At 42.6% G+C, this 72,089-nt stretch overlaps 1 protein-coding gene across 1 annotated transcript; it reads right to left on the bottom strand.

The window, feature by feature from the left end:
* Positions 1 to 18,678: 18,678 nt before the first annotated feature.
* LOC138349640 (uncharacterized) lies at positions 18,679 to 63,306 on the bottom strand. The gene is made up of 3 exons (XM_069304697.1): positions 63,267 to 63,306; positions 63,022 to 63,143; positions 18,679 to 23,956 (listed from the first exon to the last, which is right to left on the bottom strand). Exons 1-3 carry the CDS (start codon positions 63,304 to 63,306, stop codon positions 23,720 to 23,722), a joined length of 399 nt encoding a protein of 132 aa, XP_069160798.1. The 3' UTR covers positions 18,679 to 23,719.
* Positions 63,307 to 72,089: the final 8,783 nt, after the last annotated feature.

Here is a 72,089-nt window from a genome sequence, read left to right as displayed (position 1 = left end):
CCCTTAATAAAGGAAGGTAAATGAGGCTGAATTCTATTTGATCCATTACTAAGTGGATAATATTCCCTGTGGCGGGCCGATGCAACACCATGGCCATGAATACTGGGAAAGTAGTACTAACCAGTACTACTATACTGGTTAGTAATATTAGTAAATAAGTGTTGGAAATTTCTAACACTGCCTCCACCACATCACTGAGTAATGCATTTCATTTATTAACTGCTCTGACAATGAATGAATCTTAATAATGTCTCTGTGGCTCATTTGGGTACTAAGTTTCCACCTGTGTCCCGTTGTTCGTGTACTACACATGGTAAATAGTTCGGATTTGTCCACCCAGTCAATATCCATGAGAATTCTGTGTGTGTATGTGTATGTGTGTGTGTGTGTGTGTGTGTGTGTGTGTGTGTGTGTGTACTCACCTAGTTGTGCTTGCGGAGATTGAGCTCTGGCTCTATGGTCCCACTTCTCAACTGTCAATAAACTGGTGTACAGATTCCTGAGCCTACTGGGCTCTATCATATCTACATTTGAAACTGTATATGGAGTCAGCCTCCACCGCATTACTTCCTAGTGCATTCCATTTGTTAACTACTCTGACACTAAAAAAATTCTTTCCAACGTCTCTGACTCATCTGGGTACTAAATTTCTACTTGTGTCCCCTTGTTCGTGTCCCACCCGTGCTAAAGAATTTGTCTTTTGTCCACCCTGTCAATTCCCCTGAGAATTTTGTAAGTCGTTATCATGTCTCCCCTTACTCCTCTGTTTTCCAGGGATGTGAGGTTTAGCTCCTGTAGCCTTTCCTCGTAGCTCATTCCTCTCAGTTCTGGGAGGAGCCTGGTAGCATATGCTGAATCTTTTCTAACTTTGTCTGTGTTTAACTAGGTATGGACTCCAGGCTGGAGCTGCATGCTCCAGGATTGGTCTTACGTATGTGGTATATAGGGTCCTGAACGATTCCTTACACAAGTTTCTAAAGGCAGTTCTTATGTTGGCCAGTCTAGCATATGCCGCTGATGATATTCTTTTGATGCCCACAATCACAGTCCAGCCTGGTGCTGGCAGATACCATCAGCCTCGCGCTGCTGGGCCACTTCACGTGCAAATATTAGGGTACCGAGCTCTAGGCAGGAGCTTCTTGTAACTCGCTGGTTACTCTCCTCCTCAGCACCTTAGTCACTCGTCTCTACCATTAGCCAGCCCCGGGTTCGTCGAATCCCGTCACTGCCATTTCACAGGCAGACAGTAGAACACTTCACAGGTCTTCTCCGGCGGCAACTCATTCTGCTTCCGTAAAGCAGAATGGTGTAGAGAGACATTGGCTACCCTGGGTAGACTGACTATCCTCGTATCACAGCAGCCCTACGTCGACTCTGTGGATACAGACACGTCATCAGTACACTGCGACACGAGGAAACAACACTTAGGTACTCCGACATAAACGTACAACTTCTCCTTCGATAGATGGCGCTGATTTTCTAAGCGCCACCTTACTAGAGGTCAGCACCAGCTACCTCACGAGCTGACTAGGACAGGAATCTAGCGCCTCTTGTTGGTATATTCCTGTCACCACTAGATGGAGTCGTCCATTTTGTGGGGGTTTCGGGAGCGGACTCCAAGATGGCGTTGACGTCGCTGCTCCATGCTCCGACTGTAGAGTCGGGTTCGTAGCAGTGTGTGTATGTGTGTACTCACCTATTTGTACTAACCAATTTGTGCTTGCAGGATCGAACATAGGGTCTTGGATACCGCCTTTCCAGCCACCGGTTGTTTACAGCAATGACTCCTGTCCCATTTCCCTATCATACCTAATTTTAAAAGTATGAATAGAGTTTGCGTCCACAACCTGTTCCCCAAGTGCATTCCCTTTTCCACTAATCTCACGCTAAAAGAAAACTTCCTAACATCTCTGTGACTCATCTGAGTTTCCAGTTTCCACCCATGTCCCCTCGTTCTGTTATTATTACGTGTGAACATTTCATCTATTTCCACATTGTCAATTCCTCTGAGTATTTTATATGTTCCTATCATATCTCCTCTCTCCCTTCTTTTCTCTAGTGTCGTAAGGTTGAGGGAATCAGACGTTCTTCATATCCCATCCCTCGTAACTCTGGGACAAGCCTCGTCGCAAACCTCTGAACCTTCTCCAGTTTCCTTATGTGTTTCTTCAGGTAGGGGCTCCATGATGGCAGGGCATACTCTAAGACTGGTCTCACGTAGGCAGTGTAAAGCGCCCTAAAATCCTCCTCATTTTGGTTTCTGAATGAAGTTCTAATTTTCGCTAGTGTAGAGTACGCTGCTGTCGTTATCCTATTTATATGTGCCTCAGGAGTTAGATTACATGTCACACCCACTCCCAGGTCTCTTTCTCGAATCGCTACAGGTAGGAAGTTCCCCTTCATTGTGTACTGTCCCTTGGTCGTCTATCACCAGATCCCATTTCCATAACTTTACATTTGGTGTCTATTAACCTTGTTTAAATTACTAATCAAGCTGTCAATGTAATCAATCAGAGCTTTAATATAACAATGTGCTTTAATATACCTACTTATCTCTCTCATCTCATTTTTCTCTTGTAATGTATCTTTATTATTTATCAATTCTGATTGAAATTACCTACTTAAAATTATCTGCTAGATTAAGGACCTGCCCGAAACGCTGTGCGTACTAGTGGCTTTACAAGAATGTAAATACTGTACTATCCAATGTATTCTCACAAACCCAATGTACCTTCTTGTATATATATAAAAAAATAAATAAATAAATAAATAAATAAATAAATAAATTTACTGGTGTTGAACTCCAGTAGCCATTTCCCTGACCATCTCTGCAACCTGTTTAAGTCCTCTTGGAGAATCCTACAATCCTCATCTGTCACAACTCTTCTCATTAATCTTGCGTCATCCGCAAACATTGACATGTATGATTCCAGTCCTGTGAAAACATACATTCTACATGATACATTCATCATTCCTTACATCTTTTTACGTGCCATTTCATCACATGGTACATTCATCATACATTCCACATTCCGTATGTGTGGTGTGTATATATGTGTGTGTGTGTGTGTGTGTGTGTGTGTGTGTGTGTGTGTGTGTGTACTCACCTAATTGTGCTTGCGGGGGTTGAGCTCTGGCTCTTTGGTCCCGCCTCTCAACCGTCAATCAACTGGTGTACAGATTCCTGAGCCTATTGGGCTCTATCATATCTACATTTGAAACTGTGTATGGAGTCAGCCTCCACCACATCACTTCCTAATGCATTCCATTTACTAACTACTCTGACACTGAAAAAGTTCTTTCTAACGTCTCTGTGGCTCATTTGGGTACTCAGCTTCCACCTGTGTCCCCTTGTTCGCGTCCCACCAGTGTTGAATAGTTCATCCTTGTTTACCCGGTCGATTCCCCTGAGGATTTTGTAGGTTGTGATCATGTCTATTAACCTTGTTTAAATTACTAATCAAGCTGTCAATGTAATCAATCAGAGCTTTAATATAACAATGTGCTTTAATATACCTACTTATCTCTCTCATCTCATTTTTCTCTTGTAATGTATCTTTTGTATCTTTTGTATCTAATGTATCTTATATATAATGTGTGTGTGTGTGTGTGTGTGTGTGTGTGTGTGTGTGTGTGTGTGTGTGTGTGTGTGTGTGTGTGTGTGTGTGTGTGTGTGTGTGTGTGTGTGTGTGTGAATGTGTGTGTGTGTGTGTGTGTGTGTGTGTGTGTGCACTCACCTATTTGTACCTGCGGGGGTTGTGCTCTGGCTCTTTGGTCGCGCCTTTCAACTGTCAATCAACTGGTGCACAGGTTCCTGAGCCTATTGGCCTCCACCACATCACTTTATAATGCATTCCATTTGTCAACCACTGACATTTAAAAGTTTTTTCTATTATGTCTGTGGGTCATTTGGGCACTTAATTTCCACCTGCGTCTCCTAGTGCGTTTGCCCATTGTCTTAAATAGCCTGTCTTTATCTACGCTATCAATTCCTCTGAGAATCTTGCACGTGGTGATCATGTCCCTCCACTAAATCTCCTGTCTTCCAGCGCGTGAGGTTTAATTCCCGTAGTCTCTCCTCGTAGCTCATGTATGTATGCGTGTGTGTGTGTGTGTGTGTGTGTGTACTCACCTATTCGGTGTGTGTGTGTGTGTGTGTGTGTGTGTGTGTGTGTGTGTGTGTGTGTGTGTGTGTGTGTGTGTGTGTGTGTGTGTGTTTGTGTGTGTGTGTGTGTGTGTGTGTGTGTGTGTGTGTGTGTGTGTGTGTGTGTGTGTGTGTGTGTGTGTGTGTGTGTGTGTGTTTGTGTGTGTGTGTGTGTGTGTGTGTGTGTGTGTGTGTGTGTGTGTGTGTGTTTGTGTGTGTGTGCATATTGTTCAGGTCTTGTAAAATATTTGTCTGTGTGTGGATAATGTTCAGATCGTTTTTTTGAGCAAAATTAAATTATTGCATTGTTTTTATATTGCTAGGTGGATCATCAACCCATAAACAAGTAAATCTCTGTCTCTTAACTCCTTCAAAATGTTATTGTTTGATATTTTCCCAGGTGGGGCCGGCGGAGAGCCATTCAGGTTGGCTGTGTGGCCCACATCCTGTCAGTGCTGGGCACCGTATTAGTACTAGCCTATCCATACATTCTGGCAATGCGATTCATCACCGGCTGTTCCTGTTTAGGTATACTTATACCTGCAATGAACATGGGTATGTGTCACTTTTTTTATATACAAAACAGCAAGATTATGCCTTGATATATATTCCTGTAGAGATAGGTCATCCGTGAGACGAGACGAGACCTGATTCAAGCTAATTCTTTAGATTTTGATTTTATCCTTACAATATTTGTTGACGCAGTTATCAATATCTAAATTCCGAGTAGATACAAGTTTGATTTTATATATATATATATATATATATATATATATATATATATATATATATATATATATATATATATATATATATATATATATATAACTGAAAACTCACACCCCAGAAGTGACTCAAACCCATACTGCCAGGAGCAACGCAACTGGTATGTACAGGACGCCTTAATCCGCTTGACCATCATGACCGGACAAAAGGAAGTGGTAGCCGAAGCTCTTTGAACCACTTCCCCGCCGGCACTCGCATGGTAAAGATTACTCTCCAGGAACCGAGGACGCAGCAAGCATTTCCCCTCTGGATCGCCACACTGAGGCGCTGAAACAAAAAACTGGAAGCCCTTGGGTCTCTGGTGACGTCAATGAGCTTGGAACCCAATTCCTTGAGAAATCCCAAGGCACTCTTGCCCCAGGGGCCATGCATCTCAGACGTTATGGGAACAAAGAGGTATTGACCTTCCAGTCGCCTGTACTTGAGTGATTTTGCTGTTTCCCTGTGGTTGGCCTGCTTGATCAGCTCCGAAGTGTACATAGGTGTCAGCCAGGGTGGATACACATGTGTTGTCCCACACCAACTGTCTACCCTCCTTCCATGAGTATATGGTGATACCATCAGGGCGAAGTGCGGGGAAATTTGGGTTTTGGGCCCCTAGGATGCGAGGTTCTCTCTCCGCTGGGCACCTAGCTGAGACGAGGCTTTTCTTGATGATGTCATTGACCTCGTTGTGTCTTGCATGCCAGCCCTCTGTGCTTCTGCAATGCAACCCATGCAGTCCGTATTGATCTGCTTCCACCCTGTTGCAAATACACTTGTATTCAGTGTGAATTGGGGCACCAAGGCGGAGGGCAACTGCTACACGAAGGGATTCTGGATCAAGGCGCGTGCCCATCGCTGACATGGGTACTGCCAGGAGGAAGTCTCCTGCATGGGGGGCACGCACTGCTCTGAGGCGAGCTTTCTCCTTGTCTGATGTTGCGGCGCTGAGCATGGCATCAGCTACTTTTTCCACTAGAGGGTGGTCCCAGCCAGACTGTTTGTGTTGTTTTGTTGGCTCTATAATGGTTGTTGGGGCTGCAAGAACATCCCACTGATTTGAACATTCAGTGAAAGCAAGATCGTGTATTTCTGCTGAATCTCTCAGGGTTGCAGGTAAGATATCTTTGACGAGGTCGTGCGATGCATGGGAGGGGGAAAGGAAGGCTGGTAGAGCAATTTGGGAGGCTGTGCGGACACCAAGGCCGCCGAGTCCTACAGGATGGGTTGCTTGCTCCCACGGAGAGTCGTCCAATGGCAGGTTCAGGACTTTCACCAGCATGGACCTCAGAAGGGTGTCATAAACTTTTAACTTAAGACTGCTGTAGGATGGAGAACATCTCAGAAAGTAGGTCAACTTAGGGAGAGACAGGCATCTTGTGAGGAGAAAGAGAGCATCATGGGCATCAATCTTGTCAATCTTGTCCAGCATTCTCTTTAGATCAGTGATTTTTGCAGCCAGGACCTCCTCGATTGCTCGTGGGCCAATGGGGGCACCCAGGAGAGTGCAGTCCAGTGGCTCGACAACGAGAATGTCTGGAAGAACATTTTGTATTTGCCCGGTGATGTCTGGGTTGCAGGAGATTATTTCACATTTGGATGCATTGAGAATGAGGCCTAAGGCTGCTCCCTGCTCCTGGATTTTCCTTATATCCTCCAAAATGGTTTCCGAGGTTCCATCGAGAGTGCCATCATCCAGGTACCAGATGTTTAGCTCGCTTGTCAGACTATCAGTGACCTCTTTGATAGCTAGGCAGAAAAGGAGGGGGGCTCAGGGGTCACCTTGTTGGAAACCTTCACAGGAGTTTATTTTATGCTCCCCAAAAAGAAGCTTAGAGTCCCCACTGTAGCACGATCGGATGAATGGGTAAAGGGGGCGGAAATGGTTGTGTACAGCCCTGAGGACAGCGTCTCGTCTGACTTGATTGAAAGCATTTTTGAAGTCAAGCTTTACTAGTGCCTTCTGGTTCAGGTGTGGGAGCCGACCTTGTGAGATTTATATTTATTTAATTTTTATGAATTTATATAGAATTTATATTTATGTTAATTTATATATTTCGATAGCAATTGGTAGGATGTTAAGTGGACTGTATTTCTGCAATAATCTCACAAATCGATCCTCTACACATTAGGGGGGTTTATATTGAATTTATATATATGCAGCCAATCAAACTACAGTATTAAACTACATATTAGTATACATTGAAGAGGTTCCTTATCTTATTGTACAGCAGGCCTTAGTTCACCAGGTATAACTAGGATGTAGACACCAAATTATCCTCTTTGAGGCAGCTTCCATCACCCAGTAACTGATGCGCAAAGTTTGCTTCCTCTTCTTGACCTGTCAAAAGGGCGCTAGCTAAAAGCCAGAATCCTAATATATGACAGCTATATCAGAGAAAACACTGTACAATGAATCAGAAAGACCAAGGTTTAATTACCTTTTTTTAAGAGGCTGTTCGCATTCTAACCGGTATGCCCTATCTACTGACATTAATGGCCAAAAATGATTAGATAAATGGGTTTCGGCAGAACACTTTCCTTGTATTTGTTGACAGCGTGTTGATGACGGCAGACCTTTGGTTCCCATAACACTTCGTCCAATAGAAATTAACAGGAGCCAAATTTGCTCCCATGCGCCTCTGGTCTAAGAACAATAACAATGGCTGACCACTCCCTCACTCCTGACGCCACTGGCCTACATTGTCCAGATATCAGAAAGTGATAGTAGGGTCACATTTACTCTATTTTAATATTGATAATTAAGTTAATTTATATGAGATGTTTTTATGATGGTAAAGTCCAAAGACTAATATATTTAAGAATAATTCCCACCATAATAGGTGGTGAATTTATAATAGTATGTGGCAATGATATCCCATTTTCTATAGACAAAATTCCATTACAAGCTACATTTTCTATGGGTTAACTTGTGTATACAAGGCAGCAATATTATCTGCCTGTATGATATTATTAAATGGTGTCGGATTTTCCGACAATTCCCCGGGGGGCTGCTCACGGGTCGAAGTCCTATTTAGAACAGACGAACACCGATACTCCTCCTCCGAATTATTAGATTAATTTGATGTTAGTAGTTAGTAATCACACATTTGTGTGTCTGTTCATACAGGACGGATGTCCCGTACTAGAGTTGCAGGGGTTAGAAGTCTAATGCGATTTCATTTCCCTGTTAACTCTTGAAAGGCTAAAATTCAAGCCTAAATACATATTTTGTAATCCCTGAAGAATGAATGTGGTCAAGTACTACAGTCAAGTATTATTCAGGGACTGCAGTGAGATCAGTGACATTAGATATAACTTGAAGTTTGTTCAGGTAACTGGTCACTGATATATAAACACTGAGGCCCATGGAATACATCTTGATTAAATAATAAATGTATCAAATCAGTCATCAGATTTATTGGGGTTTAATTTAGTTAATTGATTCAGAGGATTGAATAGCCCATCATTAAAGTAAAGAATGGTTCTGAGACTACAGTGGGTTCAGTGACATTGGTCGCAGTGACTTGTAGCTGCTTAGGCTACTGTTCACTGATTTGCCACTGAAGCCTCATGAACTCATCCTCAGCTTTAACCCTCAAACCGCTAGGGGCCCAAATGGAATTCACACCCACAGGCGCAACAAAAAAAAAAAATCCAAAAAATTCTTTCGTCTTATAGAAGTGTTCATTTTTGTTCCCTGATCACGGAAAAAATAACAAAAAAATCGTAGGTGGCATATTTTAGCCGCAATAGGGTAGGGAAGTGTGGCAAAAAAGGGGCGTTTGCAGAGCCTTCGCCAGATGAGGTCTACTCCGCCCGAGCTGTCAGACGGCAGTTGCCACATATATATTATTACCTAATTATTTCAATGTCTCTGATTGATTTTTTCTTAGTTTTTTTGCAGTAATATTATTCCATACAGTGAATTGTGGTATATTTATATTATAAAATGTGTGAACCATCGCTGTACTCAAAATTATGGTGTGCATATTAGTGATTCAATTATTATGTTCATAAAACAATAAACAAATAGTTTTGCTGTTGTTACACTATATACACAGGTTATATATAAGTATTTGCATGTTTTGTACACCATAACGAACTACTAAGTTGGTCTTGTGAGTCAAAAAAGCAACGAGGAGTGACCGCCAAACACCAGCGAGCCACTCACTGCCACTCCCTCCCTCAACACCACCTCACTAACCCTCATTCACCTCCTACAATACTCTTTCTGTATTTATTCACTATACACAGACGTTATATATACGTATTTACATGTTTTGTTCACCATAACTGTACATCTAAGCTTGTATGGTGAGTAAAGGCCACAAAGACGTAGCTACTCACACAGTCAGCTGATCAGCAGCCGCCCTCAAGGCCAGACGCACTAATATTTGTCCTTCAACAATACTGTTTGTGGTGTTATTACGCTATATACACATATCATATATAAGTATCTACCTGTTTTATTCACCATACCTGAACAAATAAGCTGGTATGGTGCCCAAAGACTGTTGTGGTCACCAGTAAACAACATGATAAGTCGTGCAGACGATGCCACCGCCCTCGCCAAAATGGCGGCTCCCAACCTACTCCTCTTGCTGTTTATACCCTATATACACACGTTATATATAAGTATCTACATTTGTGTTCACCATATCGAACCACTAAGCTGGTATGGTGAGTGCAGTCAATAAATGGTGGCCACACACAGTCAGAAGACGACGCTACAACCCTCCCTCGCACAGCCTTACTCCTCCCTCCATGGAGCACAGCGCTAAATATCACCACAATCCTGCTATTATCAGAATCCTGGTCAGTTTTATCACAGTCAGGGGGCTTCAGTAATACTCTCACTGCTAAATAATAGCAGTATCATATATATTATGGTATTTGTAGGCGATGCTGTGGTCACAAGCTGAACAGCGGTGCTGTAAGCTCGTGCTGCGTGCGCCAGCCTTGGTGGCTTGCTCAATACTCTTGGCTTGCTCTCACACCCAAGAATGTTGGCCTGGATTTTTTTCTAGGTGGCATCTGGCAAATATCGGTCGTGGCTGTACTATAGCTGCCTCTATCCCAGGCGGGGAGTTTAAATTATAGCGCTAGACACGAAATCATATATAAATGATGTGCGCGGTTTCGGTTTTGTCACTGATATCATTTATATATGATATGCGCGGTTTGAGGGTTAAATGATGATATTAACATCAACCTCTGTTGCTATAGTCAGCGTTAATCTCCTTAGTATAATGCTACTGGAGAAATATAATCAGCTGACAAATTTAGATTTCTACTGGTATTATTTATCTGCAGCCATAGGTCTCCTCAGGCTTGATACTGGGCCTGAGAGTAATTTACCTGCTGCAGAATTTAACATGGTTATGCCCTGGTATTTAGTAGGGCTACCGATGAATCGATGGTAGTAGTCTGTCCCCACAAGGAGAACTATTTGGCATTTGATTTGCTCAAATTTACCTGCAGCTGCTTGATAATAGCTTTCCAGGTCAGCATAATCAACTTGAGATTGTAGTGACAAATCTTCACATTTCTTGATCTGTCTTGTTAAGTGGTCTTTAAGACCTGCAAGGGCTCTTTTCATTCTCCTTACATTATCCATATTGGCTAGTTGGTGAAGCCTTGTGGGGCTTGTACTTGGGTTGCTCATAATGCTGAACAAGTACTAATGGTAGCCTAGGGTAAAATTTCTGCGCTCACTAGGCTGTAATCCTACCTCTACTAGAGGTTAGCACTTAAAATTAATACACATTATATATATACAATCATACACACTAATGATTTGAGTGATAAACTAGTGTCACTGGAATTACCTTTAGGTTAGCTCTTCTATATCACCCTAGGATGGTATAGACACTAATTAATCACTCAAAGGTGTAATGATCATAAGTAAATTATTATATATACAACTCAACTCGAGTTGATAAAATTTACACCCAAAATAGGGTCTGCACCATTCATTAATGGTGCTAGGTTATTTAATATAGTACAACTAGACTATGGTAATAAATGGGACTAGGATGAACAATAAATAGTTCAACTAGTCAATGGTAATATCCTACCCTGTTGTGTGTTGGCAATTGGTAAATACTATATTGTGAACACTAGTGCAATATATATTAAATAATTCTCTATTTTGGAGAAATAATATGCACAATTATTGATAATAGCCTCTATGAAACTTCTAATATTATCTAGAAGTATTATATATTATTAGTGACCTCGCAAAATAAACTCCACAAAATTCGTAGTTAATCTCGCGGAATTTAACACCACGAAATCCGTGAACAATCTCGCAAAGACACAGCCACTAATTTGGCTGGCTTCAATATTAGCGCTGTCATTTCACAGAATAACACACCACCAAATCTGTGGGTGTGCATGAAACCGCTGACTGAGGCTGAACCGAGGGGCTCTTGAGCTGGGTCGAGGCTACGCTGCCGTCTTTGACTGGCTTTGTATAAATCACACTGCACTAGTACATTTAATGAATCCACTGGTTAACTGGTTCATCCGGTATTAAGATGACCAAATAATCTGTCATCCGACTCGAAGATGACCGATAATGTGGGTTCAAAGGACCAAATATTCCAGTTCCGAAGGTCCAAATAACGTGGGAACCGACCTGTGAGATTTATATTTATTTAATTTATATGAATTTATATAGAATTTATATTTATATGAGATTTATATTTATTTAATTTATATGAATTTATATAGAATTTATATTTATGTTAATTTATATATTTTGATAGCAATTGGTAGGATGTTAAGTGGACTGTATTTTTGCAATAATCTCACAAATCGATCCTCTACACATTAAGGGGGGTTTATATTGAATTTATATATATGCAGCCAATCAAACTACAGTATTAAACTACATATTAATATACATTGAAGAGGTTCCTTATCTCATTGTACAGCAGGCCTTAGTCCACCAGGTATAACTACGATGTAGACAACAAATTATCCTCTTTGAGGCAGCTTCCAATACCCAGTAACTGATGCACAAAGTTTGCTTCCTCTTCTTGACCTGTCAAAAGGGCGCTAGCTAAAAGCCAGAATCCTAATATATGACAGCTATATCAGAGAAAACACTGTACAATGAATCAGAAAGACCAAGGTTTAATTACCATTTTTTAAGAGGCTGTTCGCATTCTAACCGGTATGCCCTATCTACTGACATTAATGGCCAAAAATGATTAGATAAACGGGTTTCGGAAAAACACTTCCCTTGAGATTGTTGACAGCGTGTTGATGATGGCAGATCACTACTCTGATCTTCCATAGCACTTCGTCCAAGAGAATTTATAGGAGCCGTAATTTGCTCAACGACTCTGGTCTAAGAACAATAACAATGGCTGACCACTCCCTCACTCCTGACGCCACTGGCCTACTTTGTCCAGATATCAGAAAGTGATAGAAGGGTCACATTTACTCTATTTTAATATTGATAATTAAGTTAATTTATATGAGATGTTTTATGATGGCAAAAGTCAAAAGACTAATGTATTTAAGAATAATTCCCACCATAATAGGTGGTGAATTTATAATAGTATGTGGCAACGATATCCCGTTTTCTATAGACGGAAAATTCCACTACAAGCTACATTTTCTATGGGTTAACTTGTGTATACAAGGCAGCAATATTATCTTCCTGCATGTAATATTATTAAATGGTGTCGGATTTTCCGACACCGGGAGATCAGCAATGTAAGCCCGCGCTACATGTGCTGCTGCTTCACAACCTAGGGGAATCCCAAACCCGAGCTGATGAGGTGTTAGCAAGGTGGCTGCTTCCTGGCTGATAGATCTGACTGCAGCCTTAGCTACGAGGCGTCGGAGGGTGTTGCCAACGGCAATGGGCCTGATTCCCCTATCCTTCTTCTTTAGAGCACAGAGTGCTGCTCCATAAAAGACAGGCCTGATGTCCTCAGGGATGCCGCCAGCTAAACACATGTTGGAGAATCTGGTAAGTTCCACTAGAAGGTCCTTTGCAGCATCTCCAAGCACCGGGTTCAGCATTTGTTTGATGCGCTGGGGTCTTAGGCCTGTAAAGCCCCCCTGCTGAACCTGTTGGGAAAGACATGGCTGCTTTGTACACCTCAGATTCTCGAACAGTCAAGGGTTCAATTCCAACATGGTTTTCCTGGAGATCCCTGCTGCTGTCGGGGGCTCTGGGTGGGTGTTTGTCTTGTAGAGCCTCTGCTGTCGTGGCGTTCCTAAGGGCAATAGTGGCATCGCTGGTCATGATTCTGATGGCACCTGTGGTATTGCCCTCTTCTATTTTCCTGGTGATCTGTGCTCTCATTTTGTAGTTCTCAGATGAGTTATTGTTGGTCGTCCTGCGGCTGGTGTTCTTGGCATGAGGGGGGAGGCGGACCAGGTTGTCTGCTCTGGGGAATTCATTAAGTGCCCTGATTACAGAGGTTGCTAATGACTTGTCTCTCCTGGGCGGTAATGCTAGGCAGGCATTCCCAAATAGAAGGAGATTGTGCCACGATCCAGAGGTTCTGGAGCATTGTTGACCTTTGTCAGCAGACTGGTGAGTTTGGCTGCTGCTGGGTGACGGGCAGCCTTGGGGATGTAGGGCAAGGTCCTGGTGGACGTCGCATTGACTGCTTCAAGCAGATTATCTGCTGAAATGAAGTTGAGGGAGGTATTGTTCCTCGCTCCTGCAGCAGGTTGTCCATCGTCACTGCCCCAGGGCAGGCACCTAGACCCTAGACAACCACCTGAATTGACAGATATATATATATATATATATATATATATATATATATATATATATATATATATATATATATATATATATATATATATATATATATATATATATATATATATATATATATATATATATGCAATTGACGATCACTAAACACTGATCATTTGTATGCAGAAAAAACACAAAGAAATAGGGAAGAGAGATGAACGTTTCGGCCTGTTAAAGCCGTTGTTAACACCAGACTGACTAGAGAAAGAGAGAGGATACAGGCCAACACCTGGGACCTGACCAACCCATCTCTAGGGAAAGAATTACCAGAAACAGGAATAGCTTAGCTTAGAATGGTCAAAGAGGATTAAGCGGTCAGAGAATAAGGATAAAATATTAAAGAAAAGCCTCATGAACACACAATAAATGAATTTAAAATTGTAATGAGACTTTGCAAGCCTCCCTTTCAGAGTTTTTTCTTAAATTGTTGTGTAATATTGTAACATAAAACTGGGTCAAGTTTGTACATATCAGTCCTAACATTGAGAAGATTTGGACATTGACTTATTAGGGCAGACTCAATTAAATTTCATTCCACAAAGCCATTGCAATTGGCAATGCTTTTCGCCCCAACCCAATTAATAGTGTGATTACACAAACTTGTATGTAGATACAAAGCATTAGACGTTTGGGCAGTTCTTATACTATAAGCATGTTGGGACATACGTAATTGTAAGGATTTTCCTGTTTGTCCAAGTTACACAGACTCACAATCATTGCAGGGAATCGAATACACACAACCTGCTGTACCAGGGGAGTTTTTTTTTATTAAATTAGACTTGATCGTATTATTAGTGAACACCAAATTGATATTAAGGTTCTTAAAAATTGGGGAAAGTTTCTCAAATCCCATCGCATAAGGTACCACCAATGAGTTTTTATTTTCTAGTTTCACTTTGGAGACATTATTATAAAACGTACGTTTAGCTTTCCCAAACGAACACTCCAAAAACATCTTAGGGTACTGTAAACTCTTCCCAGTTTCATATATTTTAGCTCCAACACATTATTAGTCTGCAAGCTCAAGTTATATTTAGGCAGTTCCTCACGTAGGTATTCTAACAAATCATCAACAGGTACTTTAGTGAATAAAGCAGTCACGTCAAAACTTACTAGTTTAAAATCAAAATTCAAATTTAGAGTGGATAGCTTATTAATTAAGTCTACATTGTTAGTTAAGTGCGTGTTAGAAATAGTACCAACGATAGGGGACAAAACTTTAACCAACCACTTAGAAAGTTTATAAGCCGCCGAACCAACTGAACTAATAATCGGTCTAACTGGATTATAAGGTTTATGGGTTTTTATAAGACCATACATATAAGGTAGAGATGGAGATCGACTTGTTAGCCTAGAAATCAACTTTTTATCGCCTTTGCACAAAGTTTTGAGAGGTTTGTTAAAATCTGCGATCACTTTTTCAGTAGGATCTCTGTTAACCAATAGGTAAGTATCCCTACCTTCCAAAAGTAACTCCATTTTTCGAACATAGTCATCCTTATTCATAATAACTACTGCATTTGACTTATCAGCCTTGGTAATATGTAATGAATTATCTTTTTGGAGATTTTTGAACGCATGAAAAAATTGACTTGGACAATTAGGTACAGAATTGTTAAGTAAAACGCCATACATCATACCTTTGCACACATTAATATCTTCAACTGAGACATCACTATACTTTTCGAGATTACAGAAACCTTTGGCAATATCTACAAAATTAACTGTCCCATTAGACGTGGCAAAGCTCAGGCCATATCCTAATGCAGTAATCGTGTTTTTATCAAGTTGTCTATCCGAGAGGTTGATGACAAAATCTCGGTTGGAATGTTTACTCCAGTTACTTTGTTGAATAAGTCTCTTCAATTTGAAATCCAGTTTAGTACTCACCTTTCTGTAGGTAGACCTCAAAGTAGTGTAACAATAATCCATCAAACAACGGTTCCACTCAGGCGGAATGGCTTGGAGAAAGGCATACTTACAGATGTCCACCACTTTAAAACATTCACGAACTTCTAATTTGAGTAAATCGATGTGTTTCATAAGCACTATGCGGGGAATCTTATCAAACGGCTGATCTGATAATTTAAGAACGTTGTTGGGTAATAATGAACAAGGTAGCACTTGTTCGCTGAGGCATTTTCGAAGAAAACGGAGACGAAGTTTTAAAGAATGAGATTTCACTAAACCAGAACGAAGTTTAGTAACAAAAGGCTTAAGAGAAGGGTAAAGAGAGAAACTGGCACGTGGTATCCATTGATGCATTTGACGATCACTAAACACTGATCGGAATCAGTGTTTAGTGATTTAGTATGTATGCGGAAAACCACAAAGAAATGGGGAAGAGAGATGAACGTTTCGGCCTGTTAAAGCCGTTGTCAACACCAGACTGACTAGAGAAGGAGAGAGAGAGGATACAGGCCAACACCTGGGACCTGGCCAACCCATCTCCAGGGAAAGACTTACCAGAAACAGGAATAGCTTAGCTTACAATGGTCAAAAAGGATTAAGGGGTCAGAGAATAAGGATAAAATATTAAAGAAAAGCCTCATGAACACACAATAAATTAATATAAAATTGTAATGAGACTTTGTAAGCCTCCCTTTCAGAGTTTTTTCTTAAACTGTTGTGTAATATTGTAACATAAAACTGGGTCAAGTTTGTACATACCAGTACTAACATTGAGAAGATTTGGACATTGACTAATTAGCGCAGACTCAATTAAATTCCGTTCCACAAAGCCAATGCAATTGGCAATGCTTTTCGCCCCATCCCAATTAATAGTGTGATCACACAAAATTGTATGTAGATACAAAGCATTAGACGTTTGGGCAGTTCTTATACTATAAGCATGTTGGGACATACGTAGTTGTAAGGATTTTCCTGTTTGTCCAAGTTACACAGACTCACAATCATTGCAGGGAATCGAATACACACAACCTGCTGTACCAGGGGATTTTTTTTATTAAATTAGACTTGATCGTATTATTAGTGAACACCAAATTAATATTAAGGTTCTTAAAAACTGGGGAAAGTTTCTCAAATCCCATCGCATAAGGTACCACCAATGAGTTTCTATTTTCTGGTTTCACTTTGGAGACATTAATATAAAACGTATGTTTAGCTTTCCCAAACGAACAATCGAAAAACCTCTTAGGGTACCGTAAACTCTTCCCAATTGCATATATTTTAGCTATCTCTTCATCAAAAAACTCAGGGCTGCATACCCTCAAAGCTCGAAGAAACATTCCTGAAAATACTGCCTTTTTAACTTTACTATGATGATTCTAATAATAATGAACAAACGACCCCACGTTGGTAGGTTTTCTATACACATTAAATTTGAACCTTCTGTTGACTCTATGAATCATAATGTCCAAAAACGGAAGAGTTTTTAGAACTCAAATTAGAAGTTCGTAAATGTTTTAAAGTGGTGGACAACTGTAAGTATGCCTTTCTGCAAGCCATTCCGCCTGAGTGGAACCGTTGTTTGATGGATTATTGTTACACTACTTTGAGGTCTACCTACAGAAAGGTGAGTACTAAACTGGATTTCAAATTGAAGAGACTTATTCAACAAAGTAACTGGAGTAAACAATCCAACCGTGATTTTGTCATCAACCTCTCGGATAGACAACTTGATAACAACACGATTACTGCATTAGGATATGGCCTGATCTTTGCCACGTCTAATGGGACAGTTAATTTTGTAGATATTGCCAAAGGTTTCTGTAATCTCGAAAAGTATAGTGATGTCTCAGTTGAAGATATTAATGTGTGCAAAGGTATGATGTATGGCGTTTTACTTAACAATTCTGTACCTAATTGTCCAAGTCGATTTTTTCATGCGTTCAAAAATCTCCAAAAAGATAATTCATTACATATTACCAAGGCTGATAAGTCAAATGCAGTAGTTATTATGAATAAGGATGACTATGTTCGAAAAATGGAGTTACTTTTGGAAGGTAGGGATACTTACCTATTGGTTAACAGAGATCCTACTGAAAAAGTGATCGCAGATTTTAACAAACCTCTCAAAACTTTGTGCAAAGGCGATAAAAAGTTTATTTCTAGGCTAACAAGTCGATCTCCCTCTCTACCTTATATGTATGGTCTTATAAAAACCCATAAACCTTATAATCCAGTTAGACCGATTATTAGTTCAGTTGGTTCAGCGGCTTATAAACTTTCTAAGTGGTTGGTTAAAGTTTTGTCCCCTATCGTTGGTACTATTTCTAACTCGCACTTAACTAACAATGTAGACTTAATTAATGAGCTATCCACTCTAAATTTGAATTTTGATTTTAAACTAGTAAGTTTTGACGTGACTGCTTTATTCACTAAAGTACCTGTTGATGATTTGTTAGAATACCTACGTGAGGAACTGCCTAAATATAATTTGAGCTTGCAGACTAATAATGTGTTGGAACTTATTATGTATTATGTATAAAAGACAATTATTTCAGTTTCAATGGAAAATTTTTTAAACAAACATTTGGAATGGCGATGGGCAATCCCCCTATCCCCAGTTTTGAGCAATTTGTATATGGAGTTCTTCGTAACAAAAATCTTATCCAGGATTATCCCCTCTAATGTAGTCTGGTTTAGGTTTGTCGACTATATTTTGTGCTAGCTTGGGAGACAGACACTCTGTCAACGGTATTATATGTGAGCCTTGTAAGGGAGGGATCCCAAGGTAAGTAAATGCTACCCAAATGGAACTTGCTTATCCCCGTGACTGCTGCCCAAGCTCAGTAGAATTAGGTATTCGTCCGAGGTAGCGTGGTACATCACATTCCTTAATGGTTGACATATTCCAATTTTCTCATTCTTGGTTATCGGAATCTTGTCGAAACAGTTAAATTATTTCAAGAATGGACTGCAGAATTATTAGAGACAATAAAAGGTGAATATTTTCACATTCTTCATTATTAAATTCAGTTGTTTTATGGGTCAAATGAAACACAGTAAAGCAAGCTTTAAATTTATTGTGCATATGGGAATTAAATGAAAATAAAGTAAATAATCACTAACTCTACTACAGCAAGTCATTCAAACTCTTCTCTAATCCTCCACCCGAAACTCTCTATTCTAAACCTCTTCCACAAATTGTGTGTTCAGTAACTCCTCTGTAAGTTCTCTACTCTATATGTCGTCCACAGCTCTCTGTTGTGTAACTCTCCACAAGCTCTCTACTGTGTAGCTTCTCATCAGCTCTCCCTGCTGGGTAACTTCTCCACAGCTCTCTGCTGTGTAACTTCTCCACAGCTCTCTGCTGGGTAACTTCTCCACAAGCTCTCTGCTGTGTAACTTCTCTTCAGCTCTCTCTGCTGTGTAACTTCTCTTCAGCTCTCTCTGCTGTGTAACTTCTCATCAGCTCTTCCTGCTGTGTAACTTCTCATCAGCTCTCTCTGCTGTGTAACTTCTCCACAGCTCTGTGCTCAGCGCGTCGTCCTCCACGTGGGAGGAGAGACCCTCAGCCTCTGACCTCAACAACAGTGCTTGAGAAAAAAGTTACTCAAAACTCTCTCATATTCGAGCTCTCAATAAAACTACAACTTTATTACAGTTAAAATTAATATTATCTTATACATTTCAATCAATATTATCTTAAACATTTCAATCAATATTATCGTAAACATTTCAATCAATATTATCTTAAACATTTCAATCAACATTATCAATCAACATTTCAATCAACATTATCAATCAACATTTCAATCAATATTTTCTTAAGCATTTCAGTCAATGTTATCCTAAACATTTCAATCAATATTATCTTAAGCATTTCAATCAATATTATCTTAAACATTTCAATCAACATTATCTAAAACATTTCAATCAATATTATCTTAAACATTTCAATCAAAATAATATAAACATAATAGTACACAAAGTGTATTATATTACAACATGTGCTGTTCCTTGACTAATGTTGAGACATGACAACACTGTAGTGCAACACATCATTGCTTTGATGCATATTTCTTGGTCAGAGTTTAATGTTACATTATGTTTTGATTTAATTATTCATAAAATATGACGTCATCATTCTATTCCTACATCCCAAGGAAGCAGCACACGTTTCATAGATTTATTATAATAATTTAATAAAAGAGAAAAGAAGAACTACACTGAATACGGTAATAGCCGTACCAGTTATAATCATTTACCATGTACATAACTCCTCTACAATTATGGTGCTTATTGGGAGGCCAAAGGAACGGGAACGTGACGTTCGTAGTGTGGGTTATTTTCCTGATTTATGATGAAAAGTTACACATAAGGACTTGGAATGAAATTTGTTTATGCACTTTGAGCACTTTTCCCCCGTATTATGTTGTACTACAGTTGCAAAGTAGTACAACAGCGTAGTACTTTTGGAGAAACATTTGAACAAAAGTTTGCATTACTAGGCAGGTTTAATGCTTGTATTTCCTCTCGAAGATCTATTTTAGCAAGATATTTATATTATATAAACAGAAGGGAGGTGTCTTAGATAAAATCTGTGAAGTTTTAATTTCTTCTCTAAACTTTCACTTATCTGTTTATTAACCATTCATCAAACTCACCAATGATGGCCTTGTATTGTGAACAATCACCTCATTTTACAAACATCACATATGTTTGGAAAAATAATATTTTCAGTTCCTCTGTACTCTCTCTCTGTTCTAATGCCACTATACCAAACTTGTGGGAAACGAGTTCTAAATGGATTTTTTTTCCTGTTGCACCTCAATACTAGTGCAGCTGTGTGCTCACAATGACCTCAACATTAGTGTAGTTGTGTGCTCACAATAACCTCAACATTAGTGTAGTTGTGTGCTCACAATAACCTCAACATTAGTGTAGTTGTGTGCTCACAATAACCTCAACATTAGTGTAGTTGTGTGCTCACAATGACCTCAACATTAGTGTAGCTGTGTGCTCACAATGTTGGATATCCATGTGGTGCAGAGAATAGTATGGTCTCATCTTATTCTGGGTAAACATATTGGCTCTGTATTGCTGTGTCAATTCACTATCAATATGGTACCCGCTGATGCTGAGTTTGGGTAAGAACTTGGTCTTACTTCAACGAGAGGTGGTAGTTCATTTCCGACTCTGCCTCAACACCACATTCATCACTTATATCCCTTATCTCTCATTCCTCTGTCATTCTCCAGTTTCCTAACATCTGACCCGGCTCTAGCAGCATCCTGACTACCCGGCGTCTTGTCATCGACTGTGCTCGCTAAAGCACGAGGATCCCCCAAGCTGTGCCTGGCAAGTCGTCAATTGCCATTCACCAAAGAGCACTTGCGTTATTATGATGATGATGCAATTAATAAATGAATGATCTTCCTCAACGAGAGCCATCTGCTCGTAGTGAGGAGAATTTAGCAGCCAGTATCTGTGTATATATGTAGGTATGTTCTGCTTTAACCTCATGAATCATTTCCGTGCATGATTCTTCTTGTTGATCCATAACGCAATCTGACTCACGTAAAGCAACTGGAGGATGAAAATAAAACCGAACATTAGGTATTACATCAGTATCAATTTACTGCAAGTGCTCATTACTCTGATCATTCCCGTATTAGTTATTTTTAAGAGATTCTCACTCCTAACCGTCAGGGGGCCTGACGGCTGAGTGGAAAGCGCTCGGGATTCGTAGTCCCAAGGTTTCTGGGCTCGAACTCTTTCAGAAGCGGAAACAAATGGGCAGAGTTTCTTTCACCTGATGCATATGTTCACCTAGCAATAAATAGGTACCTGCTGGGAGTTAGACAGCTGCTACAGGCGGCTTCCTGGGGGTGTGTAACAAAAAGGAGGCCTGGTCGAGGATCGGGTCACAGGGACGCTAAGCCCCGAAATCATCTCAAGATAACCTCATGATAACCGTTCATCTAATTTGTAATATACAGTTCAGTAGACACCAGCTTACTCATCCCCATTTCTTCCACAGGTTCAGGGAAGACCATTGTTTCTAATGACCTCCCATTTGTCGCCGCTGGATTTAAACCCCCATAAGAGAATGTCTAAATTGATTAAATTTCTAAATTAAAATTCTAAATTCTAAATTCTAAAGATTCTAAATTACACGTAAGCAAAAGTACACTCGCCGTATATACTCACTCACTCACTCACCAAGTGAGTACACTTACTCACCTTGGGCCTCCCGCCCACTCTCATCTCTTGGGTTTATTGGGAATGTAAATGTTGTTCTTGTTGAAACTGTACGACGGGCTCTTTTATCTGCAGCCTGATATTAGTACTCATTTATTTTATCATGTTATCTGTTTATATTAGGAATATTCTTTATTTGCTGTTACATTACTAAGTCAGCATAACAATGGATGATCGGTAACGGAGTGATTTTGTAGTGAATATCTTTGTGATCATAAAGATGTTAGTGGTTGAGCACCTTGTGTTGTAACTGCCAATTTCTCATCGTCACCGACGAATCATGGTCAAGAATCGTTGTCTAGTCAAGAATCATTAGAAGATTTACCTTTTACATAACAGTAAGAACTCCAACATCGTTCTTTACCCTGTCCAGAATGTGGGTAAATAATTAAATGATGGAGGAAAGGCCATCCAAGAGATTAGTACATACCCAAGATGGAAATGAGTATGTGTCTTATTCAAGGTTTTACAACCCCAGCTGTCGAAAGAATTTAAGTTCTTCTTAGTCCTGTACTTTTCTTGGCTGCCATGTTTTCAAGGTTTAATATGTGACTCTTCAATATCATTGAAGATTACGACATTATCCCTAAGACACTAGTTTCATCTCTTAGCACTAGAATTTTCCTCTTGTCCATATATTTGTCACAGATGAGCGAACAATTTCCATAACAATCGAACAATTGCGTTAATTAGCAATTAGTAGGAAAGCAATAACTAGTGTGTCCTCACCAGTCTCCTCAGAGTAGTTCTTGGCGAACAAATGAAGTGAAAGTCTCATATGACTATCTTACAGGCATACACATATATATATTCAAAAATGTGTTTGGATTTGTAGACACCTGCACAATTGTATCATGTTCAACTCTAAAATTCCGAGGTCGATACTTCTGACGTACGAAAACTTGAGATTACAGAAACTATATTAAAAAAAAAAAGTTCTATCATTCAAGAGAGAGGATTACATTAAAAACCTTTATGGCCAGCACCAACTGCTTAAATTTCCTGATAGAATTTAGTTATTCACATGTGTCTAAGTTTCCTAATATGTTCGCCAATCATATATAATACGTGTAAATGCTCAGCACCACCCGAGATTTATATTGAACGTAGCACCTCATTCGTCTCCTCCAAGCTGCTCAAACTGTTCCACAATATTAAGGGTTGTCATATACATGAACTAACGGCCTTCCAGTTATTGAAATATTACAACACTTTCGCTGCTCAAACCTAGACTCGAACTGCACTTTATATCACAATACAATGAGAACGTCTAAATGTAAACAATTTCAAGTTTCTGTTGATCACGGATATATTTCTGAGTTTATGAAGATTAGCCATCTTATTACTGTAATCTTTTTAAACTATGAAACTATCTGCCCAGCTTTATTATGTAGACTTTATTTGGCGTCATTATATATCTGACAAATCAATATTGAAATACATTAAGATAGTACTCGTTATTAACTATACAAAATTTACATTCATTTACTAACGGATGTGATACAATTTCAATGTCGTACAAGATTATCATTAATCTGTCTTCCTACAATGTTGCATTTGCTAATGAAATAAAGAAATTTGTTATTATGTATTGTATTATAATGCGTTTCTCTACTCTTTATGTTGACTATTTATATTTTTTTGTTTAGAAGTCACCACATGTAATCCACATTTATATTATAGTTTTAATAAGACTGAACATGTATCTGCCGGAACACCAGAGTTTACCAAGACTAACCGTCACTTTACCACAACGTACTTAAAGATCAACTCTACTGATCCACAAACATACAAAGACAAAATATGATTGACATAAGAATATTAACTCCTGACTGTAGAGTATCCTATTCTTGATTGTGAGGTTCATCCAAGCTTTCACCTTCTCCCATCTTCAAGAAGCAGATTTTCACGACATCCATTTGTCCTTCATCGAGAGCAAGATTACCAATGATCGTCACCCAGTGTTGGCTCAGACTTGGACATATCTCCAAAAACATTTTTATTTTATCCCAGTTTTTCTCCTCGAGAAGTTTCTCTAATATCACGTCACTTTTGTCCGAGGAGATTTTTGACTTTTGACCCTGTGAAAAAACAAATTTTATCAGAATAAAAACCTGAGCATACGAAAGTAACTGTTGCCAAACCTGTGGTATCACTTTTGTACCCAGTCTGTGGTATGACCCTTGTACCCAGTCTGCGGTATTACCTTTGTACCCCACCTGTGGTATCATCCACGTACCCAGTTTGTGGTATTACCCTTGTACGCAGTCTGTCGTATCACCGTTGTACCCCGTCTGTGGTATTACCCTTGTTCCCAGTCTGTGGTATTACCCTTGTACCCAGACTGCGGAATCACCATTGTACCATGTCTGTGGCATCACCCTTGTACCCAGTCTGTTGTATCACCCTTGTACCCAGTCTGTAGTATCACCCTTGTTCCAAGTCTGTGGTATTACCTTTGTACCCAGTCTGTGGTATCACCAATCTACCCCGGCTGTGGTATCACGCTTGTACCCAGTCTGTGGTATTACCATTGTACCGAGTCTGTGGTATTACTCTTGTTTCAAGTCTGTGGTATTACTCTTGTGCCCAATCTTTGACATAACTCTTGTACCCAGTCTGTGGTATCACCTTTGCACTCACTCTGTGGTATTACCCTTGTACCCAGTTTGTTTTATGATCCTTGTACCCAGTCTGTGGTATCACCCTTGTACCCAGTCTGTGGGATTGCCCCTGTGCCCATTCTGCGGTATCACCCTTGAACGCAGTCTGTGGTATCACCCTTGTACCCAGTCTGCGGTATCACCCTTGTACCCCGTCTGTTGTATCACCTTTGTACACCCCCCCCCCCCACCATGTGAGACATCGCGCCAGTCCTAGGCCTCCTCCTTCCCTGTGACGTCACTTGACGCCTGAGGGTGAGGGGCTCCTGTGATTGGTAGCGGCACCTTCGCCTCTAGGTGAGTTTTGGCGCGAACAGCTGTGATTGGAAGCGGCACCATGCAGTTGTGCCGGCTTTGTGCTGATTGGTCAAGACAAGGTAGGGGGGAGATATACCCTTGTTCCAAGTCTGTGGAATTAACCTTGATCCCATTCTGATGTATCACCCTTGTACCCAGTCTGTGGTATCACCCTTGGACCCAGTCTGTGGTATCACCCTTGTACCCTGTCTGTGGCATCTCCTTTGTACCCAGTCTTTGGTATTACTCCTGTGCGCAGTCTGTGGTATCACCCTTGTTCCCAGTCTGTTGTATTACCCTTGTTCGAAGTCTGTGGTATTAACCTTCTTCCAAGTCTGTGAAATTTCCCGTATACCCAGTCTGTGGAACATTGCTTGTATCCAGTCTGTCATATCACCCTTGTACCCATTCTTTGGTATCTCCCCTGTACCCAGCCTTTGGTATTACCCTTATACCCAGTCTGTGGTATCACCATTGTACCAAGTCTGTGGCATCACCCTTGTACCAAGTCTGTGGTATCATACTTGTACCCAGTCTGTGGTATCACCCTTGTTCCAATTCTGATGTAATACAATTGTACCCAGTCTGAGGGATTACCATTGTACCCAGTCTGTGGTATCACCCATGTACCCCGTCTGTGGATTCACGCTTGTACCCAGTCTGTGGTATTACCATTGTACCCACTCTGTCGGATTACCCTTGTACCCAGTATGTGGTATCACTTGTACCTAGTCTGTGGTATCTCCCTTGTACCCAGTCTTTAGTATTATCCTTGTATCCAGTCTGTGGTATTACCGTTGTTCCCAGTCAGTGGTATCACCCTTATACCCTGTATGCAGGATTTCCCTTGTACCCAGTCTGTGGTATCACCCTTGTACCCAGTCTTTGGTATCATCCTTGTACCAGGTCTGTGGTATTACCCTTGTACCCAGTCTATGGTATCACACTTGTACCTTTTTTGTAGTATTACCCTTCTACCAAGTCCGTGGTATTACCCCTGTACCCAGTGTGTGGTATCACACTTGTTACAAGTCTGTGGTATCACTCTTGTTCCCAGTCTGTGGTATCACTCTTGTTCCCAGTCTGTGGTATTACCCTTGTACCCAGTCTGTGGTATCACTCTTGTACCCAGTCTATAGTATTACCCTTGTACATAGTGTGTGGTATCAACCTTGTACCCTGTCTGTGGTATCACTCTTGTACATAGTCTATGGTATTACCCTTGTTCGCACTCTGTGGTACCACTCTTGTACCCCGTCTGTGGCATCACGCTTGTACCAAGTCGGTGGAAACACTATTGTACCCAGTCTGTGGTATCACCCTTGTACATATTCTTTGGTATCACTCTTGCATCTAGTCTGTGGTATTACCCTTGTACCCATTCTGTGGTATTAACCTTGTACCCAGTCTGCGGTATTATCCTTGTACCCACTTTATGGTATCATTCTTGTAACAAGTCTGCGGTATTACCTTTGTTCCCAGTCTGTAGTATCACCCTTGTACCCAATCTGTGGTATCACACATGTAACTGTCTGATGTATTACCCTTGTACCCTGTCTGTGGAATCACCCTTGTTCCCAGTCTGTGGTACTACCCTTGTACCAATTCTGTGGTACCACCCTTGAACCCAGTCTGTATAATCACCCTTGTTCCCAGTCTGTGGTATTACCTTTGTTACATGCCTGTGGTATTAAACTTGTACCTAGTCTGTGGTATCACCTTTGTATCCAGGCTGTGGTATCAACCTTGTATCCTGTCTTTTGTATCTCTCTTGTACCCAGACTGTGGTATCACCCTTGTACCCGGTCAGTGCGGTATCACGCTTGTAAACAGTCTGTGGTATTACCATTGTACCTAGTTTGCGGTATGACCCGTGTACCTTGTCTGTGGTATTACACTTGTACATAGTCTGTTGAATCACTCTTGTACCCAGTCTGTGGTATCACCCCTGTACCCATTCTTTCGTATCTCCTCTGTACCCATTCTGTGGTATTACCCTTGAAAGCAGTCTCTGGAATCACCATTGTACCAAGTCCGAGGTATAACCCTTGTACCCAGTTTGTGTTATCACCCTGGTACCCAGTCTGTGGTGTCACCCTTGTACAATGTCTGTTGTATTACCCTTGTACTCAGTCTGTGGTATCGCTCATGTACCCAGTCTGTCATATTACCCTTGTTCCCAGAATGTGGAAACACTTTTGTACCCATCTGTGGTATCACCCTTGTACCCATTCTTTGGTATCACCCTTTCATCTAGTCTGTGGTATTACCCTTGTACCCATTCTGTGGTATTAACCTTGTACCCAGTCTGCGGTATTATCCTTGTAAACCACTCTATGGTATCACTCTTGAACCAAGTCTGTGGTATTACACTTGTTCCAAGTCTGTAGTATCACCCTAGTACCCAATCTGTGGTATCACCCTTGTTCCCAGGCTGTGGTATTACCCTTGTATCTATTCTGTGGTACCACCCATGAACCCATTCTATATTATCACCCTTGCACCCAGTCTGTGGTATTACCATTTACCCAGTCCGTTGTATCACCCCTTGTACATAGTCTGAGGTATCATCCTTGTTCCCAGTCTGTGGTATTACCCTTGTACCCAGTCTGTGGTATCACCCTTGTACCCAGTTGGTGGTTTCACCCTTGTACCCAGTGTGTGGTATCACACTTGTACCCAGTCTGTGGTATCACCTTTGAACGCAGTCTGTGGTATTACCCTTGTACCCAGTCTGTGATATAACCCTTATACCCAGTCTGTGGTATCATCCTTGTACGAAGTCTGTGGTATTACCCTGGTACTCAGTCTGTGGTATCACCCTTGTACCCAGTGTGTGGTATCACACTTGTACCCTGTCTGTGGAATCACCCTTAAACCTAGTCCATGGTATTACCCTTGTTCCCAGTCTGTCGTATTGCCCTTGTACCCCGTCTGCGGTATCACCCTTGTACACCGTCTGAGGTATCACCCTTGTACCCAGTCTGTGGTATCACCCCTTTACCCAGTCTGTGGAATCCCCCTTGTACACAGTTTGTGGTATCACGCTTGTACTCAGTCTGTGGCATCACACTAGTAATCAGTCTGTGGTATCACCCTTGTACCCAGTCTGTAGTATCACCCTTGAACATATTCTGTTGTATCACCCTTGTAACCAGTCTGTGGTATTGCCCTTGTACCCAATCTGTGGTATCACCATTATACCCAGTCTGCGGTATCTCCTTTGTACCCAGTCTGTGGTATCACCCTTGTTCCCAGCCTGTGGTATTACCCTTGTACACTGTCTGTGGTATCACCCTTGTTCCCAGTCTGTGGTATCACCATTGTATCCAGTCTGTTGTATCACCCTTGTACCCAGTATTTGATATCACGCTTGTGCCCAGTCTGTGGCATCACCCGTAAACCCAGTCGGTTGAATCACTCTTCTACCCATTTTGTGGTACCTCCCCTGTACGCAGTCTGTGGTATTACCCTTGTACCCAGCCTGGGGTATCACCATTGTACCCACTCTGTGGTTTCAAGCTTTTACCCAGTCTGCAGTCTGTGGTATTATCCTTGTAACCAGTCTGTGGTATCAGTTTTGTACCTAGTCTGTGGTATTACCCTAGTTCCCAGTCTGTGGTAATACCCTGGTACCAGTCTGTGGTATTACCCTTGTACCCACTCTGTGGTATTACCCATTTACCCAGTCTGCAGTATTACCCTTGTACCCAGTCTATAGTATCACCATTGTACCCTGTCTGTGGTATTACCCGTGTATCTAGTCTGTGGTATCACACTTGTACCCAGTCTATTGTATTAATCTTGTACCTAGTCTGAGGTATCACCCTTGTACCCAGTCTGTGTTATTGCTCTTGTATCAAATCTGTGGTATTACCCTTGTACGCAGTCTGTGGTATCACCCTTGTACCCAGTCTGTGGTATTACCCTTGTTCTCAGTCTGTGGTATCACCCTTGTACCCAGTCTGTGGTATTAACCTTGTACCCAGTCTGTGGTATCACCCTTGTACCCAGTCTGTGGTATCACCCTTGTACCCAGTCTGTGGTATCACCCTTGTACCCTGCCTGTGGTATTACCCTTGTACCCAGTCTGTGGCATCACACTTGTTCCCAGTCTGTAGTATTACCATTGTACCCAATCTGTGGTGTCACCCTTTTACCCTATCTGTGGTATCACTCTTGTACCCAGTTTATGGTATTACCCTTGTTCCCAGTCTGTGGTATTACCCTTGTTCCAAGTCTGTGGTATTTCCATTGTACCCAGTATGTGGAATAACTCTTTTACTCAGTCTGTGGTATCCCCCTTGTACCCATTCCTTGGTATCACCCTTGTACCCAGTTTGTGGTATTACCCTTGTACCCTGTCTGTGGTATTACAGTTGTTCCCAGTCAGTGGTATTACCTTTGTATCAGTCTGTGGTATTACCCTTCTTCCCAATATGTCCTATTGCCCTTTTTCCAAGTCTGTGGTATTACTCTTGTACACATTTTGTGGTATCACCCTTGTACTCAGTTTTTGTATCACCCTTGTACCCAGTCTGTGGTATCACCCTTGTACCCAGTCTGTGGTATCATCCTTGTACCAAGTCTGTGGTATTGCCTCTGTTGCCAGTCTGTGGTATTACTCTCGTTTCAAGTCTGTGGTATTACTCTTGTACCCAATCTGAGGTATCACCCTTGTACCCCATCTGTGGTATCACTCTTGTAGCCAGTCTGTGGTATTGCCCTTGTTGCCAGTCTGTGATATTACTCTTGTTTCAAGTCTGTGGTATTATTCTTGTACCCAGTCTTTGGTATCACCCTTGTACCCCATCTGTGGTATCACTCTTGTAGCCAGTCTGTGGTATCACCCTTGTACCCCGTCTGTATGGTAACACGCTTTTTCCCAGTCTGTGGTATCACCCTTGTACCCAGTCTGTGGTATCATCCTTCTACCCAGTCTGTGGTATCACCCTTGTACCCAGTCTGTGGTATCACCCTTGTACCCAGTCTTTGCTATCACCCTTGTACCCAGTCTGTGGTATCACTCTTGTACCCAGTCTGTGGTATCACTCTTGTTCCTAGTCTGTGGTATCACGCTTTTACTCAGTCTGTGGCATCACCCTAGTAATGAGTCTGTGGTATCACCCTTGTACCCAGTCCGCGGTATCACCCTTGAACACATTCTCTTGTATCACCCTTGTAACCAGTCTGTGGTATTACCCTTGTACTCAATCTGTGGAATCACCATTATACCCAGTCTGCGGTATCTCCTTTGTACCCAGTCTGTGGTATCACCCTTGTTCCCAGCCTGTGGTATTACCCTTGTACACTGTCTGTGGTATCACCCTTGTTCCCAGTCTGTGGTATCACCATTGTATCCAGTCTGTTGTATCACCCTTGTACCCAGTATTTGATATCACGCTTGTGCCCAGTCTGTGGCATCACCCGTAAACCCAGTCGGTTGAATCACTCTTTTACCCATTTTGTGGTACCTCCCCTGTACGCAGTCTGTGGTATTACCCTTGTACCCAGCCTGGAGTATCACCATTGTACCCACTCTGTGGTATTACCCTTGTTCCCAGTCTGTGGTATAGCCCTTGTTCCAACTCTGTGGTTTCAAGCTTTTACCCAGTCTGTGGTATTGTCCTTGTAACCAGCCTGTGGTATCAGTTTTGTACCTAGTCTGTGGTATTACCCTAGTTCCAAGTCTGTGGTAATACCCTGGTACCAGTCTGTGGTATTACCCTTGTACCCAGTCTGTGATATTACCCATTTACCCAGTCTGCAGTATTACCCTTGTACCCAGTCTATGGTATCACCATTGTACCCTGTCTGTGGTATTACCCTTGTATCTAGTCTGTGGTATCACACTTGTACCCAGTCTATTGTATTAATCTTGTACCTAGTCTGAGGTATCACCCTTGTACCCAGTCTGTGTTATTGCTCTTGTACCCAGTTTGTGGTATTACCCTTGTTCTCAGTCTGTGGTATCACCCTTGTACCCAGTCTGTGGTATCACCCTTGTACCCAGTCTGTGGTATCACCCTTGTACCCTGCCTGTGGTATTACCCTTGTACCCAGTCTGTGGCATCACACTTGTTCCCAGTCTGCAGTATTACCATTGTACCCAATCTGTGGTGTCACCCTTGTACCCTATTTGTGGTATCACTCTTGTACCCAGTTTATGGTATTGCCCTTGTTGCCAGTCTGTGATATTACTCTTGTTTCAAGTCTGTGGTATTATTCTTGTACCCAGTCTTTGGTATCACCCTTGTACCCCATCTGTGGTATCACTCTTGTAGCCAGTCTGTGGTATCACCCTTGTACCCCGTCTGTATGGTATCACGCTTTTTCCCAGTCTGTGGTATCACCCTTGTACCCAGTCTGTGGTATCACCCTTGTACCCAGTCTGTGGTATCACCCGTGTACCCAGTCTGTGGTATCACCCTTGTACCCAGCCTGCGGTATCACCCTTGTACCCCATCGGTGGTATCACCCTTGTACGCAGTCTGTGGTATCATCTTTGTACCCAGTCTGTGTTATTACCCTTGCACCCAGTCTGTGGTATCATCTTTGTACCAAGTGTGTGGTATTGCCTCTGTTGCCAGTCTGTGGTATTATTCTTGTTTCAAGTCTGTGCTCACCTAATTGTGCTTGCGGGGGTTGAGCTCTGGCTCTTTGGTCCCGCCTCTCAACCGTCAATCAACTGGTGTACAGATTCCTGAGCCTATTGGGCTCTATCATATCTACATTTGAAACTGTGAATGGAGTCAGCCTCCACCACATCACTTCCTAATGCATTCCATTTGCTAACTACTCTGACACTGAAAAAGTTCTTTCTAACGTCTCTGTGGCTCATTTGGGTACTCAGCTTCCACCTGTGTCCCCTTGTTCGCGTCCCACCAGTGTTGAAAAGTTCGTCCTTGTTTACCCGGTCGATTCCCCTGAGGATTTTGTAGGTTGTGATCATGTCCCCCCTTACTCTTCTGTCTTCCAGTGTCGTGAGGTGCATTTCCCGCAGCCTTTCCTCATAACTCATGCCTCTTAGTTCTGGGACTAGTCTAGTAGCATACCTTTGGACTTTTTCCAGCTTCGTCTTGTGCTTGACAAGGTACGGGCTCCATGCTGGGGCCGCATACTCCAGGATTGGTCTTACATATGTGGTGTACAAGATTCTGAATGATTCCTTACACAGGTTCCTGAACGCCGTTCTGATGTTAGCCAGCCTCGCATATGCCGCAGACGTTATTCTCTTTATGTGGGCTTCAGGAGACAGGTTTGGTGTGATATCAACTCCTAGATCTTTCTCTCTGTCTGTTTCATTAAGTACTTCATCTCCTATTCTGTATCCTGTGCCTGGCCTCCTGTTTCCACTGCCTAGTTTCATTACTTTGCATTTACTCGGGTTGAACTTCAACAGCCATTTGTTGGACCATTCACTCAGTCTATCCAGGTCATCTTGTAGCCTCCTACTATCATCCTCTGTTTCAATCCTCCTCATAATTTTTGCATCGTCGGCAAACATTGAGAGGAACGAATCTATACCCTCTGGGAGATCATTTACATATACCAGAAACAGTATAGATCCAAGGACTGACCCCTCTGTGGTATTACTCTTGTACCCAATCTGAGGTATCACCCTTGTACGCAGTCTGTGGTATTACCCGTGTACCCAGTCTGGTGTATCACCCTTGAACCTAGTCCATCGTATTACCCTTGTACCCAGTCTTTGGTATCTTGAGGTTATCTTGAGATGATTTCGGGGCTTTTTAGTGTCCCCGCGGCCCGGTCCTCGACCAGGCCTCCACCCCCAGGAAGCAGCCTGTGACAACTGACTAATACCCAGGTACCTATTTTACTGCTAGGTAACAGGGGCTGGGTGAAAGAAACTCTGCCCATTGTTTCTCGCCGGCGCCTGGTATCGAACCCAGGACCACAGGATCACAAGCAAAGCGTGCTGTCCGCTCGGCCGACCGGCTCCCTATCACTCTTGTATCCAATCTGTGGTATTACCCATGTTACCAGTCAGTGGTATCACCCTTGTATCAGTCTGCGGGATCACCCGTGTACCCAGTCTGTGGTATCATAATTGTACCAAGTCTGTGGTACTGCCCTTCTTTCCAGTCTGTGGTATTACTCTTGTTTCCAGTCTGTGGTATCACCCTTGTACCCAGTCTGTGGTTTCATCTTTGTTCCCAGTCTGTGGTATTACCCTTGAACCCAATCTCTGGTATTACCCTTGTACCCAGTCTGTGGTATTACCCTTGTACACAGTGTGTAGAATCACCCTTGCACCCTATCTTTGGTATCACCCTTGTACCCCATCTGTGGTATTACGCTTGTACCCAATCTGTGGTATCACCCTTGTACCCCGTCGGTGTGGTATCACGCATTTTCCCAGTCTGTGGTTTTTCCCTTGTTCCCAGTTTGTGATATTACCCTTGTTCCAACTCTGAGGTATCACGCTTGTACCCAATCTATTGTTTTACTCTTTTACCTAGTCTGTGGTATTACCCTTGTACCAAGTCTGTGGTATTACCCTTGCTCCCATTCAGTGGTATCAACCTTGTACCCAGTCTGTGGTGTCGGAAATCCGAAATACATAATAACTATATGATAATATAACCCTTGATATGAAAAGAGAATGGGTGATTCTGTATTGTCATCGACGCCACATATTTATATCAACTCTAAATTCTTTTAAACAGGTGTCTAGTGATTAAACTTAATAAATAAGTGTTCACTATGACCTAATATAATTACTAGTACCAGGAATATAGCTTAACTCTCTATTCCTTAATTATAAATAGAACCACCAAATATTTTAGGATGTCTTCCCTAGAGGCGTCGGCACCTACAATACACAGAGAATCATAACAAACAAGACACGCTGTAGAGGTTGCTCCTTATGAGCCGGCACAATTTAGTAAGACTCCCAGATTACGTGTCAACAAGCGAGCAACAACCACAACAGCCTCTCAACAATCACAGCAGTGCCTGAGTATCCGTCCCACCAAGTATTCATTGCTAGATTTGGCCATTTCTATCATTAAATAGGTAGGCGGTTATACTGTGGGATTAAAATCCCTAACACGTACGTACTCAGCATTATACATGCCTCTTATTACATGTCACACCTGTATCTCATATGTCAATGTACAAACCCTAATTGTATACACTCGGCAGGTAACTGTGAGTTGGAGTTTCAAAAAACTGAGCAGACCAATATAGCTGTGATTGCTACTGCCAGCTGTACTAAGACAACAGCTTTCCCCAGTCGCCATTACGTGGCACTCTGAGGCACAGGGCCACACCCTAATCTGATGCTACAATTACACAGCCTATTTAGGCCACACATACAGTATCAGATAAGGCCCTTTTGAGTTTCATACTGTAGGCATAGTATTAGTGTTTTAATGTAATTTGCTGTAATAACAGTAAATTAGATCATCATATTTGGTATCATATATAATTTATATTTGTAACAATAGGGTAAACATTTACTTACAGTTATCCACTGAGAGTGATGTAAGCATTTGTCCCTCCCATTGTGTGAGAAGTTCAAGCAAGCTGAATTATAATATACAATCCACAAACTCAGAACTAACTAAGAAGAACCAAGAACTAAATCAGAAGAAAAATTATTCAATATTCAAGTCAACTAAAAGGTAAATATTTGAATAAAAAATAGAATAAAAGAATTAAAGCCTGCTAGGATTTTCCCACATGTAGTATTACCCTTGTTCCCTGTCTGTGGTATAACACCACAGACACACCACTCTCCAGACACAAAGCAGAACGCTTTAAAAGAGACCAAAGTCGTCTATGCCTTCAAATGCCCACTTCGGGACTGTAAGCTCCAAAAAAAACAGTATATAGGCAAGACAACAACATCTCTTTCTAGGCGTTTAACGATGCATAAGCAACAGGGCTCCATTAAGGAACATATAATCTCTTCCCACAACCAAACCATCGCCAGAGAAATCCTAGTAAACAACACAGAAATCATCGATAGATACAGCGATAGCAGGCGGCTTGACGTATGCTAGGCTCTACACATCAAGAAGTCAACACCAGCAATCAACAGCCAATTAATGCACAACTATATTCTACCCACCTCAAGACTCCGCTCCAATATAGAAGCATCAAGAAATATGGACCAATAGGCTTTCTACAAATCACTTCCATTCAATACCCATTGTTTCGTGTTCTGTCATGTGTTTAGGAATTTAATACCCTATTAATACCACCTCACCCCATCCACCTCACTCAAGTGTAGATATAAACAAATCGAAGATGTGTAAGTTCTATTTAGTTGTGTATGTGTAAGCTAAAGTCTTTGAAAATGTAATAAGTTTTACGAAACGCGCTCAAGTGTCGCGTCAGACTAGAAATAAAAATGAATTTTGGAGAATTGATTTTTGAGTTACCACCAACAGTGAAAAGAAACGTACGAAAGATCGAGAAAATTCGTGTTATAATTATTAATTGTGTCGTTAATCGCGTTAACGACACTCCTTCGTGTTAGAATTATTAATCTTACTTTTTCGGTCATATTTAATAATATATGTCTACAGGAAAGACTGCTACCAAAATATACTAATATGTATATATATATATATATATATATATATATATATATATATATATATATATATATATATATATATATATATATATATATATATATATATATAACTGAAAACTCACACCCCAGAGGTGACTCGAACCCATACTCCCAGAAGCAACGCAACTGGTATGTACAAGACGCCTTAATCCACTTGACCATCACGACCGGACATAATGAGGTGATAGCCGAGGCTATTTGAACCACCCCACCGCCGGCACTCGGATAGTTATCTTGGGCATAGCATTTTACCAAATCACCTCATTCTTAGGGGCACACGTGAGGAACACAAATGCGAACAAGCCAGAATGGTCCCCTGGACAATATGCAACTGAAAACTCACACCCCAGAAGTGACTCGAACCCATACTCCCAGAAGCAACGCAACTGGTATGTACAAGACGCCTTAATCCACTTGACCATCACGACCGGACATAATGAGGTGATAGCCGAGGCTATTTGAACCACCCCACCGCCGGCACTCGGATAGTTATCTTGGGCATAGCATTTTACCAAATCACCTCATTCTTAGGGGCACACGTGAGGAACACAAATGCGAACAAGCCAGAATGGTCCCCTGGACAATATGCAACTGAAAACTCACACCCCAAAAGTGACTCGAACCCATACTCCCAGAAGCAACGCAACTGGTATGTACAAGACGCCTTAATCCACTTGACCATCACGACCGGACATAATGAGGTGATAGCCGAGGCTATTTGAACCACCCCACCGCCGGCACTCGGATAGTTATCTTGGGCATAGCATTTTACCAAATCACCTCATTCTTAGGGGCACACGTGAGGAACACAAATGCGAACAAGCCAGAATGGTCCCCTGGACAATATGCAACTGAAAACTCACACCCCAGAAGTGACTCGAACCCATACTCCCAGAAGCAACGCAACTGGTATGTACAAGACGCCTTAATCCACTTGACCATCACGACCGGACATAATGAGGTGATAGCCGAGGCTATTTGAACCACCCCAGCGCCGGCACTCGGATAGTTATCTTGGGCATAGCATTTTACCAAATCACCTCATTCTTAGGGGCACACGTGAGGAACACAAATGCGAACAAGCCAGAATGGTCCCCTGGACAATATGCAACTGAAAACTCACACCCCAGAAGTGACTCGAACCCATACTCCCAGAAGCAACGCAACTGGTATGTACAAGACGCCTTAATCCACTTGACCATCACGACCGGACATAATGAGGTGATAGCCGAGGCTATTTGAACCACCCCACCGCCGGCACTCGGATAGTTATCTTGGGCATAGCATTTTACCAAATCACCTCATTCTTAGGGGCACACGTGAGGAACACAAATGCGAACAAGCCAGAATGGTCCCCTGGACAATATGCAACTGAAAACTCACACCCCAGAAGTGACTCGAACCCATACTCCCAGAAGCAACGCAACTGGTATGTACAAGACGCCTTAATCCACTTGACCATCACGACCGGACATAATGAGGTGATAGCCGAGGCTATTTGAACCACCCCACCGCCGGCACTCGGATAGTTATCTTGGGCATAGCATTTTACCAAATCACCTCATTCTTAGGGGCACACGTGAGGAACACAAATGCGAACAAGCCAGAATGGTCCCCTGGACAATATGCAACTGAAAACTCACACCCCAGAAGTGACTCGAACCCATACTCCCAGAAGCAACGCAACTGGTATGTACAAGACGCCTTAATCCACTTGACCATCACGACCGGACATAATGAGGTGATAGCCGAGGCTATTTGAACCACCCCACCGCCGGCACTCGGATAGTTATCTTGGGCATAGCATTTTACCAAATCACCTCATTCTTAGGGGCACACGTGAGGAACACAAATGCGAACAAGCCAGAATGGTCCCCTGGACAATATGCAACTGAAAACTCACACCCCAGAAGTGACTCGAACCCATACTCCCAGAAGCAACGCAACTGGTATGTACAAGACGCCTTAATCCACTTGACCATCACGACCGGACATAATGAGGTGATAGCCGAGGCTATTTGAACCACCCCACCGCCGACACTCGGATAGTTATCTTGGGCATAGCATTTTACCAAATCACCTCATTCTTAGGGGCACACGTGAGGAACACAAATGCGAACAAGCCAGAATGGTCCCCTGGACAATATGCAACTGAAAACTCACACCCCAGAAGTGACTCGAACCCATACTCCCAGAAGCAACGCAACTGGTATGTACAAGACGCCTTTATCCACTTGACCATCACGACCGGACATAATGAGGTGATAGCCGAGGCTATTTGAACCACCCCACCGCCGGCACTCGGATAGTTATCTTGGGCATAGCATTTTACCAAATCACCTCATTCTTAGGGGCACACGTGAGGAACACAAATGCGAACAAGCCAGAATGGTCCCCTGGACAATATGCAACTGAAAACTCACACCCCAGAAGTGACTCGAACCCATACTCCCAGAAGCAACGCAACTGGTATGTACAAGACGCCTTAATCCACTTGACCATTACGACCGGACATAATGAGGTGATAGCCGAGGCTATTTGAACCACCCCACCGCCGGCACTCGGATAGTTATCTTGGGCATAGCATTTTACCAAATCACCTCATTCTTAGGGGCACACGTGAGGAACACAAATGCGAACAAGCCAGAATGGTCCCCTGGACAATATGCAACTGAAAACTCACACCCCAGAAGTGACTCGAACCCATACTCCCAGAAGCAACGCAACTGGTATGTACAAGACGCCTTAATCCACTTGACCATCACGACCGGACATAATGAGGTGATAGCCGAGGCTATTTGAACCACCCCACCGCCGGCACTCGGATAGTTATCTTGGGCATAGCATTTTACCAAATCACCTCATTCTTAGGGGCACACGTGAGGAACACAAATGCGAACAAGCCAGAATGGTCCCCTGGACAATATGCAACTGAAAACTCAAAACGGGGTGTGAGTTTTCAGTTGCATATTGTCCAGGGGACCATTCTGGCTTGTTCGCATTTGTGTTCCTCACGTGTGCCCCTGAGAATGAGGTGATTTGGTAAAATGCTATGCCCAAGATAACTATCCGAGTGCCGGCGGTGGGGTGGTTCAAATAGCCTCGGCTATCACCTCATTATGTCCGGTCGTGATGGTCAAGTGGATTAAGGCGTCTTGTACATACCAGTTGCGTTGCTTCTGGGAGTATGGGTTCGAGTCACTTCTGGGGTGTGAGTTTTCAGTTGCATATTGTCCAGGGGACCATTCTGGCTTGTTCGCATTTGTGTTCCTCACGTGTGCCCCTAAGAATGAGGTGATTTGGTAAAATGCTATGCCCAAGATAACTATCCGAGTGCCGGCGGTGGGGTGGTTCAAATAGCCTCGGCTATCACCTCATTATGTCCGGTCGTGATGGTCAAGTGGATTAAGGCGTCTTGTACATACCAGTTGCGTTGCTTCTGGGAGTATGGGTTCGAGTCACTTCTGGGGTGTGAGTTTTCAGTTGCATATTGTCCAGGGGACCATTCTGGCTTGTTCGCATTTGTGTTCCTCACGTGTGCCCCTAAGAATGAGGTGATTTGGTAAAATGCTATGCCCAAGATAACTATCCGAGTGCCGGCGGTGGGGTGGTTCAAATAGCCTCGGCTATCACCTCATTATGTCCGGTCGTGATGGTCAAGTGGATTAAGGCGTCTTGTACATACCAGTTGCGTTGCTTCTGGGAGTATGGGTTCGAGTCACTTCTGGGGTGTGAGTTTTCAGTTGCATATTGTCCAGGGGACCACTCTGGCTTGTTCGCATTTGTGTTCCTCACGTGTGCCCCTAAGAATGAGGTGATTTGGTAAAATGCTATGCCCAAGATAACTATCCGAGTGCCGGCGGTGGGGTGGTTCAAATAGCCTCGGCTATCACCTCATTATGTCCGGTCGTGATGGTCAAGTGGATTAAGGCGTCTTGTACATACCAGTTGCGTTGCTTCTGGGAGTATGGGTTCGAGTCACTTCTGGGGTGTGAGTTTTCAGTTGCATATTGTCCAGGGGACCATTCTGGCTTGTTCGCATTTGTGTTCCTCACGTGTGCCCCTAAGAATGAGGTGATTTGGTAAAATGCTATGCCCAAGATAACTATCCGAGTGCCGGCGGTGGGGTGGTTCAAATAGCCTCGGCTATCACCTCATTATGTCCGGTCGTGATGGTCAAGTGGATTAAGGCGTCTTGTACATACCAGTTGCGTTGCTTCTGGGAGTATGGGTTCGAGTCACTTCTGGGGTGTGAGTTTTCAGTTGCATATTGTCCAGGGGACCATTCTGGCTTGTTCGCATTTGTGTTCCTCACGTGTGCCCCTAAGAATGAGGTGATTTGGTAAAATGCTATGCCCAAGATAACTATCCGAGTGCCGGCGGTGGGGTGGTTCAAATAGCCTCGGCTATCACCTCATTATGTCCGGTCGTGATGGTCAAGTGGATTAAGGCGTCTTGTACATACCAGTTGCGTTGCTTCTGGGAGTATGGGTTCGAGTCACTTCTGGGGTGTGAGTTTTCAGTTGCATATTGTCCAGGGGACCATTCTGGCTTGTTCGCATTTGTGTTCCTCACGTGTGCCCCTAAGAATGAGGTGATTTGGTAAAATGCTATGCCCAAGATAACTATCCGAGTGCCGGCGGTGGGGTGGTTCAAATAGCCTCGGCTATCACCTCATTATGTCCGGTCGTGATGGTCAAGTGGATTAAGGCGTCTTGTACATACCAGTTGCGTTGCTTCTGGGAGTATGGGTTCGAGTCACTTCTGGGGTGTGAGTTTTCAGTTGCATATTGTCCAGGGGACCATTCTGGCTTGTTCGCATTTGTGTTCCTCACGTGTGCCCCTAAGAATGAGGTGATTTGGTAAAATGCTATGCCCAAGATAACTATCCGAGTGCCGGCGGTGGGGTGGTTCAAATAGCCTCGGCTATCACCTCATTATGTCCGGTCGTGATGGTCAAGTGGATTAAGGCGTCTTGTACATACCAGTTGCGTTGCTTCTGGGAGTATGGGTTCGAGTCACTTCTGGGGTGTGAGTTTTCAGTTGCATATTGTCCAGGGGACCATTCTGGCTTGTTCGCATTTGTGTTCCTCACGTGTGCCCCTAAGAATGAGGTGATTTGGTAAAATGCTATGCCCAAGATAACTATCCGAGTGCCGGCGGTGGGGTGGTTCAAATAGCCTCGGCTATCACCTCATTATGTCCGGTCGTGATGGTCAAGTGGATTAAGGCGTCTTGTACATACCAGTTGCGTTGCTTCTGGGAGTATGGGTTCGAGTCACTTCTGGGGTGTGAGTTTTCAGTTGCATATTGTCCAGGGGACCATTCTGGCTTGTTCGCATATATATATATATATATATATATATATATATATATATATATATATATATATATATATATATATATATATATATATATAACTGAAAACTCACACCCCAGAAGTGACTCGAACCCATACTCCCAGAAGCAACACAACTGGTATGTACAAGACGCCTTAATCCACTTGACCATCACGACCGGACAAAATGAGGTGATAGCCGAGGCTATTTGAACCACCCCACCGCCGGCACTCGGATAGTAATCTTGGGCATAGCATTTTACCAAATCACCTCATTCTTTGGGGCACACGTGAGGAACACAAATGCGAACAAGCCTGAATGGTCCCCAGGACATTATGCAACTGAAAAGTCACACCCCAGAAGTGACTCGAACCCATACTCCCAGAAGCAACACAACTGGTATGTACAAGACGCCTTAATCCACTTGACCATCACGACCGGACAAAATGAGGTGATAGCCGAGGCTATTTGAACCACCCCACCGCCGGCACTCGGATAGTAATCTTGGGCATAGCATTTTACCAAATCACCTCATTCTTTGGGGCACACGTGAGGAACACAAATGCGAACAAGCCTGAATGGTCCCCAGGACATTATGCAACTGAAAACTCACACCCCAGAAGTGACTCGAACCCATACTCCCAGAAGCAACACAACTGGTATGTACAAGACGCCTTAATCCACTTGACCATCACGACCGGACAAAATGAGGTGATAGCCGAGGCTATTTGAACCACCCCACCGCCGGCACTTGGATAGTAATCTTGGGCATAGCATTTTACCAAATCACCTCATTCTTTGGGGCACACGTGAGGAACACAAATGCGAACAAGCCTGAATGGTCCCCAGGACATTATGCAACTGAAAACTCACACCCCAGAAGTGACTCGAACCCATACTCCCAGAAGCAACACAACTGGTATGTACAAGACGCCTTAATCCACTTGACCATCACGACCGGACAAAATGAGGTGATAGCCGAGGCTATTTGAACCACCCCACCGCCGGCACTCGGATAGTAATCTTGGGCATAGCATTTTACCAAATCACCTCATTCTTTGGGGCACACGTGAGGAACACAAATGCGAACAAGCCTGAATGGTCCCCAGGACATTATGCAACTGAAAACTCACACCCCAGAAGTGACTCGAACCCATACTCCCAGAAGCAACACAACTGGTATGTACAAGACGCCTTAATCCACTTGACCATCACGACCGGACAAAATGAGGTGATAGCCGAGGCTATTTGAACCACCCCACCGCCGGCACTCGGATAGTAATCTTGGGCATAGCATTTTACCAAATCACCTCATTCTTTGGGGCACACGTGAGGAACACTAGTGCGAACAAGCCTGAATGGTCCCCAGGACATTATGCAACTGAAAACTCACACCCCAGAAGTGACTCGAACCCATACTCCCAGAAGCAACACAACTGGTATGTACAAGACGCCTTAATCCACTTGACCATCACGACCGGACAAAATGAGGTGATAGCCGAGGCTATTTGAACCACCCCACCGCCGGCACTCGGATAGTAATCTTGGGCATAGCATTTTACCAAATCACCTCATTCTTTGGGGCACACGTGAGGAACACAAATGCGAACAAGCCTGAATGGTCCCCAGGACATTATGCAACTGAAAACTCACACCCCAGAAGTGACTCGAACCCATACTCCCAGAAGCAACACAACTGGTATGTACAAGACGCCTTAATCCACTTGACCATCACGACCGGACAAAATGAGGTGATAGCCGAGGCTATTTGAACCACCCCACCGCCGGCACTCGGATAGTAATCTTGGGCATAGCATTTTACCAAATCACCTCATTCTTTGGGGCACACGTGAGGAACACAAATGCGAACAAGCCTGAATGGTCCCCAGGACATTATGCAACTGAAAACTCACACCCCAGAAGTGACTCGAACCCATACTCCCAGAAGCAACACAACTGGTATGTACAAGACGCCTTAATCCACTTGACCATCACGACCGGACAAAATGAGGTGATAGCCGAGGCTATTTGAACCACCCCACCGCCGGCACTTGGATAGTAATCTTGGGCATAGCATTTTACCAAATCACCTCATTCTTTGGGGCACACGTGAGGAACACAAATGCGAACAAGCCTGAATGGTCCCCAGGACATTATGCAACTGAAAACTCACACCCCAGAAGTGACTCGAACCCATACTCCCAGAAGCAACACAACTGGTATGTACAAGACGCCTTAATCCACTTGACCATCACGACCGGACAAAATGAGGTGATAGCCGAGGCTATTTGAACCACCCCACCGCCGGCACTCGGATAGTAATCTTGGGCATAGCATTTTACCAAATCACCTCATTCTTTGGGGCACACGTGAGGAACACAAATGCGAACAAGCCTGAATGGTCCCCAGGACATTATGCAACTGAAAACTCACACCCCAGAAGTGACTCGAACCCATACTCCCAGAAGCAACACAACTGGTATGTACAAGACGCCTTAATCCACTTGACCATCACGACCGGACAAAATGAGGTGATAGCCGAGGCTATTTGAACCACCCCACCGCCGGCACTCGGATAGTAATCTTGGGCATAGCATTTTACCAAATCACCTCATTCTTTGGGGCACACGTGAGGAACACTAGTGCGAACAAGCCTGAATGGTCCCCAGGACATTATGCAACTGAAAACTCACACCCCAGAAGTGACTCGAACCCATACTCCCAGAAGCAACACAACTGGTATGTACAAGACGCCTTAATCCACTTGACCATCACGACCGGACAAAATGAGGTGATAGCCGAGGCTATTTGAACCACCCCACTGCCGGCACTCGGATAGTAATCTTGGGCATAGCATTTTACCAAATCACCTCATTCTTTGGGGCACACGTGAGGAACACAAATGCGAACAAGCCTGAATGGTCCCCAGGACATTATGCAACTGAAAACTCACACCCCAGAAGTGACTCGAACCCATACTCCCAGAAGCAACACAACTGGTATGTACAAGACGCCTTAATCCACTTGACCATCACGACCGGACAAAATGAGGTGATAGCCGAGGCTATTTGAACCACCCCACCGCCGGCACTCGGATAGTAATCTTGGGCATAGCATTTTACCAAATCACCTCATTCTTTGGGGCACACGTGAGGAACACAAATGCGAACAAGCCAGAATGGTCCCCTGGACAATATGCAACTGAAAAGTCACACCCCAGAAGTGACTCGAACCCATACTCCCAGAAGCAACACAACTGGTATGTACAAGACGCCTTAATCCACTTGACCATCACGACCGGACAAAATGAGGTGATAGCCGAGGCTATTTGAACCACCCCACCGCCGGCACTCGGATAGTAATCTTGGGCATAGCATTATACCAAATCACCTCATTCTTAGGGGCACACGTGAGGAACACAAATGCGAACAAGCCTGAATGGTCCCCTGGACAATATGCAACTGAAAACTCACACCCCAGAAGTGACTCGAACCCATACTCCCAGAAGCAACACAACTGGTATGTACAAGACGCCTTAATCCACTTGACCATCACGACCGGACAAAATGAGGTGATAGCCGAGGCTATTTGAACCACCCCACCGCCGGCACTCGGATAGTAATCTTGGGCATAGCATTTTACCAAATCACCTCATTCTTTGGGGCACACGTGAGGAACACAAATGCGAACAAGCCTGAATGGTCCCCAGGACATTATGCAACTGAAAACTCACACCCCAGAAGTGACTCGAACCCATACTCCCAGAAGCAACACAACTGGTATGTACAAGACGCCTTAATCCACTTGACCATCACGACCGGACAAAATGAGGTGATAGCCGAGGCTATTTGAACCACCCCACCGCCGGCACTCGGATAGTAATCTTGGGCATAGCATTTTACCAAATCACCTCATTCTTTGGGGCACACGTGAGGAACACAAATGCGAACAAGCCTGAATGGTCCCCAGGACATTATGCAACTGAAAACTCACACCCCAGAAGTGACTCGAACCCATACTCCCAGAAGCAACACAACTGGTATGTACAAGACGCCTTAATCCACTTGACCATCACGACCGGACAAAATGAGGTGATAGCCGAGGCTATTTGAACCACCCCACCGCCGGCACTCGGATAGTAATCTTGGGCATAGCATTTTACCAAATCACCTCATTCTTTGGGGCACACGTGAGGAACACAAATGCGAACAAGCCTGAATGGTCCCCAGGACATTATGCAACTGAAAACTCACACCCCAGAAGTGACTCGAACCCATACTCCCAGAAGCAACACAACTGGTATGTACAAGACGCCTTAATCCACTTGACCATCACGACCGGACAAAATGAGGTGATAGCCGAGGCTATTTGAACCACCCCACCGCCGGCACTTGGATAGTAATCTTGGGCATAGCATTTTACCAAATCACCTCATTCTTTGGGGCACACGTGAGGAACACAAATGCGAACAAGCCTGAATGGTCCCCAGGACATTATGCAACTGAAAACTCACACCCCAGAAGTGACTCGAACCCATACTCCCAGAAGCAACACAACTGGTATGTACAAGACGCCTTAATCCACTTGACCATCACGACCGGACAAAATGAGGTGATAGCCGAGGCTATTTGAACCACCCCACCGCCGGCACTCGGATAGTAATCTTGGGCATAGCATTTTACCAAATCACCTCATTCTTTGGGGCACACGTGAGGAACACAAATGCGAACAAGCCTGAATGGTCCCCAGGACATTATGCAACTGAAAACTCACACCCCAGAAGTGACTCGAACCCATACTCCCAGAAGCAACACAACTGGTATGTACAAGACGCCTTAATCCACTTGACCATCACGACCGGACAAAATGAGGTGATAGCCGAGGCTATTTGAACCACCCCACCGCCGGCACTCGGATAGTAATCTTGGGCATAGCATTTTACCAAATCACCTCATTCTTTGGGGCACACGTGAGGAACACAAATGCGAACAAGCCTGAATGGTCCCCAGGACATTATGCAACTGAAAACTCACACCCCAGAAGTGACTCGAACCCATACTCCCAGAAGCAACACAACTGGTATGTACAAGACGCCTTAATCCACTTGACCATCACGACCGGACAAAATGAGGTGATAGCCGAGGCTATTTGAACCACCCCACCGCCGGCACTCGGATAGTAATCTTGGGCATAGCATTTTACCAAATCACCTCATTCTTTGGGGCACACGTGAGGAACACAAATGCGAACAAGCCTGAATGGTCCCCAGGACATTATGCAACTGAAAACTCACACCCCAGAAGTGACTCGAACCCATACTCCCAGAAGCAACACAACTGGTATGTACAAGACGCCTTAATCCACTTGACCATCACGACCGGACAAAATGAGGTGATAGCCGAGGCTATTTGAACCACCCCACCGCCGGCACTCGGATAGTAATCTTGGGCATAGCATTTTACCAAATCACCTCATTCTTTGGGGCACACGTGAGGAACACAAATGCGAACAAGCCTGAATGGTCCCCAGGACATTATGCAACTGAAAACTCACACCCCAGAAGTGACTCGAACCCATACTCCCAGAAGCAACACAACTGGTATGTACGGCGGTGGGGTGGTTCAAATAGCCTCGGCTATCACCTCATTTTGTCCGGTCGTGATGGTCAAGTGGATTAAGGCGTCTTGTACATACCAGTTGTGTTGCTTCTGGGAGTATGGGTTCGAGTCACTTCTGGGGTGTGAGTTTTCAGTTGCATAATGTCCTGGGGACCATTCAGGCTTGTTCGCATTTGTGTTCCTCACGTGTGCCCCAAAGAATGAGGTGATTTGGTAAAATGCTATGCCCAAGATTACTATCCGAGTGCCGGCGGTGGGGTGGTTCAAATAGCCTCGGCTATCACCTCATTTTGTCCGGTCGTGATGGTCAAGTGGATTAAGGCGTCTTGTACATACCAGTTGTGTTGCTTCTGGGAGTATGGGTTCGAGTCACTTCTGGGGTGTGAGTTTTCAGTTGCATAATGTCCTGGGGACCATTCAGGCTTGTTCGCATTTGTGTTCCTCACGTGTGCCCCAAAGAATGAGGTGATTTGGTAAAATGCTATGCCCAAGATTACTATCCGAGTGCCGGCGGTGGGGTGGTTCAAATAGCCTCGGCTATCACCTCATTTTGTCCGGTCGTGATGGTCAAGTGGATTAAGGCGTCTTGTACATACCAGTTGTGTTGCTTCTGGGAGTATGGGTTCGAGTCACTTCTGGGGTGTGAGTTTTCAGTTGCATAATGTCCTGGGGACCATTCAGGCTTGTTCGCATTTGTGTTCCTCACGTGTGCCCCAAAGAATGAGGTGATTTGGTAAAATGCTATGCCCAAGATTACTATCCGAGTGCCGGCGGTAGGGTGGTTCAAATAGCCTCGGCTATCACCTCATTTTGTCCGGTCGTGATGGTCAAGTGGATTAAGGCGTCTTGTACATACCAGTTGTGTTGCTTCTGGGAGTATGGGTTCGAGTCACTTCTGGGGTGTGAGTTTTCAGTTGCATAATGTCCTGGGGACCATTCAGGCTTGTTCGCATATATATATATATATATATATATATATATATATATATATATATATATATATATATATATATATATATATATATATATTATTAAATATGACCGAAAAAGTAAGATTAATAATTCTAACACGAATTTTCTCAATCTTTCGTACATTTCTTTTCACTGTTGGAGGTAAATCAAAAATCAATTCTCCAAAATTCATTTTTATTTCTAGTCTGACGCGACATGAGCGCGTTTCGTAAAACTTAATGCATTTTCAAAGACTTTAGTTCACAAATACACAACTGAATAGAACTTACGCATCTCCGATTTTATATCTACATTTGAGTGAGGTGGAAGGGGTGATGTGGCATTAACACAAGACAGAACAAGATGTGGTAATAATAAGGTATTAATTTCATCAACACAAGACAGAACAAGAGTATTAATAGGGTATTAATTTCATCAACACAAGACAGAACACGAAACAATGGATATTGAATAGAAGTGTTTGTAGAAAGCCTATTGGTCCATATTTCTTGATGCTTCTATATTGGAGCGGAGTCTTGAGGTGGGTAGAATATAGTTGTGCAATAATTGGCAGTTGTGCAATAATTGCAGTTGTGCAATTATCTACACTAAGGAAACAAACATAGGAATGTGCCTAAATGCCAACAGCGACTGCCCAGACAGGTACAAGAGGAGTGTTGTTAACACATATGTCGACCGGGCTCTCAGCCACAGCTCAGAATGGAAGCAAGTCGACGAAGAACTCTGTAGGGTAAGGCAGGTCCTAGTCAATAACGGCTTCTCCAATGGTTTCGTCGAAGACATCATAAGAAGGAAAGTGAAAAGCCATGCAACCTCTGAAGAGACAACTAACACAACACCTATACCCCCTATTAGACTATTTTACAGGAACTTCTTTTCCACAGCTCATAAAACGGAGGAAAGGGTCCTGAAAGATATTGTTAATAGAAACGTTATCCCTACAGACAAAAATCAGAGGATACAACTGACGATTTACTATAAAACCAGAAAAACGGCCAGCCTACTCATGAGAAACTCTCCAGACACAAAACAGAACGCTTTAAAAGAGACTAACGTCGCCTATGCCTTCAAATGCCCTCTTGGGGACTGTAAGCTCCAAAAAAACCAGTATATAGGCAAGACAACAACATCTCTTTCTAGGCGTTTAACGATGCATAAGCAACAGGGCTCCATTAAGGAACATATAATCTCTTCCCACAACCAAACCATCGCCAGAGAAATCCTAGTAAACAACACAGAAATCATCGATAGATACAGCGATAGCAGGCGGCTTGACGTTTGCGAGGCACTACACATCAAGAAGTCAACACCAGCAATCAACAGCCAATTATTGCACAACTATATTCTACCCACCTCAAGACTCCGCTCCAATATAGAAGCATCAAGAAATATGGACCAATAGGCTTTCTACAAACACTTCTATTCAATATCCATTGTTTCGTGTTCTGTCTTGTGTTGATGAAATTAATACCCTATTAATACTCTTGTTCTGTCTTGTGTTGATGAAATTAATACCCTATTAATACCACATCTTGTTCTGTCTTGTGTTAATGCCACATCACCCCTTCCACCTCACTCAAATGTAGATATAAAATCGGAGATGCGTAAGTTCTATTCAGTTGTGTATTTGTGAACTAAAGTCTTTGAAAATGTAATAAGTTTTACGAAACGCGCTCGTTTCGCGTCAGACTAGAAATAAAAATGAATTTTGGAGAATTGATTTTTGATTTACCTCCAACAGTGAAAAGAAATGTACGAAAGATTGAGAAAATTCGTGTTAGAATTATTAATCTTACTTTTTCGGTCATATTTAATAATATATGTCTACAGGAAAGACTGCTACCAAAATATATATATATATATATATATATATATATATATATATATATATATATATATATATTAGTATATTTTGGTAGCAGTCTTTCCTGTAGACATATTTTATTAAATATGACCGAAAAAGTAAGATTAATAATTCTAACACGAATTTTCTCAATCTTTCGTACATTATGCTTCACTGTTGGAGGTAAATCAAAAATCACTTCTCCAAAATTCATTTTTATTTCTAGTCTGACGCGACACGGGCGCGTTTCGTAAAACTTATTACATTTTCAAAGACTTCACAAATACACAACTGATTAGAACTTGCGTTTCCCTGATTTTATATCTACATTTGAGTGAGGTGGGAAGGGTGATGTGGCATTACATTTGAGTAAGGTGGGAAGGATGATGTGGCATTAGAGGATATTAATAGGGTATTAAAAGTATCAACACAAGACAGAACACGAAACAATGGATATTGAATAGAAGTGTTTGTAGAAAGCCTATTGGTCCATATTTCTTGATGCTTCTATATTGGAGCGGAGTCTTGAGGTGGGTAGAATATAGTTGTGCAATAATTGGCTGTTGATTGCTGGTGTTGACTTCTTGATGTGTAGTGCCTCGCAAACGTCGAGCCGCCTGCTATCGCTGTATCTATCGATGATTTCTGTGTTGTTTACTAGGATTTCTCTGGCGATGGTTTGGTTATGGGAAGAGATTATATGTTCCTTAATGGAGCCCTGTTGTTTATGCATCGTTAAACGCCTAGAAAGAGATGTTGTTGTCTTGCCTATATACTGGGTTTTTTGGAGCTTACAGTCCCCAAGTGGGCATTTGAAGGCATAGACGACGTTAGTCTCTTTTAAAGCGTTCTGTTTCGTGTCTGGAGAGTTTCTCATGAGTAGGCTGGCCGTTTTTCTGGTTTTATAGTAAATCGTCAGTTGTATCCTCTGATTTTTGTCTGTAGGGATAACGTTTCTATTAACAATATCTTTCAGGACCCTTTCCTCTGTTTTATGAGCTGTGGAAAAGAAGTTCCTGTAAAATAGTCTAATAGGGGGTATAGGTGTTGTGTTAGTTGTCTCTTCGGAGGTTGCATGGCTTTTCACTTTCCTTCTTATGATGTCTTCGATGAAACCATTGGAGAAGCCGTTATTGACTAGAACCTGCCTTACCCTACAGAGTTCTTCGTCGACTTGCTTCCATTCTGAGCTGTGGCTGAGAGCACGGTCGACGTATGCGTTAACAACACTCCTCTTGTACCTGTCAGGGCAGTCGCTGTTGGCATTTAGGCACATTCCTATGTTTGTTTCCTTTGTGTAGACTGCAGTGTGGAAACCTCCGCCCTTTTCCATGACTGTTACATCTAGAAAAGGCAGCTTCCCATCCTTTTCCGTCTCGTAAGTGAAACGCAGCACGGAACTCTGCTCAAATGCCTCCTTCAGCTCCTGCAGATGTCTGACATCAGGTACCTGTGTAAAAATGTCGTCAACATACCTGCAGTATATGGCCGGTTTCAAGTTCATGTCGACTAAGACTTTTTGCTCGATGGTACCCATGTAGAAGTTTGCAAACAGGACACCTAGGGGAGAACCCATAGCGACCCCATCTACTTGCTTATACATGTGCCCATCCGGGCTCAAGAAGGGTGCCTCTTTAGTACAAGCTACTCCAAGGAAACTACTCCAAGCTTGTACTAAAGAGGCACCCTTCTTGAGCCCGGATGGGCACATGTATAAGCAAGTAGATGGGGTCGCTATGGGTTCTCCCCTAGGTGTCCTGTTTGCAAACTTCTACATGGGTACCATCGAGCAAAAAGTCTTAGTCGACATGAACTTGAAACCGGCCATATACTGCAGGTATGTTGACGACATTTTTACACAGGTACCTGATGTCAGACATCTGCAGGAGCTGAAGGAGGCATTTGAGCAGAGTTCCGTGCTGCGTTTCACTTACGAGACGGAAAAGGATGGGAAGCTGCCTTTTCTAGATGTAACAGTCATGGAAAAGGGCGGAGGTTTCCACACTGCAGTCTACACAAAGGAAACAAACATAGGAATGTGCCTAAATGCCAACAGCGACTGCCCTGACAGGTACAAGAGGAGTGTTGTTAACGCATACGTCGACCGTGCTCTCAGCCACAGCTCAGAATGGAAGCAAGTCGACGAAGAACTCTGTAGGGTAAGGCAGGTTCTAGTCAATAACGGCTTCTCCAATGGTTTCATCGAAGACATCATAAGAAGGAAAGTGAAAAGCCATGCAACCTCCGAAGAGACAACTAACACAACACCTATACCCCCTATTAGACTATTTTACAGGAACTTCTTTTCCACAGCTCATAAAACAGAGGAAAGGGTCCTGAAAGATATTGTTAATAGAAACGTTATCCCTACAGACAAAAATCAGAGGATACAACTGACGATTTACTATAAAACCAGAAAAACGGCCAGCCTACTCATGAGAAACTCTCCAGACACGAAACAGAACGCTTTAAAAGAGACTAACGTCGTCTATGCCTTCAAATGCCCACTTGGGGACTGTAAGCTCCAAAAAACCCAGTATATAGGCAAGACAACAACATCTCTTTCTAGGCGTTTAACGATGCATAAACAACAGGGCTCCATTAAGGAACATATAATCTCTTCCCATAACCAAACCATCGCCAGAGAAATCCTAGTAAACAACACAGAAATCATCGATAGATACAGCGATAGCAGGCGGCTCGACGTTTGCGAGGCACTACACATCAAGAAGTCAACACCAGCAATCAACAGCCAATTATTGCACAACTATATTCTACCCACCTCAAGACTCCGCTCCAATATAGAAGCATCAAGAAATATGGACCAATAGGCTTTCTACAAACACTTCTATTCAATATCCATTGTTTCGTGTTCTGTCTTGTGTTGATACTTTTAATACCCTATTAATATCCTCTAATGCCACATCATCCTTCCCACCTTACTCAAATGTAATGCCACATCACCCTTCCCACCTCACTCAAATGTAGATATAAAATCAGGGAAACGCAAGTTCTAATCAGTTGTGTATTTGTGAAGTCTTTGAAAATGTAATAAGTTTTACGAAACGCGCCCGTGTCGCGTCAGACTAGAAATAAAAATGAATTTTGGAGAAGTGATTTTTGATTTACCTCCAACAGTGAAGCATAATGTACGAAAGATTGAGAAAATTCGTGTTAGAATTATTAATCTTACTTTTTCGGTCATATTTAATAAAATATATATATATATATATATATATATATATATATATTTATATATATATATATATATATATATATATATATATATATATATATATATATATATATATATATATATATATATATAACCACATTCACACATATATATCTCTCCTACCTTGACTGGGTAAGATAGGTGCTTTAGAAACTAATGTATTATTATGCACTTAATCACAGAAGGTGATTATGGTGTTTTTACAAAGGCAGGTTATGGTTGTGTCACAAATATTGTATAAAATATTGATTGGCTTATACCGAAGCCAATCTTGGGTACAAGTCCAATATATCATCAAGTGTTCCAATATACATATAGTATTTACAGAGTTTAGCATACCTCAGCCCAGGAGGGCGAGAGTCAGTCAGTATGGGATACTCTACAATATAATGTTCAAGGGAGTGCATGTTTTTTCTTTCACAAAGTTGTCACATGGAGTATTCCACATTTGGGTTTTGAGAGAGCTGCTAGGCTGTAGTGTTGGGAGCGCGGGACAGGGTACCCAGCTGGTGTTAGGGCGGGGGTACTAGCAGCCGGGGTGCACCCCTGCCCGTGCCCACATGGTGTTACTCTGGGTTGGTATGGTGTGTACCCATTTGATACTCTCACAGATTCCTGAAGAGTGAATATCATCGTCTAATGTTGCAAGATTTCCTTGCTTTGCTCAGTTATTTCCATGCTGAGCTGTTCTATAATTTTCATTTGTCCTTCTACTGTATCCATAAGCTCATCAATTTTCTGTGCCTGATCCGGGCCCCTCGACCAACATGTATTGCTGGAGACTGCAACTGTATCGTTTGGGCGACCGGCTGTGGAGTTTGGGTGGTTGGGTAAGGTAGGAAAATGTAGCTTAGTGATTGGTGGTGGCAGATATTATCGTTTTGGAAGAAACCCTTTTTCCCTGCCTCTAAATCCTTCAGATTAGCGGGAAATAATTCCTATATTATACCATATGAACAGGGGGAGACAAAGAGGGTTAATGACGCTAGTCAGAAACACCATAATCCAATATGAAAATAAACTTATTTTTGTGTGGGGATGGAGTAGAGGTATTAGCAGTAAGAGTAAATATGGCTAATTTTTGCGCTCCTCATATACAACGTCTACAAGTCACCTTAGACGTAAACTAGAAGCAAAGGCAGTGCTTGCCTTGGCGACGCACGAAAATGTAATTATTGCATTTAGGGATTTTAATGCTCATCATCAAGAGTTAGGTGCAACTGGGCCTGCCAATGCAGATGGGCGCCATTTATCTGCAGCTCTACGAGAAGTACCTGAGATTACACTTCTTAAGACTGGGGAACACACACACACACACATTCAAAGAGGTTCCCTTGATCTTACATTAATCTCAACAACACTCAAGCATCAGGCGAAGTGGGAGATAGACCCGGTGATTACCATTGACCACTATGCTACTGTCACAACACTAAACATAGAACGATCTCCTACACCACCTACACAACCTAGGTGAAATTTAATAAAGGCCTACTGGAATATATACCAAGATGAACTTGAAAAATGGTATGCAACATACACTCACCTGAGGATTTGAACCTACACGAGATCACTCTGCAGAAAGCCATTCTAGCTGCTGCAAACAAAGCTATTCCAATCATTTTCCAGGGAAACACAAAACGAAAGACCTATTAGTTCTACAGTAATGAAGTTAAAGAACAAAACTGCAAAGTCAACATCTTCAGAAAACATATACAACTGTATATGTTTTCCCATATACACCAGAAGGAGAAGAAGAGAAACCCCACACCAGATGGAAGAACTCTGCTAAGAGCGGTGATATCTGAAGCAAGACGAATTTTTATAGAGGTAAAGGAGGCAAGATGGTTTGAGTGGTATCAAACTCTAAATGACTATAGTAGTCTTGGCGAAATATGGGGCCAGAATAAAACTATATTAGGTGGACCAGCCCGACCACAGGCATGTATTAAATCATCATTGAGGGAGGCTGAGAGACTTGCTCTTCAATTTGCAGAATAAGCAGCTTCATATTAGCTTCCTGCAATGGTCAGAAGGCAGCAAGAACAATGAAAACCACAGATTGACAGCCAATCATAAGAGCAGCTGCCAATGACGAATGTGATTGTTCCTTCACCAAACAAAAACCAGAGCCAAAAAAGGTGTTAAGGACACGGCACCAGATGATGAACAAGAAATATTGGACGTTATTCGTTATAACTCAAGGCTGACTTACCGAAGAGGAAAATATGACGAATTGGGGAACTTCCTAATGGAAATACCATGAGAAAAAAAACTCAGATAAAAACTGTATAAGATGTGATGGAACCAGAAGTGCCAGAAAGCTGCAGACAGGTTTATCCTGGCCTGAGGATAAAAGGAGAAAAATGAATAGCAACAAAAGAATCCATGGTTCAGTCACGAATGTAAGATTGGGAAGCAATTGAGTACAAGAGCATGGAGAAACTACAGAAATACCAGAACACAACAGAGCAGGGAGAGATACCAGAGGGCCAGGAATGAGTACCTCAGAGTGAGGAGAGAGACAGTATGAAAATCACAATTTTCAACGTAATGCGGTACACTTTATGAGATCACTCACTATGTTTGGCCCCTTTACTGCTTCAATGTCTGGAAATATCTAATGTTATATCCGGACACGCGATAGCACACGTGTGCTCCCAATGGCTACTTGTGCTACCAGCACTTTGCATTTCTTTATAAATATTGAATTCCATGAGTCTGGACCCAGGGCTAAGTGCTTGGGCATATTGTCAATTTATCTCTCAAAATCTGCAGTTTGTGTTCATATCAGTTATGTTTTCAAGGGTTTGGATCTAATGCATGAAGATGATGTCCGGATCTCCCACTTTCTTGTTGTCTTTTGGATGCTAAACATGTCCTCATACTGCTTGTTTAGGATTTTACTAACTTCTTTGTCGTCCTTTGTGTATGGACTTTCACTTGTAAGTATAGGTCCAATACTAATGGAGGTTTTTGATTTTGATTTCTCTTATGTGAAAAAACGTTTTGGATTTTTCTTTCACTCTTCTATGGCTTTCTGTTCTAATTCTATTTCAACAATTTGGTATGATTGTTTCAGTCTGTTTTATTTTTTTCATCTCCCTGTTTAAATTATTCTTTCTTTCTATAGGGATAGTCGCGTCTGCTTAAGCATTTCCTTCTTCTGTAGTCCATTCTACATTCCCTTTCCAAGCTGATTCCCTTGCTGGCTTTTCGCATAGGAACATGTTTCAGACAGACTTTGTATGACTTGGTAGTCAGTTGTTCTATTCATAATAGTTCTATTCCGAGTATACTAGTACAGGTATTTGCTATTTTCCATCTTAGACTGGAGAGGTTGAATTCTCCTGGGAAGATATTATCTAATATTTGGCTTATCGGATTATCGATGCTGTTCTGTATTTTTGTTCCTCTGTTTTGGGAATTCCTCAACCGTTATATTTAGCTGTTATTATATTAGAATTATTAGCATACTAATTAAGTTAATTTTCTCTATTTTTACTCACAATACCACTACCACCTTACTTGTAGAGGTAAGGAGCTCCGAGCAAACAAACAAAACTCTCAAAAATACAAACCAAATCCTCCATGCGACCTATTGACTTAATATCTATATTGATTATTTTCTGGTATCCAGATCTCACTGTCCATTTTAAGTGCCTCTGTAAATATGCCATTTATGAACGGTATTTTGTTTGTCGCATTCGTTTTTATACCTTGCAAGTTGGCAAAGATAAATGAGGTATTTTGACTGGAGGGTTTTTCAGGATGGTCCATTATGCGAAGGCATATTGGATTTGTTCTGCCAAGTACTGGTTGTTGCCGGGATTTTGCCTTCCGTATTTGTAACTCCACTGGGGGTGTACTGGTAGCTATGACTCTGGAGTGTATGGTACACTTTGCTGGTTCCAGATCCATTCTCATTCATTCTCATGCATTTCCTCTGTTTTACCTTGTGAAACTGCTTTCTTCTGGCTCTAAACAAATATTTGTCGCTTCTCCCAAGTTATTTTCCAGTTTGTCACTCTGTAGTGTTCAATGCCTGTCACATGAAAATCTATAATGAGTTTTAAGATTCTATTTAAAATAGAATCTATTTTTAAATAGCAATTTCTTTGTTTAAGTGAGGCTTTCTATAAGAGAAAAGGACTACCCAACTTGCCATGGAGCTTTCTTGCTATAAGATCGAAATAGCAGCCCGAAATGAGTCCCACCTGTCGGATGCGGGACAGCTGATTTAATTTGGAGCGGGATATTCCTTTTTCTGAAGTGGACCAATCACGGACGAACGCCGTGAGTCGAGAGTAGGATTTGCTATCCAGACCCATCTGGTGAATAAACTCCCTGACTGAGAAAAGCATGCAACACTTATTAGTGCTTATGTACCAACAACGAGTAACCCAAAATATATTAAAGACCAATTCTATCAAGATTTGTAAGCACTGATTGCTTCAATACCAGAGGCAGACAAGCTGATCGTTCTTGGCGATTTCAACACCAGAGTTGGTGTTGATCACTTGGCATGGGAGGGGAGTTATTGGCAGAAATGGCATTGGTAACTGTAACAGTAATGGACATCTTATCCTAAGGCCATGTGCAGCGAATGATCGCCTGATCAATAACATCGTGTTGCGTCTGCTCAAATGCAACAGAACAACTTAGATGCTCCCACTCTCAACGCACCAGTACCTAACATGCTCCGTTGGAAAGACAGACAGGAATGCCCACATGACCAAGGCCATTTGGAGCAGATTGCTTAATTAACGGACCACAGACTACTTATTTCAAAAAATGAGCCTGAGGATGCAGCCCATGGAGTTGTGTTAGGTAGGGCTGAAAGGATTAATTGAGCATGCACTGTGACTGTAGGAGCAATGCAGTTACTCGTGACTCATATTTTTTCTTTTATTTTTACTAGTCTGTTGTTTACTAATTGACAGCACAATGTATAACCTATAGGACGAGAAAAGGCACATCAGGGAATGTAAGTCTTTTATCTCTTTCTTGGTGGTTTAGGAAAGTAGGCAATTTTAAAGGTCTGAGGTTGAAGAGAGAAGAGAGGACAAGCATGACAATATGGCTCAGGGATTAAGTCGTTTCAGAGGCAGTTGTAGACAGAGAAAAGAAAAACATGGTTCCTACAGGAGTGGGAAGATATGAGGAAATACTGGATGAAAAAGGGAAAATATAAAAAATGGTAGAGGTACTATAGGAAATCAAATCCAAAAAGTTACAAAAATATGATAAAAAGTGCCAAGAGATTGTAAAAAAACTAAGATGTTTAAGGAAGAATTTGAATATCGGGGTAAAATCTTGGGTCCTACTGTAAATTGCCAATAGGCAGACCTAAGTGAGAGGGAGCTTCGTAAGCTTGGAGAAGAAGTACAGAAAATTCAAGTAAAAGAGCACGCTGTTAATGAAAAACCATTTCAGGGTAGGTAAAAATCATAGAGGACAAGTTAAAGGGACTGAGCCCAGAAGATAATGACACATTGGTCGAAGTAATTGCAAAAAATAGGAAAGCTGAGAAAAATGTTGGGTGTTGCTCTGCAAATAAAAAAAACACCCTAAAGAAAGAACACTGAAAATTTAAGGTTTTCCAGGGGCAACAGAGGAAACCATGGCTGAACCCTGGTGTAAAAAAAAGAAGATAATCGGCCTCACATATCCTTAGGCTATTACGCCTATATGAGGTCGAGTGAGAATTTGTAGAAGTTTAAAGACTGGGTTCATATGCAACAGTACAGCAACATCGAATAGTTAGACCACTAAAGCTGGTATTTGTAAATGAGGTGGCACCAAGGATCCAGATGAAAGGAAAGGTAACCTTTGAGATATTGAAGATATAACAGAAAAGTATACCTTGAATATGGCATGAATGAAGATGAAATAAAGAGAAACACAGTTGAAAGAACAAGAAGGAAGGAGGAAGAGGAGGAGAGAGAAGGTTTGAAGTGAACAGTGAGACTAGGGAAATGGGGGGAAGAAACCCACACCACTTCTAGGCAGCTTAAGTAACTACGAATTCAAATTAGTGACATGAGGCGGAGGCAGGCATCTAACAGATTACAACAAGAACATTCGAGGAGGCATATAGTTCCAATCAGTAACTAGTGTTGACAACAAGAAAATAGCCCAGGCTCTACACCTATAGCATACCCCAAGCCATACATGACAACCTCCCAAAGCAGATTTTTCATTCCACCTATTCCCTCTCCCATTGATTCCTGTTTCACTTCATATGTCTATAGACTTTCCCAAACCAACAAGCCACCCCTCCCTTTCCTTTACCAATTACTCCACTATCTATCACGACCTCACTGCCCTCCTCTCCCAGGGTCTCTTCCCCAACCATTCTACCAATCCTTTCTGTACCTTCCACACACCTGAAGCAGCCCAGTATCGCACTCCGAGGCTGGAAGCTGGCCCATACAGGGAACAGAGTTGAAATGAAGAGCCTAAATTTCTGGTTCACAAATGATGATGGTATGTCAAACAAAGCAGATGAACTGAAAAAAGGACTAGTGAAACAAACGCTGAAATAAAAGCAATAGTATAAATTAAATTAAATTAAATGATCACAAATGATTTTACGAACTCACTTAGCCAGCAACTCTGGTTATTTTCGTCTCTCTTTCTACAGTGCCTCTTATCTTCACAGATCCAATCCCAAGTCAGGGTCAAGTTAACAAGAAGTGAGGAGTAATAGACAACTAAACTGGAAAAGGGGTGGTTAAACACTAGACAAAACCATCACCAAATATACTTAAATATTATGAACAGGTAATTGTCTACAAGAAATCACAATGATTGTGATTTCTGTGTGTAATGAAGTAAGGGTGAAGAGGAAGAACGGCCTATTAACATAGCTCGAGTGCATGGGGGAGTTGTGTAAAACCATGGTTCGTGTCTCGGAGAGGCTGCAGGATCTAAGAAAGTTCAGTAGAACTTCTGGTTAAAACTCTTTTACCATGTCGTAGCTCAGTCGATTAAGGCAGCGTCTGGGATGATCTCGGACGTAGGTTCGAATCCTCGTCACGGCCGGCCCTTGTGGATTTGTTTATAATGTTGGATTTATAGATAGAGATAGTACATGCAATACCTAAAGCCATTAATATTCACAGCATTTCGGGCAAGGTGTGGGGAGAAAAATCACTAGACTAAAGATTAATACTAACTGAGATTAAAGTATAAATTATGTTGAAATAAGGAAAGGAATAATTATGTTGAAATAAGGAAAATTTTTTATTTCAACATAAATTATGTTGAAATAAAAAAGTTGGGGAGGGTGAACATGGCAGAAATCAGCAATTATACAACTTGGTCAACAAACAGTATTGTTTGAAAATAGCAAGACAATTTTTGACATTTTGACATATAGAGGGTGAGGTAGGTAGCATGGAGTTTATTAGGTTGCACTTAGTTTATATATTATCCCAGACGCCACATCCCAGATTGTTCAGCCAGAAGGGTATTAGAGATCTGGTGGCAGGTGCGACGCTGACCGAGGTGGAAAACAACACCATAATAAAGCAATTCAAATAGTATCAAAGTAAATAATAAGCTAACTGCTAGTGCGAGTGAGAACTGTAATGAAGATGTTGGAGACTATGATGTGAATACGGGTGCTGATAAAAGTGACTGGAAGGGACATAGCAGTGATGGAGATGACGAATGTGATTGTGATATAGTCTAAATCGCAACCAGCGATGCTCGTAGCAATAATGGAGACGAGGAACGGGACGTGGATGACCACCTCGGCCAGCACACGCCACATCCCAGATGGTTCAGCCAAAATGGTATTAGAGATCTGGTGACAGGTGAGGCGCTGCGGGAGGTGGAAAACAGCACCGTAATAAAGCAATTCAAAAAGTATCAAAGTAAAATGGAATCTTTGGAATTCAAATGGAATAAAAAATAAATGGAATGTGACTTAGAGGCTGGATGGATAAGTGTATCGTTGGGAACACATGATGTAATCGATGCAGGGATAGTTGGGTTGTGAGATGGGATGGGTTCAGGGATAGTTGGGTTGTGAGATGGCATGGGTTCAGGGATAGTTGGGTTGTGAGATGGCATGGGTTCAGGGATAGTTGGGTTGTGAGATGGGATGGGTTCAGGGATAGTTGGGTTGTGAGATGGCATGGGTTCAGGGATAGTTGGGTTGTGAGATGGCATGGGTTCAGGGATAGTTGGGTTGTGAGATGGCATGGGTTCAGGGATAGTTGGGTTGTGAGATGGCATGGGTTCAGGGATAGTTGGGTTGTAAGATGGCATGGGTTCAGGGATAGTTGGGTTGTGAGATGGCATGGGTTCAGGGATAGTTGGGTTGTGAGATGGGAAGGATGCAGGGATAGTTGGGTTGTGAGATGGGACGGGTGAGACTAGAGATGAAATGAATAATCAGATAGGTGTGGTTGAAAGATGGGATGAATTAGGGGGTGTTTAGGGGTCAAGAAATGGAATTGGTAAAAATGAGGATATGATGTGTGGTGGATGGATTAGAGGATTGGTGGAGATGAGGGATGGAGTATAGGAGGGAATGGCTGGGATTACAGATGGGATGGATGAGAGAATTGGACGGACTGGCAGTTGGAGTGGATCAGGTGTAGGAAGATGGAATGAATAAGGAGATGGGGTAGGCTTTAGAGATGAGATGGAAGCAAGAATGGGCGGGGTTGATAAAATTGGTGGCAAGATAGATGAGGTTTAGAGATGTATGGATGTGAGAGAGGGTGGGGATGAAATGTAGGATAGATGACTGAGAAGCGGGGATGAGTGGGATGAAAATTAAGATGAAAGCGTATAATAATGTGGGTGAGAGGGAGACGGATGAGAAGGGTGGGGATTGAGAGGTAAGATGGATTAAGGGATAGGTTAAGATATAGGATAAATTAGGGGATTTGTGGGATTGAGAGATAGAGCAGATTCGGCGATGAGTGAAGTTTGAGAGCTTGGTCGGAAACGGAGATGGATTGGGTTCAGAAATCATATGGATAAGGTAATGGGTAGGTTTGAGAGATCAAACGGATGAGGGGGGCGGGTGAGGATGGATTAGGGAACAAGTTGCAGTTCAGATGAAGATATTGATGGATTGAGAAATAGAAGGTAGGAAGGTTGAATTAAGATATATAACATGTGTTGACAGGTAGTGTTGAGAGATGGGATGGAGGTGAGAATATTTTGGTTTTATAGATAGAATGGAGGCGGGTATAGGTGAGGTTGAGAATTGTAATGCATGAGGAGATGAGTGTGGGCTGAAATATGGAGTCACTGATAGGATGGATTTGGCTCAGAGATAGGATAGATGAGAGGATTGGTGTGTTTGTGAGAAGGAATGCATAATAGAATTAGCTTCGTTAAAAGATATGATTGGTAGGGGTCAAGACTTGAAATGTATGAAGGGTTTGGCTGGGTTGAGAGAAGGGATACATGAGGAGATGGTTGTTTTGATTAATGGAAGGATGAAGGAAGAAAGATATGTTACGGGTGTCGGAGTGGGTGGTATGGGAGGTCGGAAAGATGATGTAATAAGCAGGCAATGAGGGATGTGCTGTAGACGGGGATGGTTGGGATTTAGAGGATGAAATAATGAAGGAGACGGAGTTTACAAATGAAATGGAAGCGAATATGTGAAGGATTGAAAGATGTGAAACAAGAGGGAATATGTGGCGTTGAAATTTGAATGCGGAAAAACGGGGGATTGGAGATGGAAGGGCATGAGGGGGATGGGTGAGGATTAGTGATGGGATGAATGAAGGGATGGGTGGACTGAGAAATGCAAGAAGGGATAGAATGGGTGAGGATGAGAGATAGGATGTATGGGTGAATGAAAGGAATTGAGAGACGAGATGGATGAGGAGATGACTTGGGTTGAGATAAAGGATGGAAGATGGTTAGGGCGTGGTTAAGTGACATAAGAGGTGGAGAGACAGCTGGCGCTGAGTGATGCGGTGTATGAGGAGATTAGTGAGGTTGTTAGATGGTATGGAAGAGAGGAAGGTAGTGTGAGCTTTTGAATATATTAGGTGTTGGGTACCCAGTGGAAGCAAGTATGGGCGTGACTGAGAAATGGGATGAATGAAGGAACTGTTGGGTTTGAGAGATGGTGGGATGGGTATGGTTGAGATATGGGATGAATGAGGAGATGGGTGGGGTTGAGAGATAGGATGGAAGCAGGAATGAAGGGGTGGATGTGAGATAGGATAAATGAATTTGAGAGGCGGGAATGTTGAAGGGGTAAGTGGTGTTGGTAACTGGGATGAAACAAGTCATGGTTAGAGTTACACATGGAACTGAAGAGGGAGCAGGAGGTGAGAAATGGTGTAGACAAAGGGATAAATGTGACTGAGAAGAAGTGGATGAGGTGGTATATGTGGTTAAGAGATGGGAGTGAAGCAGAGTTGTGTTAGGTTGACAGATATGATTGAGCAGGAGATGGAAGGGGTTGAGACATTATATGGATGGTGACCTAGGAATACTCGAAGTCGGATTTGTTTATTTTGAGTCACAAATAATTTTACTGTTCAATAATCATTTCTGAGGAATTATTAATAAATTAATAACTTACTGAACGCCGTTTTAGATTCGTTGAAGTCCTTGCCCCAGGTGAATTTGTTCCTTGAGGATTTTGTCCGAAGGAGCTTTGCGGAGAAGTTTCAATCTTTTGCTTCTTGGCCGTGTTAACAGGTTCTGGAATTATAGTTATTAATTAATGCACTTCCATCTACTTTCTCAGACTCATTTTTGTATGACTGATCCCCATCATGTGAATGTTTTGTGATATCTTTACTGTAATAACAACTGCTAACTTACCAGCCATACACTGGTCATTCACAGGCCATATACTCGTCATATAATCGCCATACATTGGTCATTTATTAGTTATACTGACTATATATTAAACATATAATGGCCTTGTACTGGTCATACTGACTATGTACCGACTGCATGCTTGTCTTGTAGAAGCCATGTATTGTTCAAATACTAATTATCTTTTAGACATATACTTGCAATATACTGATAATCCTTTTTTGTAATTTACTGGTCTTATACTGGTCACATAGTGACCATATAGTGGATACAAAGGAGATCAATTAATCATATATTTTTATATAATGGTTATAAACTTCCCATATTAGATGACAATGGTAATCTATTGACGCCGACTCTACTGAAACTGAAACTCATCTCTGTTACTTTAATTCATTTAGTAGACATAAAACAAATAACAAATTTATAACTCTGCTAATAACTCATGCATATAACGTACATGAAGCATAGTAACACATCATATATACCATGTATATATTGTGGCATGTTTCCCCTGTGTCAGCCCCGGTGTAGGAGCCCCCGCCAGGACCGTTACTCACTCCCCGGAGGGTGGTACAGTAGAAGGATGAGCTTTCAGACGACTTCAGCTCGTAACTACTCTTAGGGCATCGTCCTCAACACTTCAGATGGGATTCAGATTCCCCCATTGTCCACTGTATGAAACTCACACTGCACCCTGTGCGGTTATTGAATAACTGCGGAGGCTAGGATACCCCGTACTCTGGTAAACTTACTCAGACTCTAAATCGTCCTCACATGGACATAGCGCCACTACCGGTATATAGTTTTTTTGGAATTTTCTCAGTTGTTGTCCTGTAGGCACACACACTCACTTCCTCAAGGGTGTATGATACTTTAGATGTATACTGCAGTTTCTCCAGCCTAGCCTCTCCCATACACGTATGTCACACAATGCATATCAGCTATTATGATTCAGTAAGGGTTGGTCATAAGCAATAAATAAACAATAGGGAGGAGATGACACAGAAAAATAGCAACAAAAATCACAATTAATGAAAATAAATAAATTTATCTCAGTTGCTGCAGTACCCTCATCAAAATTTGAAACTTGCCGCTCACAAACCCTATTAACTCGAAAGTTTACTTTACAGTACACATTCATCTGAGTGTCACAAAACTAATTGGGCATCAACTCAAAAACAAAAATTACTGAGGCTGTTTTGAATAATTTTATATATTTATGTTAAATATAACCTCACATAACTTGTAAGAACACAAACAGTAAATCTTAAGCCATCACTAGCCCATGGCCATCAACTTTTAATTCCATCAAACTTGACTTTTTTCATAGTAAAATACAATGATAAAATAAATCTTGGAAATATTAGCAGTCAAAACAAGTACTAGAATAACCTAATGTCAATCCTCAGAATGAAACTAACTCAAGGGGAGGCAGGGGAGAGTAGTTACTTTGCTACAATAAAGGTACTGACGCAACCTGTCCTCTTACAAAAAACATTGCATTTTGTAATAAACGTATTGAATCTATCGTATCTGGGAGGAGCTATTATTGTTCTGGATGGATGCTCGCTTGACTGTTATTGTCTTGGTGACCGGCAGATCAGCTGTGTCTTGCATGTATACAGGTTGGTGTAATGTACTCTGTTACTCTCTATTTGTTTTAGCTTTAGTCATATGCAGTTTGCTTATTGTTATGGTGAATTGACAGTGCTTAAATTGTATATATGTGTTGTATATTATATGGCTTCGTATTATTACAGGATTTAACTGTACTGTAATTATTTGACCAATAAAGCCACAAGTCTAACAGAGCGTTTGTTTACCTCAATCTATGGAACAAATAATTCAGCCAGTGAACATGGAGCGGTTTGCTACTGACCCAAACTCCACCAACGCCGCTCAAGAATTGCGTCACTGGCTCTTGACATTCAAAAACTTCTCTCTAGCAGTATAAAAAACTACTCCTACAGTGGACAAGCTGGGGCTCCTCATAAACTTTGTTGCTCCTCGTGTGTTCAACTACATGTTGACCAGAACACACACTAGAAGGTGAAGGGACGACGACGTTTCGGTCCATCCTGGACCATTCTCAAGTCGATTGTGATGAGGAATTGTTGTTGTTGTTATAGATTCAGCTACTCGGAATAAGTTGCAAGTACCACGGGCTATGGTGAGCCCGTAGTAGACTTACCTGGCACCGACTTACCACCGAATGAGAAGGAGATAGTAATAGGAATAAGAAGAGGATATTAAGGGAACGTAAGAGAAAACAATGAACAGAAAAAAAGAGAAGAGAGAAAGAAAAGGAAAGATAAAGATAAATGGAAGGGTAAGCTTATGTTAGGTCACGTTTGTTAGAAAGATTAGAGCATTTGAGTATATACTGTGAAAGGAAAGAGTCCACAGCAACAAAGCCAGGACTCAAGTTCATGTGGGGTACATTGTGTATTAGAGCCAATTCAACAAGACTGCGTCTGTGTAGAGTAGAAGCAGAAAAGATTATTTTGGAGGAGGACCAATCAACAGGATGATTGGAATCCCTCACATGACAGAAGAGAGCATTGTTAGTGTCTGCAGACTTAACACTTCTCTTGTGTTCTTTAAGTCTGTCATTGAGTGTACGGCCAGTTTCGCCAAAGTATTGGAGAGGACAACACGAACAGGAAATAGAGTAGACACCAGCAGCATTAGAAGCAGGAGGAGCAGTGTGAACTAGATTGCTACGAAGTGTGTTAGTTTGTCGAAAGGCGAGTTTTATGTCAAGAGAACGAAAGGTATTGGTAAAAGTTTTGAGTTCAGATATGAAGGAAAGGCATAGTACAGTGCTACTAGTGTTGGAAGCAGGTTTAGGATGAAAGAAATTGCGTTTAGCTTGAGAGTAGGCACAGTTGATGAAATGCAAAGGGTAACCAAGGCGAGAGAATGATTTGTAGATAAAGGCAATTTCAGAATCAAGAAACTGAGAGTCGCTGATGCGTAGAGCGCGGAGGAAGAGAGAGACGAGGACACTTTTCTTAACAGAAGGAGGATGGTAAGAAAAGAAGTGAATGTACATGCCACTATGCATGGGTTTAAAGTAGATAGAGAAAGAGAACCCGGACACAGAGATGTGAACGTGAACGTCAAAAAAAGGAAGGAGGGAATTAGATTCTCACTCAACTTTGAAATGGATAGAAGGAGCCAGATTATTAAGAGAGGAGAGGAAGGGCTGGAAAAGACTAAGATCATGAGGCCATAAAGCAAAAATGTCATCAACATCAACATAGACAGCCAGTTGAAATTCACTTAAGAAATGTTATATCTTCCGCAACGTTGTAAAGCCAGAAATTCAGCTTTGCGCTCCCTGACAATTCTTAAGAGATGGTGCATATCTACCAGTACTCAAAATGTACTACGTTCAGGCAGTTAGGTCACTCATTCACTATGCTGCTCCTGCTCTTACATACCTCAGTGATAACCAATGGGAGAAACTGGAAGTGTCCCAAAATGATGCCCTCAGAACAATGCTGGGAGTACCTATATGGTGGCGTCCAGAGAATATAAGAATGGAAAACAACTTACCAGCCTTAGAGAACAGGCTCAAACAAAGGAAAGCCACCATAACAGCAAAAACTTGTTGGAACCATCGCAAGACTGTCAATCAAAGATAGCATACACAGTTCGCTTCACAGAAATATTCAATATAGAACAAGTGCATGGACGGATAATCTGATAAAGATTCTAGAGAAAGTGAACTTGAAAAGGACCATTAAAAATAAAGGGGAAGATAGACCATATCAACACTTTCGGCAGCCTCCTCCATGTAAAGAATCGAGTCTTAAGATAATCATTGAATGATTACCAGTTCAGAAATCAGCATGTGACTCGCAGAGGCTCAAAGCACTCATAGAACAACATATGAAAATCATCTCAAGAAAGGTCTCAAGAAAAACCTCGCCTGGCAAAAAGACATCCAGAGACATTGCAGTAGCCATATACAGACTCAGAATTGGTTACAAGTGCTGCCGGGAGGTAATAAACCCAATAGATATAGTGTCATATCTGTGGAACAAATGCAGAGGCGCCACTATTGCATTACTTACTGGAATGTAAAGCAACTGAATCTCTGCGCTTCAAACTCAATATTAATCCAACAACAGCAGCTGCATTAGATACAAATTCCACAGCGACTACAATGAATAGAAAAACAATTTAAGAATGGGGACACACTACTGAACATTTTTCATCTACACCCACCACGAAGATAATGTTATTAAAACATGACTAAAACTAGTGCACTAAAACAGAAGCGAAAAAGAAACAGAGGAAATGGTTTAAACCATTTAAAACTTTGATCGAGATATCACAGTAACAAGGTTATTGCGAATAACCGAACTCAATTATGGGCCCATGTAGCTCGTTCTACATGGACATTTCGTTTTGAGTAGCTAAATAAAAAACTACAACAACAACATACATTGAAACCCTTCTTCACTAGGCTACCACTTATAACTAGCTTTACTATCACAAGTTGAAGTATTTAAATTTCAGTAAACTTATTAAACACATCTACCTGTGTAACCGTGTCAGATGAAATGTTAAGAGCTTCACGCAGAATGATGCTGTGACAGACGTCCATTCCATGAAGCGCTCAGACATTTCTCTTGAGATCCAGAATTCGTTAATGATTTTTTTTCATTCTACATAATGGGAAGGGAGTCACATTTAAATGATCCTGCTGGCAAGAGCATTTTCCTCTTGTTATACCCAGGTTATACCAGTGGTGATTGGGTGCACCATCCTCAGAGCACCGTGCTTCCGACAGGAAAGGCAACCAAACCTTGCAGAGATCAACACACTGTATGTCCACTCAAATTTGGGACCATTTATTCTTCTTGGTAGTATCCTAGGACCTCGCCCAACCCCAATTCGCACTACACCATCCTACGAAGCCTAGTGTTACTACCTACAATACCTCCGAAAGACTACAGTCTCAAGGTGATCCCCTGTAAATTCCATAACCCTAATCACGTAGAGGAGCCGCCATTAAATAGTTTGGCAGCAGCTCAACAGTACTATTGTCGTGGACAAACTCAGAGACGTGAGCGAGCCTTTAGCTACAATCAGGAGCCTCTTAGCCCCCCCCCCCCAACCCCATGGGAGTCACCTGACCCTGAGCGGTGCTCTGATTGAATGGCCGATACATATTTTGACCAATGAGGCTACCTGCCGACCTACCCGTACATATACTCTTTACCCACACATATAATCTGCACCCACACATGTACTCTTTACCCCCCTCTCCCACATGTACTCTGCACCCACACATGTACTCTTTACCCGAACATGTACTCTTTACCCGAACATGTACTCTTTACCCGCATATGTACTCTGCGCCCACACATGTACTCTTTACCCGAACATGTACTCTTTACCCGCATATGTACTCTGCACCCGCACATGTACTCTGTACCCCCCACATATACTCTGCATCCGCACATGTACTCTTTACCCCCACATGTACTCTGCCCCCAAACATGTACTCTTTACCCCCACATGTACTCTTTACCCCCCACATGAACTCTTTACCCCCACATGTACTCTTTACCCCCACATGTACTCTGCCCCCACACATGTACTCTTTACCCCCCACATGAACTCTTTACCCCCACATGTACTCTTTACCCCCACATGTACTCTGCCCCCACACATGTACTCTTTTCCCCCCACATGTACTCTTTACCCCCACATGTACTCTGCACCCCCACATGTACTCTTTACCCCCACATGTACTCTTTACCCCCACATGTACTCTGCACCCCCACATGTACTCTATACCCCCACATGTACTCTTTACCCCCACATGTACTCTGCACCCACACATGTACTCTGCCCCCACACATGTACTCTTTACCCCACATGTACTCTGCACCCACACATGTACTCTGCACCCACACATGTACTCTGCCCCCACACATGTACTCTTTACCCCACATGTACTCTGCACCCACACATGTACTCTGCACCCGCACATGTACTCTGCACCCACACATGTACTCTTTACCCCCCACATGTACTCTTTACCCCCACATGCACTCATTACCACCACATGTACTCTTTACCCCCACATGTACTCTGCCCCCACACATGTACTCTTTACCCCCACATGTACTCTTTACCCCCACATGTACTCTTTACCCCCACATGTACTCTTTACCCCCACATGTACTCTTTACCCCCACATGTACTCTTTACCCCCACATGTACTCTTTACCCCCACATGTACTCTGCCCCCACACATGTACTCTTTACCCCCACATGTACTCTTTACCCCCACATGTACTCTTTACCCCCACATGTACTCTTTACCCCCACATGTACTCTTTACCCCCACATGTACTCTTTACCCCCACATGTACTCTTTACCCCCACATGTACTCTTTACCCCCTCATGTACTCTTTACCCCCACATGTACTCTTTACCCCCTCATGTACTCTTTACCCCCACATGTACTCTTTACCCCTCATGTACTCTTTACCCCCACATGTACTCTTTACCCCCACATGTACTCTGCCACCACACATGTACTCTTTACCCCCACATGTACTCTGCACCCCCACATGTACTCTTTACCCCCACATGTACTCTTTACCCCCACATGTACTCTGCACCCACACATGTACTCTGCCCCCACACATGTACTCTTTACCCCACATGTACTCTGCACCCACACATGTACTCTGCACCCGCACATGTACTCTGCACCCACACATGTACTCTTTACCCCCCACATGTACTCTTTACCCCCACATGCACTCATTACCACCACATGTACTCTTTACCCCCACATGTACTCTGCCCCCACACATGTACTCTTTACCCCCACATGTACTCTTTACCCCCACATGTACTCTTTACCCCACATGTACTCTTTACCCCCACATGTACTCTTTACCCCCACATGTACTCTTTACCCCCACATGTACTCTGCCCCCACACATGTACTCTTTACCCCCACATGTACTCTTTACCCCCACATGTACTCTTTACCCCCACATGTACTCTTTACCCCCACATGTACTCTTTACCCCCACATGTACTCTTTACCCCCACATGTACTCTTTACCCCCACATGTACTCTTTACCCCCTCATGTACTCTTTACCCCCACATGTACTCTTTACCCCCTCATGTACTCTTTACCCCCACATGTACTCTTTACCTCCACATGTACTCTTTACCCCCTCATGTACTCTTTACCCCCACATGTACTCTTTACCCCCTCATGTACTCTTTACCCCCACATGTACTCTTTACCCCCACATGTACTCTGCCACCACACATGTACTCTTTACCCCCACATGTACTCTTTACCCCCACATGTACTCTTTACCCCCACATGTACTCTTTACCCCCACATGTACTCTTTACCCCCTCATGTACTCTTTACCCCCACATGTACTCTTTACCCCCTCATGTACTCTTTACCCCCACATGTACTCTTTACCCCCACATGTACTCTTTACCCCCACATGTACTCTTTACCCCCACATGTACTCTTTACCCCCACATGTACTCTTTACCCCCTCATGTACTCTTTACCCCCACATGTACTCTTTACCCCCTCATGTACTCTTTACCCCCACATGTACTCTTTACCCCCACATGTACTCTTTACCCCCACATGTACTCTTTACCCCCACATATACTCTTTACCCCCACATGTACTCTTTACCCCCTCATGTACTCTTTACCCCCACATGTACTCTTTACCCCCTCATGTACTCTTTACCCCCACATGTACTCTTTACCCCCACATGTACTCTGCCCCCACACATGTACTCTTTACCCCCACATGTACTCTTTACCCCCACATGTACTCTTTACCCCCACATGTACTCTTTACCCCCTCATGTACTCTTTACCCCCACATGTACTCTTTACCCCCACATGTACTCTTTACCCCCACATGTACTCTTTACCCCCTCATGTACTCTTTACCCCCACATGTACTCTTTACCCCCACATGTACTCTTTACCCCCACATGTACTCTGCCCCCACACATGTACTCTTTACCCCACATGTACTCTTTACCCCCACATGTACTCTTTACCCCCACATGTACTCTTTACCCCCACATGTACTCTTTACCCCCACATGTACTCTGCCCCCACACATGTACTCTTTACCCCCACATGTACTCTTTACCCCCACATGTACTCTTTACCCCCACATGTACTCTTTACCCCCACATGTACTCTTTACCCCCACATGTACTCTGCCCCCACACATGTACTCTTTACCCCCACATGTACTCTTTACCCCCACATGTACTCTTTACCCCCACATGTACTCTTTACCCCCACATGTACTCTTTACCCCCACATGTACTCTTTACCCCCACATGTACTCTTTACCCCCACATGTACTCTTTACCCCCTCATGTACTCTTTACCCCCACATGTACTCTTTACCCCCTCATGTACTCTTTACCCCCACATGTACTCTTTACCCCTCATGTACTCTTTACCCCCACATGTACTCTTTACCCCCACATGTACTCTGCCACCACACATGTACTCTTTACCCCCACATGTACTCTGCACCCCCACATGTACTCTTTACCCCCACATGTACTCTTTACCCCCACATGTACTCTGCACCCACACATGTACTCTGCCCCCACACATGTACTCTTTACCCCACATGTACTCTGCACCCACACATGTACTCTGCACCCGCACATGTACTCTGCACCCACACATGTACTCTTTACCCCCCACATGTACTCTTTACCCCCACATGCACTCATTACCACCACATGTACTCTTTACCCCCACATG

This window comes from Procambarus clarkii, chromosome 53, assembly GCF_040958095.1.
Source record: "Procambarus clarkii isolate CNS0578487 chromosome 53, FALCON_Pclarkii_2.0, whole genome shotgun sequence".
In the NCBI taxonomy this organism is placed as follows: Eukaryota; Metazoa; Arthropoda; class Malacostraca; order Decapoda; family Cambaridae; genus Procambarus; species Procambarus clarkii.
Note: the sequence above shows the minus strand (reverse complement) of the source record. Positions and strands in the feature narration are given on the sequence as shown.

Excerpts from the sequence above, each read along its gene's own strand:
- LOC138349640 (XM_069304697.1), bottom strand. The coding sequence starts at position 63,306 with ATGACGAGTATATGGCCTGTGAATGACCAGTGTATGGCTG. Across the intron at positions 63,144-63,266 it reads GAATGACCAGTGTATGGCTG|AACCTGTTAACACGGCCAAG; the intron begins GTAAGTTAGCAG and ends CTATAATTCCAG. Across the intron at positions 23,957-63,021 it reads CGAATCTAAAACGGCGTTCA|GGTCAAAAGTCAAAAATCTC; the intron begins GTAAGTTATTAA and ends GTTTTTTCACAG.